General features: G+C 30.4%; 9 protein-coding genes and 2 non-coding genes across 17 annotated transcripts; 5 read left to right on the plus strand and 6 right to left on the minus strand.

Annotated features, from left to right (window-relative positions):
- Positions 1-5,177: 5,177 nt before the first annotated feature.
- Positions 5,178-8,201, plus strand: LOC107940319 (probable thylakoidal processing peptidase 2, chloroplastic). The gene is made up of 6 exons (XM_016873758.2): positions 5,178-6,217; positions 6,306-6,374; positions 6,939-7,007; positions 7,143-7,229; positions 7,381-7,448; positions 7,545-8,201. Exons 1-6 carry the CDS (start codon positions 5,543-5,545, stop codon positions 7,663-7,665), a joined length of 1,089 nt encoding a protein of 362 aa, XP_016729247.1. The 5' UTR covers positions 5,178-5,542; the 3' UTR covers positions 7,666-8,201.
- Positions 8,202-14,236: 6,035 nt separating this feature from the next.
- On the plus strand, positions 14,237-18,526 carry LOC107940320 (nucleobase-ascorbate transporter 3). Of its 2 annotated transcripts, XM_016873759.2 has the most exons (15): positions 14,237-14,448; positions 14,599-14,829; positions 15,331-15,428; positions 15,521-15,697; positions 16,145-16,245; positions 16,326-16,401; positions 16,484-16,543; positions 16,627-16,811; positions 16,890-16,986; positions 17,111-17,197; positions 17,304-17,362; positions 17,476-17,567; positions 17,645-17,722; positions 17,821-17,981; positions 18,056-18,526. In XM_016873759.2, the coding sequence occupies exons 2-15, from the start codon at positions 14,661-14,663 to the stop codon at positions 18,269-18,271; spliced, it is 1,656 nt and encodes a 551-aa protein (XP_016729248.1). In that variant the 5' UTR covers positions 14,237-14,448; positions 14,599-14,660; the 3' UTR covers positions 18,272-18,526. The 2 variants fall into 2 exon arrangements, with proteins under 2 accessions (XP_016729248.1, XP_016729249.1); XM_016873760.2 differs by lacking the exon at positions 17,645-17,722.
- Positions 18,527-23,422: 4,896 nt separating this feature from the next.
- LOC107940307 (WASH complex subunit 1) lies at positions 23,423-23,791 on the plus strand. The gene has a single exon (XM_016873745.1). The coding sequence runs from the start codon at positions 23,423-23,425 to the stop codon at positions 23,789-23,791; it is 369 nt and encodes a 122-aa protein (XP_016729234.1).
- A 564-nt stretch (positions 23,792-24,355) lies between these two features.
- LOC107940321 (thiol:disulfide interchange protein TxlA homolog) lies at positions 24,356-28,030 on the minus strand. The gene is made up of 3 exons (XM_016873761.2): positions 27,877-28,030; positions 27,225-27,739; positions 24,356-24,887 (listed from the first exon to the last, which is right to left on the minus strand). Exons 2-3 carry the CDS (start codon positions 27,678-27,680, stop codon positions 24,732-24,734), a joined length of 612 nt encoding a protein of 203 aa, XP_016729250.1. The 5' UTR covers positions 27,681-27,739; positions 27,877-28,030; the 3' UTR covers positions 24,356-24,731.
- LOC107940322 (uncharacterized protein PAM68-like) lies at positions 24,982-27,130 on the minus strand. Its single transcript, XM_041114794.1, has one exon. The coding sequence runs from the start codon at positions 25,748-25,750 to the stop codon at positions 25,163-25,165; it is 588 nt and encodes a 195-aa protein (XP_040970728.1). The 5' UTR covers positions 25,751-27,130; the 3' UTR covers positions 24,982-25,162.
- A 1,163-nt stretch (positions 28,031-29,193) lies between the features above and the next one.
- On the plus strand, positions 29,194-30,166 carry LOC107940308 (early nodulin-like protein 2). The gene is made up of 2 exons (XM_016873746.2): positions 29,194-29,491; positions 29,652-30,166. The coding sequence occupies exons 1-2, from the start codon at positions 29,311-29,313 to the stop codon at positions 29,888-29,890; spliced, it is 420 nt and encodes a 139-aa protein (XP_016729235.1). The 5' UTR covers positions 29,194-29,310; the 3' UTR covers positions 29,891-30,166.
- Positions 30,167-32,328: 2,162 nt separating this feature from the next.
- On the minus strand, positions 32,329-37,474 carry LOC107940309 (transcription factor MYB44). 2 transcript variants are annotated; one of them, XR_005928231.1, is made up of 3 exons: positions 36,680-37,474; positions 32,789-32,857; positions 32,329-32,418 (listed from the first exon to the last, which is right to left on the minus strand). XR_005928231.1 is itself a non-coding variant. In XM_016873741.2 (1 exon), exon 1 carries the CDS (start codon positions 37,276-37,278, stop codon positions 36,691-36,693), a length of 588 nt encoding a protein of 195 aa, XP_016729230.1. In that variant the 5' UTR covers positions 37,279-37,471; the 3' UTR covers positions 36,603-36,690. The 2 variants fall into 2 exon arrangements, 1 of the variants encoding a protein (XP_016729230.1); XM_016873741.2 differs by lacking the exons at positions 32,329-32,418; positions 32,789-32,857 and having other exon boundaries at positions 36,603-37,471.
- Positions 37,475-44,496: 7,022 nt separating this feature from the next.
- Positions 44,497-50,821, plus strand: LOC107940324 (uncharacterized). The gene is made up of 18 exons (XM_016873764.2): positions 44,497-44,904; positions 44,988-45,166; positions 45,434-45,538; positions 45,630-45,698; positions 45,834-45,981; positions 46,491-46,573; positions 46,810-46,865; positions 47,629-47,765; positions 47,886-47,976; positions 48,057-48,122; positions 48,197-48,413; positions 48,932-49,033; positions 49,131-49,216; positions 49,311-49,433; positions 49,581-49,650; positions 49,736-49,827; positions 50,315-50,419; positions 50,507-50,821. Exons 1-18 carry the CDS (start codon positions 44,591-44,593, stop codon positions 50,618-50,620), a joined length of 2,157 nt encoding a protein of 718 aa, XP_016729253.2. The 5' UTR covers positions 44,497-44,590; the 3' UTR covers positions 50,621-50,821.
- Positions 50,822-52,343: 1,522 nt separating this feature from the next.
- LOC107940299 (uncharacterized) lies at positions 52,344-56,202 on the minus strand. Of its 5 annotated transcripts, none has more exons than XM_016873734.2 (12): positions 56,114-56,202; positions 55,731-55,797; positions 55,501-55,602; positions 55,290-55,406; positions 54,982-55,210; positions 54,760-54,887; positions 54,352-54,686; positions 54,164-54,263; positions 54,003-54,062; positions 53,562-53,645; positions 53,342-53,458; positions 52,344-52,805 (listed from the first exon to the last, which is right to left on the minus strand). In XM_016873734.2, the coding sequence occupies exons 2-12, from the start codon at positions 55,770-55,772 to the stop codon at positions 52,506-52,508; spliced, it is 1,614 nt and encodes a 537-aa protein (XP_016729223.1). In that variant the 5' UTR covers positions 55,773-55,797; positions 56,114-56,202; the 3' UTR covers positions 52,344-52,505. The 5 variants fall into 5 exon arrangements, with proteins under 5 accessions (XP_016729223.1, XP_016729224.1, XP_016729222.1 ...); XM_016873735.2 differs by having other exon boundaries at positions 56,118-56,199; XM_016873733.2 differs by having other exon boundaries at positions 56,086-56,177.
- Positions 56,203-65,014: 8,812 nt separating this feature from the next.
- On the minus strand, positions 65,015-65,087 carry TRNAF-GAA (transfer RNA phenylalanine (anticodon GAA)). Its single transcript has one exon. It is a non-coding gene; the product is annotated as a tRNA-Phe (tRNA).
- Positions 65,088-68,724: 3,637 nt separating this feature from the next.
- TRNAF-GAA (transfer RNA phenylalanine (anticodon GAA)) lies at positions 68,725-68,797 on the minus strand. The gene has a single exon. It is a non-coding gene; the product is annotated as a tRNA-Phe (tRNA).
- Between the last annotated feature and the right edge of the window lie 1,711 nt (positions 68,798-70,508).

Below are 70,508 nucleotides of genomic sequence, written 5' to 3' on the forward strand. Positions count from 1 at the left end.
GTCATATTTTATTATCTTAACTTGATTTAAATTTTTTCCGAGTCGAGTCAAGCTAAATCAAATTCAAGTCCAATCAAATTGAGTGAAATCATTCGAGTTGAATTAAAAATTTAAATATGTCAAATTAAAATCTTGTTACAATATAACTAATTTCATTCGGAGCATGTAAATTTGAAACCTTATATATTTGAAAAAAAAATTCAAAGCAAAATAATAATAAAAATAATAAAAGACTTTAGTATGGTAAACTTGAATTATTAATTTATTTATTTAGGTTCCCAGATTTATTGTTTTAGAAAATTTTTAAAGTTTTAATTTTCTTTATATATTCTTTAGATTTTTTAATTTTTCAAAATTTTATAAATATTTTTTATTTTAAAAACTATTTTGAATTATTTTGTAATTTTTGTTGAATGAGAGACCAATTTGTTTATTTTCAAAATTGACAGGGACCAAAAGGGTATTTACACAAATTTGTTATTCGAATTGTAAAATTTAAATTGACTCGAACTTAAATTACTTATTTGAGTTTACTCGAATAACTCAATTTGATTTTTTTTCTATTTTTCAAATCGAATCGAGTTTTGCTCACCCTTAAGTTTGTGTATTGTTTATACCTATTCAATAATTCATCCTCGCGATAAATAAAGTTCATATTCATTTAGCCAAATGAAGCTTACTTAAACAATATCATATATAACATAATTTTGTTTCATTAACCTTCGAATGACTACAATCTCATAGTATCGTATCACATTATTTCAATATCAACCTTTTAGGCTAATCACATCAAGTCCCCCTAAAATAAGAAATTTAAATTTTAATCATTTATTATAAAATTTTAAATTAATATGAGATAAAATTACACTTTTTACCTAAAAAAAATTTCCCACTTCACCTCTACTTTTCTCAATACAACCATGTGAAGCATTCACAATTATCAAATATTGTATCACAATGTATAAATATGAAAGTATTGTTTATTTAATTTTAAAAAAATTGTTTTACTCTGAATATTGTTTTATATTTTTTATTTAATTAAATATAAATATTTTGAATTACTAAAAGCTGGTCAAAGATTCTGTTGAAGTGTTTAATAGTATTATTAACATTTCTTGATAGGTGAATAATAAATGTTTTTAAAGTTGATGTTAGTATTAAATTATTAGTAGTTAAAGACATTAAAGAAAAAAATGGCAGGTGATCCATCAAGCATGTATTTCTAACTAAATTAATAATATCAAAAACATCAAATATTAATTCGATTTGTATGGGTATTATTATCAATATAGGAGGGAGTAGGTTTGAGTGCACTGAAATGCTTTAGTTTCTTATTATGGGTTGAGGAGAGACTATTGATAATTTCCGATATTATGTAAAAAAAGAAAAAGAACAAATTTAATCAAAACCCATAATAATATTGATAATAATAATAATAATAATAACCCAATAAACTACAATCCAATTGTGTTCAATTCTTCCTCTCTTAAAGCTTAAGCTTATTTTGACTTATTAATGATGTACAATAAACCTTTAATTGCATTTGGAATGATTGAGATTTTGAGTATTTAAGTTTGAGCCTCACTTAAAAATTTAAATATGATGCATTGTGATGTGATATGATAAAAAAAATATTTGGGATAAATTCTTTAGTTGGTCATTCAACTTTTAGAGTGTTTTCATTTTGAGTAACCAAAAAGAAATCTTTGCAATTTCGTTACTCAACTTTTAGGGCGTTTTCATTTTAGTCACATCCCTCCCTAACTATAGTTAACTTGTACATGTCATATCATGTTCACACTTTCATTTTGGTCACCCAACTTCCAACTTGCTTTAATTTTAGTCACCTAAAAAATATACTTTTTAAAGTATTGATTGAGGTAAAAAAAAATTAAGAATTAAAGTGAAAAAGTGGTAGAAACTAAAATATTGCATTAAAAATTTGAGTTTCATTTACAATTATTAAATATGATTTATTTGAGTTGATTTTAATTTGGAAACGTAAAATAAATTTTTAAGATTTCAAAGGAGGCTAAATTAATTAATTAAATTAATTTTAATATTACAGTAATAAATCGTTTGACATTGTCATGAGATAAAAAAATTATCAATTACTTATTTAATTGATTTTGATATTTTAAAATTTAATATTTAAATAAAAAAGAAGTTTAGAACTTTTTGCAAATGATTAAACAATTACAATTTGACAATTTTCAAAGCATTATTTTAGTTCCTACCACCTTTTCATTTTAATCTTTAATGTCTTTTCATCCCGATCATTATTAAAAAAAGGATATTTTTTGGGCGACCAAAATGAAAGCAACCTAGAAATTGGGTGACTAAAATGAAAATGTGAACATGGTGTGGCGTGTACAAGTTAACAATCGTTAAAGATTTAACGGTTGAATGACTAAAATAAAAACTCCCTAAAAGTTGAGTGATGAAATTGTAAGAATTCCATTTTGGGTGACCAAAACAAAAATATCCTAAAAGTTAAATGACCAACTAGGTAGCTTACCCTCATTTTCTGAAATCGCTCAACTTGCTACGCCTAAAATAATTACCAAAATACCTTTATATATAATATTAATAAGGACGAAACTAAAAATTTGTTTAGGGATCAAAAATGAATAATTCTTTTTCGAAGGTCAAAGTGTATATAATTTTCTAATAATTAAAGGGATCAATAAATAAATTTTATTTTATTTTTTGGAGCCACGACCGAAATCATTAAAATTATTTATTCTATTTTGATAAAAAAATTTAAAATAAGATTTGTGACATATTAAGATGGATCGAAATCAGAATTGAGTATAGTTTTGACTTTTGAGTCGAGTTCAATACAAATAAATTAATATTTAATTTTAAATCAGATCGAATCAAATTATGTTGGGAGCATATTAGATCGGAGTCGGGCAAAATATCGTCACGTCTCATTTTCATATTTAATGAAATCAATGAAATAATTAATTAGAAATTGTTGTAATTTGGAAGGGAAAAAAAAAACCACAACACTTAAACAAGTGATTCCTTAATTAATAATATTATTAACTAACCTTAATAGAAAAGCAATATTATTAGCCACTAAGACAAGTCAAACTTTATGTGGTCAACTTATTTATGGCTGATGTATGCGCTTACGTCACTCACTAAAAAGTGAGTGATCGCTAGAACAATTTTTTTATAATATATCCAAACACTCCCCTTTCTTTTCTATACTTTGCAATTCCATCCAATTTCTCAATACACCTTCTCTTCTCTTCAACATCTCAAGTTATTGTCATGCCATTTGTTAATTGAGAGTTTTTATTTTGAGGTATTTATATATAAAGAACGGCATATTCCAAGGGCTAAATACGCATTTAATCTAATTAATGTTTAAAATATAAAAAAATTAATTGTTCTGTATTTTTCTTTTATGTTTTTAGTTTTTTTTGGGTAAACTGCATACAACGTCACTAAATTATTGATAAATTTACGTTTTGACCATTTAATTTCAAAAAGTTACAAAATGGTCACTAAATTATTCGAAAATTTTTTATTCAATTATTGGGCTATTATATATATATTTTAAGTCTAGATAGCGAGCTTCAAGTGACAATTTGACGATCGATACTATGAATCAGTATCCATTAACAAGTAGAATAACATACATTGAATCCAATTTGATCTGACAGTCAGTGTTGAAAATCGAAGAAGATAGTTGACATTCAAAGATATGTCATAAAAAAACACTGAACTATAGAATAAAAGGAGAATAATAACTTTCGATTGGTACAAATAGTGTGAATAGAGAAAGCCAAATGATAATGATTTCAATAATTCAGTGACTTAAATGAAAAATTTTAAATAATTTAATAATAATTTTGTATTTTTTTTTAAATTTACCCAATAGTTTACTATTAGAAATGATATTTGCTTTGAGGAAGGAATCTTCCAAGAAGCCACGTCTTTCCCATTAGTGTTATTCCGAGAAAGAAAGGAAAAGGAAAACCCGAAAATGCCCATTGGTATTCAAAGTCAATCTTAGTAATAGAAAGATTGAAAATACAAAAATACCCTACATCTTGCACAAATTTACACAATCAAACCACAAAGCAACCATATCCTTTATTTTTGTATTTTTTTAATCTTTCGTTAATTTTCCGAAGTAAATCTAGTCCTCAATATTTATACATTTATCAATTTGGTCTTGAATCTAAAAAATTAAATAACTTTAGTTCTCAACATTTGCATATTCCACTAATTGGTCCTGATTCTAAACAAATTACCGATTTAGTGACAAATAACTTGTTTATGAGTTGATTTAGTTTTAATTCGGTTGACATCATCATTGTTACAACAATATGAATGGTCTTGAGATCAAGCACGCTTAAGCGTGTAATATTCTCTGATTTAATTGATTTGAGGATTTATAAGTAACTTTTAAAATATCTCTAAAAAATTTGATGGTATTAGTTCTAAATTGACTTCGAATTTAGAGTTGAAACGCTACTTTACATTGAATCTCCTCAATTTTATAAACATTAATTAAGAAAAATTAGTATACTTATTCCTAGTAATTAAAAAATTTCTACCGTCAATATATTAAATAATTATCTAATAAAAAACTAAATTACATGACACTCGTTTTGTGAGTATAGGAAAAAATTTATATAAGATTAATACCAACAATCAAAAATGCTAATATGTATCATCATCATTATTATTATAAAAACAATACCAACCCGAGCAACAGGGGCATAGTCAAGGGGGCTGGCATGGGCCCCTTGGCTATGCCCCGACGCCCCTAAAATAGAAAATTACATTTTAGGCTCTTAAAATTTTAAATTAGTAAAGGTAAAATTTTACTTTGGCCCCCCTAAAAAAATTTTCTGGCTTCGCCCCTGCCAAGCAAGATTTTTGGATTGAGGACTGGTTGGTATAACGACCCGAAAAATAGAGGTTGAATTGATTAACTTGTAGACTAATATACACTGATTAAATCGAGTTTTTTACTTTTATGAAGTTTTAATAAGTTTTTTAATTAAATCAAAACAATCCATCAAACCGTTGGAACCGAAAGCTGGTGGGATGACTTGGTCCGTCCGACAACCGGCCGATGACAAAAAGAAATCCCTTTTTAAAAATGATAAATTGGGCAATTTCGTAAATATGGCAAAAAACTCTGTCCACTATTGAAGTGTAAAAAGAACCCGCCGTCTCTTATAAACCCCTAACGTTTCTCCTTATTTGACGTTATTGAAGTTTCCCCTCCCAAACATTCTAAATCTCGTCTTCGTCGCCACCGCCGCCGACGACGACGCCGAAACGCCGCACTCTCCACCCGCTCGCCCGGGAGCGCACCCAATTTCAGAAAACGGCTTCCGTTTCTCATCCCTTGGCCTAATCAAACTCCTCAATTCCCCGTTCTTGTCTCTCCTTCACCGATTCCATCCTCGAAAATGGCTTTCATTTGCTTTTAGGGTTTTTAAAATCAAACCCATTAGTTTCCGAACCCAATCTGTACCACTTATTGTTCTACTTTATCCAATTCATCAATATGGCTATCCGTTTCACCGTCAGTTTCTCCGGCTACGTCGCCCAAAACTTAGCCTCCACCGCCGGTTCCCGTCTCGGTTCTTGCCCTTCCCGGTCAGTCCACGAATGCTGGCTCCGGTCTCGTTTCCTTTCCCCCAAACAAAAATCCGACGTCCACCCATCCCCTCCTCGTACCTACCACGCCACCGCCGCAGCCGACCTCCGCCGCCCGCGGTCGACCATGTGTTCGACCCTAGCTGCTGAATTCCTCAAAGACGGTTACAATAACCCAATCGTCGCTGCTTTGATCTCGTTAATGAAGTCAACGGCTTACAGCTCTTATTCCTCATCTACCAGTGTGGGAATCTTACCATTCAAAGCCGCTTCAATTATCCCTTTCCTTCAAGGCTCCAAATGGTTGCAGTGTAACGAATCCCCTCCGGTCGGACCGGAGAGTACCGAGGTGGATAAAGGAGGAACAAACGACGATGGTAATCAAAGCTTAACCTTGGAATTAGATCCCAAATCCAGTTGGATTACAAAGATGTTAACTTCATGCTCCAAAGATGCCAAGGCAGCTTTCACTGCCGTCACCGTTAGTATACTTTTCCGATCATCTTTAGCTGAGCCAAGATCGATTCCTTCAGCTTCTATGTGCCCTACACTGGATGTTGGTGACCGCATTTTGGCTGAGAAAGTATCTCCTTTTCTCCAATATCACTTCTATAGAGCACTAAAATTAAAGATTGTATGCTTAATTTTGTTTCTTTTTTAATTATGAACAGGTTTCATATTTCTTTAGAGAACCTGAAATTTCAGATATTGTCATATTCACGACACCTCCCGTTTTGCAGGTACGTCTCAAAATCTGAAAATTCATTGCCTTATAATTTGTAGAATTTGTAGTAACGAGCATTCGCCCGATAATCCTATAATTATCTTAAGACCGATAGACTATATGAGTCAGGATGGATATAGGTATCGGCTTTTGGTTTAATCTACTGACTAAATCTGCTTGAACCGAACTCCTTCATCGACTAAACCGAAAACTGATAAAATTGAAATTTGTGGTCAAATTGGTTTGGCTCAATTTGGTTTAAATGCTTAACCTTTTCTTTTGCACTTCCCTTGCATCATCTTATAGATTAGAATTGCTTATTATCATCTTAAAATTGATTGAACCAATAGACTATTTGGGTCAGGATGGATATAGGTACTGGCTTTCGGTTTAGCTTAGGTTTCAAAAGTGAAAATTGACTGACTAAATCTAGTTAAACCGAACTCCTTAATCGACTAAACTGAAAATTTGGTCAAATTGGTTTGGTTCAGTTCGGTTTATATGCTTAACCCATTGGTTTTGCATTTCCCTTGCATCATTTTATAGATTATAATTGGTGACTGTTTACTTCAATATGTAGGAAATCGGATACAGTTCAGGTGATGTGTTTATAAAAAGGATAGTTGCAAAGGCCGGGGACTGCATCGAAGTAAGCTCTTTATTAAGATCTTTGAAATTCATTCGCTTTAACATATAAGATCTCTTTGTCCCTCTTCATTTATTTCACTTTTTGCCCTTTATCCCTTATCTGCAAAGTGCATGATTGTTAATGATTTTCTAATAGGCTCGTGATGGGAAACTGTTGATAAATGGTATTGAACAAGATGAAGATTTTGTTCTAGAGCCTTTGGATTACGAAATGGAACCATTGGTTAGTTTCTCACTTATGATTTTATATTGCACAAATTATTCATATCCATATGTTTCTCTTGTTCTTTGTCATGGTTTTGTTACACAGTCCTCGAGTTGATGCCGTTGGTTAAACAGTGTTTTATGGTCTTGTGTGTGGCTGGCTTCCGCAGGTTGTGCCAGAAGGTTATGTTTTCGTGTTGGGAGATAATCGTAACAAAAGTTTCGATTCCCATAATTGGTAATCCTAACATTTCTTACCACTAATAACCATTTAGTTTCAGCAATGCGTTGGGAAGGATTATAATGTCATGTTTTGAATTATCTTCTTCCACAGGGGCCCGCTTCCCATTGATAACATTATCGGGAGATCAGTATTCCGCTATTGGCCTCCATCCAAAGTTTCAGATACGATACGTTATACACATGTTGGGAAAGATGCTGTAGCAGTTTCTTGACATCTGAGATAACTTAAAATAGACTCGGTACTTACTTGGCTCATATCGAGCATCTTCGAATACCCATCAGACACGGAATAGAATAGGCCAGATTCGGCAGAATCAAGAAAAGAAAAAATCCGGGTTCATCTCTGTTTCCTGAAAAAAGCTTTTTTTTGTTGCTTATTTCATGCTAGAAAGTGGGGGCTGCCCTTACGTAAATGGTTGAATTGAAGAGATCTTTCAAGGTTGGTTGATAAGACAGATATAAGGATTGTGTAAACATGTAGCAGGTGGATTACGTCAGATTTCATGGCTGGAAAAAAGAGGAACTTTGAGGGCTAACATTTTGAATCAAGCAAATGAGGTGTTGACAGTGGAAAGAGGAGGCTGTTAAATTGTATTACAACCATGCTTTGAGATCTTTTGAATCTGAATTATCTTTTTCTAATATTCATATGTATTGGTGTTGGTACTTGGTTGTTTTATGCTCCTGCATGTTCCATTGTTTGAAACTTTCAGTTTTCCTAATGCAATTCATTCAAGTGTGTGTATAATTCTGGTTCTTCTTCTGTTTTTTTTTTGTTCTTTGCTTTTTCAGTGATGAAACTTTCAGATTTAATTTTATGTTTATTATTATTGAATAAAATTTTATATTTGTTAAGTTTGACCTGATTTTGAAAATTTGATGTACTTAAATGACTTAGACTCAAAATAACTTGAAAAAATAGAAAAAACTTGTTCATCTTGTCTAATTTTCGTGGTTTATTATATTATCTTTTCAAGATACAATTATAAGTCGTAGTTACAATCAATACATTATATAACTATAATTAAAATTAAATCATTACAATGCATAAATAAATTGGTGAATTGATAATTAATTTTCGTCACTTTTAGTTCTTAAATTTGTATTTTTGTCAAATCACCTCAAAAAGATAAAAAATTAGCGCGATAGTCACGTGTCTATCATGTTAGCAATTAATTAAAATTTTAAAAATTAAAAATACTAATATATATTTATACTTTTTAAAAATTTTTATAAATTTTTTGAATTTTTAATTTTAAAAAATTAAGTAATTACCGATGTGGCATCCACATGACAATACATATATGTCATATCAATAAAGTTAACAAATATGTAATTTTTTGTCTATTTTAAGACAATTTAACAACAACACAAATTAAAAGTTAAAAAAACAAAAATAATTTTTTTATTTATAGAATTAGAGGTGCAAATAATATTATTTTAATAAGGTGATATTGTCTTGTTGACCACACAGCGTTGTGAGGGTATGCTTATACGCATGGAAAACTGGAAATTTCACGTGTAATTGCAGTTTAGCCGCATGCATCTCCCTCCTATCGATTAGAGAGATTATTTTTTGCATATTCTTACCACATTATTATTTTTATTATAAAATTTATAAATAATTTATTTTTATAAAACATGATATATCTAAATTATTAAAAAAAAAATACACGAGGGCAGTTTTTGAAAGCCCTGTTTGCCTAACTTCAAAGTCAACGACTTGAGTCAACTATTATATATATTTAATTTTAAAATAAGGTGAGATGTTTTACTTAGGTTAAATATTGCTGTCAGAATTTTGTATTATGTATAAAATTGTAAATTTAATTCATATATTTTAATAGGGTTAATTTTAATATTTATATTTTTAAAAAATTAAATTTTAATTCTAGTTAAATTCATTGAGTTATTTTTTTTAATAATTTTATACGACGACCATATTTTCAATTGTGTAATGTCATGTCAATTTATTATGTTTGCCTACTACTTACAAAAGAAAATAGTTAACGAAACTAACGGTTGTCATTCTCAACCATAAAATATAATTTTATCATATTAACATATAAATTTATAACTTTCAAAAGGATTAAAACATAAATTTTCAATTTTAGGAGATCATGCCCTTACTTACCCCATGTTGCCGTACTTACGAAAAATAATAAAATTAAATAATATAGATTAAATTTACAACTTTACACGTATATAAAATTAATAACAAAACTTAACCAACCCAACTTTAAATATGGTGACTTTCCTTCCATTTTAATAAAGCCCACTTTCCAACCAAAATGTTCCATGATGCAAGCTTGATTTCAATACTCAAGGTCCTTCATTCTAAGCCCACTTTCCCTTTTAGGAATACATATTTTCCTCAGAATTGCTTTAGATAGAATGAAGTGCTTGCATCAAAAGTTCTGACTCTGAAACTCAATTTCTTTGTAGTTCAACTTGTAATCTTAATCTCGAATCTTCCGGGTGTAATTAGGGGTGAGCATTCGATGGAGTCTGGTCAAGTCGAATTGAGTAAAAATTTTTTGAGTTAATCGAGTTGATGAATCCTATTTTAGCAACTGAATTCAATTTGAATTTTTTTTTAAATCGAGTCAAATTGAGTTAATGAATCCTACTATTTATACTCAATATTATATTTATTTGGACTGATTATTTAATTACATAAGTAAGGTTGATGGATAAACATTTATCAAAACGACGTACTTTTACTTCTTCTTATTCGAATTTTAGAAATTAACTCGAATTGTGTAATTTATATTCAAGTTAAACCGAAAATTTTGATTTTTTTATTCGAGTTGATCCAAATTACTCAATTAACTCGAATTATTTAATTCAAAATTTAAATTTTGTATCGAGTTTTTCAAATCGAATTTTACTCCCTCTTAGACGTAGCATAGTCTATCTAATATATATAACTTTTTTCTAAAATTCTTTATATTTGTTTTACAGTTTCTATTTAAGTTTTGTGGTTATTTACTTCAATAATGTCATGTCTAAAATTTAAACCCGAATCTTTCCTTTTTACGATATGCATTATCAAATTCTAGCGAATTCTACAAACAAATGTAAATGATGAATGAATGAGTTGAAAATTAGAAAGTTGATAAGGTTGATGATGAGACCCCATAAATCTTAAACTTAGTGTTTGCGTTCATATTACATAGGGCTAAAAGGGAAAATGCATGCAATTATTGAAAGAGTTAAAAGCTGGTATAAGTGGGGAGGTGATCTGATCTGTTAGTCGGTGCTTTGTCTCTTAATACTATTCTACGATTATTCTATAATTCCATTTTAATGGCTTAAATGAAAAAAAAAATCATTTTATTTAATAATTGAATAGTATAAGGGATGAAAATAGAGCGAGACAAAAATTGTCGTGTTTACATATAAATTTAAAAAAATTAGTTATATATGTAATTATTGTATTTTTTCTATATTAGATTTATTTAAAAGTAGAATTATCCGTCAAAGCTTGAGATCTGTCTGATTTTGAGATTTAAACAAATATATTAGTGGGTTTAAATAAAAAAGTTTAATCAGTTTAAAATATGGATTGTGTTTGATTTTCGACATTCAATACTTAAACATGATTCGACCCATTTTCTAATTATGTAATTTATTTCATATAAAAAATTAAATTTATAATAATATGTAATGACAATTTAATGTAAATATTAGAATATATGCTATATTTAATTTTTAAATATTAAATTAAAAATAGCAAATTTCTAATAAAAACGCTAAAAATAATATGTGCAGGCTTGACAAAAATTGAGGATCGTATTTTGAGTTAGGTCAGGCTTCAACAAGTATGGAGTGTGCTAATAACATGCATAGGTTGCTTTGAACCTAGCTTGACCTAGCACATGAACAACCCAGAGGTGGTGTCGAGTGGTTAGCAAGGGCTTAACCCCTTAAAATGTGAAATTATATTTTTGGCTCTTTAAAATTTATAAAATTATAACTTATTATATGATAAAATTACACTTTAATCTCTCAAAGATGGAAAATTTTAATTTAGTCATTTTATAAAATTATAAAGATATAAATTAGTAAAATTGTAAAATTTTATTTGAGCTCTCATAAAAATATGTAACTTAATTCTAGTCTAAAAAAAATATTCTGACTTTTTTACTATGCTTTTTCAATTTAATATTATAGAAGTATTTATAATTTATTCATTAACATAATTTTGCTATATATAATTCTACTGTGTATATATAATACATAGATTTTATATATAAAATTATTATATATAATAATATGTTTGTCGCATCAGATTTTAAAAATAACAGATAGTAACTAAATGAATTTAGCAGTTATTCTTGATGAAGACTGACATTTTAAAATTTAAAAAAGTATAGGGACTAAAAATGACAAAATTAAAGTATATAGATTAAATCTATAACTTTTGTAAAATATAAAGACTAATAGTAGAATTTACCCTTTAAAAATTTCACTTTAAAATTTTTCTCTTAATTATATGAATAAACTCAAAGTTAAAGATAAGTGGACCATCATTAGGTAGGTTAGGGTTTTATAAAAGTGCTTTTTAACTTTTAAGTGGTTTTTTTATTTATTTTTCAACTTGTCTAATATATAGTCAACAATGCAATCAAAAGAAAATTTATTGGGTAAATTCAAAGAAAGCTAAATTTAAATTTAAATAAAAATAAATTAAAATTGAAAAAAATTGAATGATAAAACTTCTAAACAAATTTCGAAAATCTCAAAATTAAGAATTTCAAAACACCCATTTTTAAAATATTCATTTTTCTTAAAATTTTTGTTTTAAATTACGTAACATAAGATCTGATATGTCATTTAACAATTAAAGTAACGATTTTAATAATGAAAAGATATAATTAATATAACCTTAATCATTTAAGAATGTAATTAGAATGATTTAATATTTAAATATCAATTTAAATTTTTTTATACAAGTCAAATAAAGTCTAACCTTAAAAAAAAATTAGATTCAAAGGTTTCACTACAATCCACATAAAACCATGGGCTGACAACATACCCATCAATCAACAATCCCATTTCTATTTTCTAATTTATTATTATTATTATTATTATTATTATTTGGTGATCTAAGCTATTAACTGGAGTGCGTTTAATGATTAACTTTTTATATTTGATGGGTTCATTAAAGAGATAGACACTAATCACGTGTTTTAAAACTACTCTATATTTAGGGTAAGAATTGAACTTTCAATTACTGGTTAAGGTAGGAGAGACTTTTGTTATATCACTTAACTCCATGATTCTAAATTATTTTATTTTCTTAAAATGAAAAGGACATTAACAAAAAAAATCTATATTAAAAAGGATTAATAGTAAATTTAGCCCTTATCACTTATTTCTTTTATTATTTTCACCCTAATTATTTTTATCGTGACTCTTAATCTTTAAATTTTAGATATAAAAATTAATTAGATACTAATGAAGCAAACACGAATGATAATTTACATATACACTATGCATGCTATCATGCTAATGCTATTAAAAATTTAACAGTTTAATTATTTCTTTCATTTAAAATAAAATAATTTAACTAATATTTAAAGGATAAAGTGATCTTAAAAAAAAAAGGACAAAATTAATAAATAAGATAAATTAATTTTTAGGAAATAATAACTGAAATTTCAAATGCCCGCATGGCATAAATGTTATTTTCAACGAAATTGAAAGGTAAATTCGACAAAAGCCAACATCGTAAGATTCTCGAACATCATCTAATCTACTGTGAGAAAAACTGAAAAACAGAGTCCCCACGCGCTTTGCCCATTCCCGGTTTCCACATTATTTAATTTTGCACCCATCCACAAAAAAGGTTAATTTCATTACACATCCTCAAACTATTGTCTCAATTTTAATTTGATCTCTATAAAACTCAAAATATTCTAATTAAATCCTTAAAGTATTAATATCGTATCAAGTAGATCTTCCGTCAATTTAAGCATTAAATGTTAGTTCAGATCATGCTGAGAATATTTAAAATATAAAGATAAAATTGAAAACACGAGTGTATTATTGTCCAGACAATTTAGAAGAGCTATTTTCTAAACGTATCATATTTAGGTTATTCATACAGTAAATATACCCGTATTTAAAATTTTATTCATGTGTTTTATACATGTGAAATGAATTAATATACTATTTGGTACCTGGGTTTTGTTTCAATGTTACATTCGATACGTAGGTTTCTAAAATTTGATACTTGAGTTTTTCTTTATCCCATTTAAGTACTCAAGACTAGCATCCTCGCTTTATTTTTTGTCATGCTTTTTTAATTTGATTGTGAATACCAAATTGAACATCGAAACCAAATTCAAATACCAAATACTATATTAGCTCATACGAAATTTATCATCCAAGTTGATAGAAAGATCCAGTGGTAGAGTGTAGTATGTCCCCTAAAATGGTAAAATTTTAATTTAGACTCTTTATAATTTATAAAATTTTAAATTAGTAATGGTAAAATTACAATTTAGCCTCTTAAAAATGATAAAAATTTGATTTAATCTTTTAAAATTTATAAAAATTTTGACTATTAAAATGATGAAATTAAATTTTTACTATCGTAAAAATATATAATTTAATTTTGGCCCCAAAAAAATTTCAAGTTCCGCCACAGAAAAGGTCTAATTAAATTTTTACTCATATTTGAAAACAGATGAAATTCAGGGACGAATTTAAAATTTACACAAAATTCTTTAAAGAAATTGAGTATTATATTCTTTACGAAATACGACAAATCATAAACATAACGTAATCCAAACTCACTTTTTTTAGCTTTTTCTTTATTTCATCTTCTTCTCTCATATCTCTATATATTTCAAAAGATTTCATTTTTAATTTGTCTCCAAAAAAAAAAGAAAAGATTTAATTTTTAATAAAAAAATATAATTTTGAGCTCAATGAACTTTCTTTTTGTTCTTTAATATTTTCCCATCATCGAAGCTATACAGAAGGTAATTTCTTTATTCATAATCTATGTATTTAAGTTCTTATTTATTTATTATTTTTTTCGTCGGTGATTTATTGTCAGTTCTGAAAAAAGAATATAAAAGTTACTTGGAAGAACACTTTCAAAGTTCAAACCTTTATTTTTTATTTGTTAGGAATCTGAACAAAAAGAAGATTACAAATAGCTGAAAAGGGTAATTGAAAAAAGTTTAAAAAAATGGGTGAAACGGAGAATCATCAGCACCACCACCACCCACCGCCGCCACAAGTGGTTGCTCCGCCGGCTGCTCCTCCTCCTAATTTCGCTCTTTCAAGGGGACCTACTTGGACTCCAGCTGAACAACTTCATCAACTTCAATACTGCATCCACTCCAATCCTTCTTGGCGTTAGTTCCCTTTTTGTAAAAAGTTTAAGATTTTATGCTTAAAGTTGCTTGCTTTTTATTTGGTATATCCAGTTTTTTTTCTTTTGCATGTTAGTCCTTTGATGGTGAAATTACAGAATCAAATAGATCCCTTTAAGAATCAATAAAATTTTCTGTATGTATGGCAGAAGTCGGAGTTTGCATTTTACCTCTTTCACTCGAAAGATAAACAAATTAGTCCCTGTAAACTGGTCTTTTTGTTAAAAGTTTCAATCATTTCTACGGTTAAAAGTTGGCATGCCTGACAGAATAAACAGACTACGTGTAACTGTAGAAATGAATAAAAATCTTAACAAATAAGACCAGTTTGTTCTTTGATCTAATGTACAGGGACTAATTTGCTATTTTTTTAGTTAAGAGGGTAAAATGCAATTTGACTCTTCGTACAAGGCCTCCATGATACTTTTACCATGTATATATACATGTGTGTGTGACACTTTTTTCTTGGTTGTTGTTGAACAGCTCAAGCACTTTTATTGGCATTCCAACACTTCATTGTGAATCTTGGTACAACGGTGTTAATTGCAAGTACTATGGTGCCTCGTATGGGTGGTAATCATGTATGTTATATAAAACTGTATAATTTCGATACTTGAAAAATGGAATTGATGCATGTTTAACCTCTAAAACCCTTGCATTGTGTTATGAATAGGGTGATAAAGCTCGGGTTATTCAAGTATTGCTGTTTATGTCAGGCATTAATACGTTACTTCAAACGCTTATTGGCTCGAGACTTCCCACAGTGATGGGTGTATCGTTTGCTTATACCTTGCCGCTGTTGTCTATCATCAATGATTATACCGATGAGACCTTTGCAACTGAGCATGATGTATGTATACGGTTTAGTAGGATATATATAAGTTGAACTAATAGTAAAGACGAATCCAGGAAATTTTTTTAGCAGGGGCTGAAATTTAATTATAATTTTCCATAGATCAAAATATAAGTTCATTAAGTATTAATTTATAATTTCATCATTTTGAAGGGACTAAACAGAATTTTTTCATTTTTAGGGGGGCTAAAGCGCAATTTTACTATTGTTAGTTTATAATTTCTTTATTTATAAGAGGACTGAATTGAAATTTTTTCATTTGGGGTGTTCAAAGTGCAATTTCACTATATTAATTTATAGTTTTATCTATTTATAAGAGGACTGAATTAAAAATTTTCATTTTTGAGGGGCAAAGCCCCCTGCCTCCCCCCCCCCAAAAAGATTCGCCTATGCTAATAGTAACGTATAAATGACTGACTTGGGTGCTTGTTTGCTTTATTGTAGCGGTTTATTCGCGGTATAAGAACCATTCAGGGATCACTAATAGTTGCTTCCTTTGTTAATATCATCCTCGGGTACAGTAGGGCATGGGGCGAGCTAACAAGGTAGTTTCGAGTATAAATTCATACGACCTATATTATTTATTGCTCGCATCTTGTTTTTACTTGAACATGATTCTCTCTAGGTTCTTTACTCCCATAGTCATGGTACCAGTTGTTTGTCTCGTTGGTCTCGGTCTCTTTGCACGAGGCTTCCCATTGGTAATTTTTCTTTGAACACTTTAATGCTTGGTTGGGACAAATAATATGCTGATATAAATAATGCAGTTAATGTATGATACAGCTTGGTAACTGCGTGGAAATCGGCCTGCCTATGCTTATTCTACTGATTATTTCTCAACAGGCACGTAAGCTACTCCAAGAATAACATCGTTTCGCGCCGACATTCTTTTTCGTTGATTTGATTATTGTACTTGTTTGCTGCAGTACCTGAAGCGTGTCCCCTCGAGAGCCCATCTAATACTCGAGAGGTTTGCCTTGCTTATTTGCATTGGAATTGTGTGGGCTTTTGCTGCTATCCTAACCGTGTCTGGTGCTTACAACAACGTTAAGACTGCTACTAAACTGAGTTGCCGCACGGATCGATCTTACCTAATGTCTTCTGCACCTTGGTATGGTCATAACGTGCTGTTCTGCTTGCTTTAATCGCGTTCGGTTTTGCAAAAATTATTTAATGTCATTGTTTCTAGGATTAAAATCCCGTACCCATTTCAATGGGGCACGCCTATATTCAGAGCTAGCCATGTGTTTGGGATGATCGGTGCTGCACTCGTTTCGTCTGCTGAGGTATAGTCACTATCTATTTAGTGATTTTATTTTCTAAGTTTAATGTTTCAGTTTCGCTTGATCCAATTGATGCTTTAGTATAGAAACTGGTCGGTAATTGAACTTTCTCCGACCTTCAATGCAGTCAACTGCAACCTATTTTGCAGCAGCTCGGCTTTCGGGTGCCACAGCCCCTCCGGCACATGTACTCAGCAGGAGTATTGGCTTGCAGGTCTTTTCCTAGATTATCGTGTCATTTTTTTTTAACTTATCGTGAATGGCATGATATTATTTTTTCATCAGTGAAGATTACTTACTCATCTTGCTCGTAAATGTAGGGCATCGGTATGTTACTCGAAGGACTTTTTGGTTCACTCGTTGGTACTACTGCATCCGTGTAAGTAAAAAAAATCTGTTCTTTATATAATTATTAACCATAAAATGCCGTTACAGATAGACAACAATACTTAAAAAAAATTATTTCCGCGTCTTATCTAAATGATATTGCAGTGAAAATGTCGGCCTTCTCGGACTTACACATATAGGAAGCAGAAGGGTGGTACAGATTTCCACCGGTTTTATGATATTCTTCTCCATATTCGGTTAGTTCTAGTACTTTCTCTTTAGTCGTTTTGAAAATTTTGTGTTATATTTATCGTGTCGCCATACATTCTTCCAGGGAAATTCGGCGCATTCTTCGCCTCTATCCCATTACCTATATTTGCAGCCATATATTGCATTTTATTGGGTATTGTCGGTAAGTAACTCGATAATAATGATACTTCTTGTATCTCGATATTTTATTTTTTCTTTAATCGGGAATTCCGTGCCCCGTTTTTTTCCCTCTTGATGCAGCTGCTTGTGGGATCACATTCATACAGTTTGCAAATAGTAATTCCATGAGAAACATCTATGTTTTGGGTGTGTCTCTATTCCTCGGGTTATCGATTCCTCAATACTTTGTAATGAACACAACCGGTGACGGTCATGGACCCGTGAGAACAAATGCCGGATGGGTAAGTCTTCCTGATTTCTTCTTTGTTTCACTGGTCCAATATTCACTCGATTCTAATTTTCCGAACACATGCAGTTTAACAGTATATTGAACACCTTCTTTTCATCGCCTGCAACCGTGGCCATCATCGTTGGGACCGTGCTCGATAACACATTAGAAGCAAAACAGGTGGACGATAGAGGAATCCCATGGTGGAAACCGTTCCAACACAGCAAAGGCGATTCTCGAACCGAGGAATTCTACAGCTATCCGTTAAGAATAAATGAATATATTCCGACCCGGTTTCTCTAAAGCATTATTACTAAATTGTTTTTATATTAGCTACAAAGTACAGGGCATATTTTGTGTTCCATATGCATGAGGCTCAGGTTAAATCGGTTCTTGTAAACTGGTGATCAGCACCGGTGAATGTCGTGTCGGTTTTTCAAGGTATGTAGAGTAGTGAATGTAGATGAAATTGGCTGAGAAGAAACAGGGAACTGGTTAAAGCTATATTTATCCTACTGAACTCTTTTAAGCAAATAATATTGGTCAAATTTTATAAAAGGCCCCTGTACAATATAATTTTGGCTATTCAGTCTCTTTGTTATTTATAATTTGATAGTTTTACTTTCTAGTCCCATTTAAAGTTATCTTCTTTTTTTTTTATCATTTGATGATGTGATATATACACTTTAACAATTTTGATATGGGTAGGACATTTTCTACACATTTAAAAGAAAAAAAAGTTTAATGTTGTTGAATTATAAAAAATGTGCATAATATGGGGACTTCTTTAACAATTTATGTTTTTACTTAATATAGGGACTGTTGACATATTTTTACCTAATCTTGTTATTACTCTCTTTAAAAGAGTTTTGGTATAATGATAAATTAAGACCTGCATTTATTTATTTTAGTTGATTCAGTCTTTAATATTTTAAAAAGACTCAAATACGATTATAAACTTTCCAAAAATAGTCAATTATTGGTTTTCAATGAAAATATTAATTAAAATGTTAAAATTTTAAATCTGGTAGCCCACATGATAATCTAGGTATATTTCATTTTTTTAAAAAAAAATATTTTTATTATTTTAAAATTATTTATTATGTCATGTCAACATAAAATATATGTAGACTATTATGTTGGTTGTCATCCCAATATCACTAAACAAATAATGTTTTTTAACATTTCCGTTAAGAAGTGATTTGATTTTTTAAAAAATTAATAGTTAAATTTAACTTTAAAAAGGTACTAAATTGACAAAATATGCAAACATTATCGGTCAAATTTATCTTTATGCCAACAATCTTTTCCGAACAATTGAAACATTTGGCCCCTTAGTTCAATACAAAAATTGCATTTTTACCTCTTCCAAAAAATTAATAATAAAACTTAAGCCTATTGATTAAATGGAAATTTTCATTTCTAGTCCCTCTCAAAAACCAATAATTTAATTAAAGTCCTTTCAACACCTTTCAACACCAACTTCTTTTTAAACCTCTAAAAATGTTACAATTTCATCTCGACCCCCTAATATTAAAATCACCAACTTTGCCCTTGAAGATGAATTTAAGATGCACAACAACGAACAAAAATTCCAAATACATTGAAATGCATGTGCATGTGATTTTCTCTTACAGTATATATATATATATACACACAGATGATATTGAAGATGCAAATTGGGCAGTTTTGTCGTTTATTTACAAAATGGTATCTGCAATTCTTAGGAGATTTTAAATTTACAAACCTATGACCAGACACCATTCAATGTTTTGCTAAAAAAAACACAAATTTGGTAAGAATTTTTCTGCAAATAGGTTTTGAAAATTGATTGGTTTTTAAAGAGAATGAGAGGTGGGGATTACTATGAAGTAGGGTTTGGTCATTGGTGTAAATGTCTATGAATGAGGTAAAAACAAGTTATAAATATTCAGCACTTATTATTGTAATATGTATATGCTTTGACTCCATTATTACTTGTTTTTTTATTTTTTAGGTTAAGCTACCATAACTGTGAAACTCAGGTCCCCCACTTATGGCCTGCAATAGCCTTTTTAATAATATGGGTTTTGAAGTTTTTGGTTTAATTTGCTTTTAGTCCTTTTAATATGATGAATTTTGTGACTTGATCCTCCCCTATTTTAGTTTGACATAATTTGGATTAGAGGGATAACTACAAAATTGCCCCCCCCAAACTGTACTGCTTTTCCCAAAATAAAGTTTTTTTTTGGTAAAAAGGCCTTTCCAATCCCTCTCATTCGAAATTGAGCAAATTAGTATCTCTCAAAAAAATCAAAGCAATTTAATCTCGTCAATTTCAAAAGTGAGCAACCAACTGTACATGATTTTGATTGGTATAATAAAAAATTTAGCCCACAGAGTTTACGTATTTTGTTAATTTGGCCTAATTTAACAAAATTATCCTGCAACATTTGTGTAAATATGTAAATGTTAAGGTTGGATTTGTTGATTTTCTAGAATTAAAGCCAAAATAACAAAATATGTAAACATCGAAGGCTAATTTGTCACTATGTCAATTAGAATTAAGTACAATTGATGAATGGCATTAACGCAGTGATTAATTATTCTTATAGTTGCTCACTTTCGAAATTGACAAGGATTAAACTACTCCAATTTTTTGAAGGAACCAATTTTCTATTTCAAAATTGAGAGGGACTAAAGAGGTTTTTTTACCAAGTTTTTATGGGGTTAAAAGCAATACCTAAACTATCATTTTTGTCTCATTTTATCCAAGAAAGTATCTGATGTAACTTTAAAACTCGTGAATAACATCTACTCTTTAATAGACTTATAAAATGTAGAATATTAATTACTGGACTCGCTTAGATACATACATAGACATCCTGATTAAATCCATGTTTTTATTGGTTGAAACAAAGCATCTAATCAGTTATTTCTTTGGCTTTATTTATTACAGGTTTCTGACCACGTATTAGCATGCACTATAAACCCCTTTTTCAGATGTTGGAAAATAGCCTGCACCAATGCTAATTTAGCCTCTTCTTAATTGTCCCTTGATGTGTTGCAAAGGTTGTATATCTTGGCTAAATTTTCTACTAGGTCCCTATTTTTTTTTAAAACTTAACTGGCATCCAAATTTAGAAACCGAAAGTTAATTTGGTACTTTTTTTAAGTATCTGATTAACACTATTAAAATACATTGAATTAACACTGACAACCGATAACAATGATGATACATGGTAGCTTCAAATTTGAAAACATGGTAAAAATGTAAAATCTATTATAAATTGAGTAATTTAATCTATATATAGCACAAACAGTGATGAATTTCATGTATTGTAGATCGTCATGCAAAGTTTGTTTTTTCATGAATTGTAAATTTGATTTGATTATAAAAAATTGACAATTCGAACTTGAAAAATGTTTGAACAAGTAGCTCAAAACCAAGTGTAAATGGTAATGATGGCCATGGGGGCTTGCCCCTTGATAATTTTTTGAAAATTTTAATTAAGTTCTCTTAATTTTTTTATAAATTCTGATTAATCTCATAAAAATTTTAATTAGACCCTAAATTTTAAAAAATTCATTAAACTTTTAAAATGTTTGAAAATTTTAATTAAACCCCACCAAAATTAAGTCCCAACATTCCTATTGCATAAAACAATCTTAAAACTTGAGTGTCAAACCCTAATGATAAAAATTTAAAATAATTTAAACCCTAAAACAATACAATTTTAATTTTTTTTTGGTAAACCCAAAATTAAAATAACCTAAACCCAAAATAATCTAAATTTAAAATAATCCAAAACTTTGAAATGATTTAAAAATTGAAAATGGCTTCTCAAGGAAAAAGGCTTTTCCACTTTTTTTTTTAATTTCTTCTTTTTTCTTAAACCTTACCCTAGACATAGTCCCATAGATTCCCCACTACCTTTTTCTGATTACATTTTGCCCTTTCCTTTGTCCTTTTACTGAAACTACCCATCCTTTCCATTGGTCACCAGTAGGCAGTAGTACTGAGTAGAGAGCTGATCTATGATGTTTCATTCACTCAAATCTTTCATGTGAATCTTGGCCATCAATCTTTTCAAATGGGTCAAATTGTGATTTTAGTCCTTTTATGCTTAAATTCGAGGTTTAATCACTATAATTTGGCATAATTCATAGGAAAGTACTTGTAGATTCTTTTATTGTAGAGACTGGATCAAATTAATCATTATATTTTAAAATACTTGAGGGTAAAAGTATTTGGTAGGTCCTTTTATTATAGGAATAGGATTAAATTAATCTTTATATTATTAAAAAGAATCAAATAAGATTGAATTTTAACAATTATTGTTTAAGAAATAATATTAAATTTATTTTATAGTTTAACTCCAAACAAAATATTTCATTTTCAGAATCATAATAGTTTGGGGCAAAATCAGGAGGGCTAGCAGAGGCCTTGACTCCTCTTAAAATGGAAATTTTTTTATTTAGGCTCTTTGAAATTTTTAAAATTTTAAATTAATAAAGGTAAAATTACACTTTGGCCCCCCAACAATGATACAAATTTGATTTAATCTTTTAAAAATTATAAAGATAGAGGCTATTAATATGATGAAATTATATTTTTATTATAGTAAAATTTACAATTTAATTTCGACCTCCTAAAAAAAAATTTCTAACTTCGCCACTGATAATAAATTTAAAGATGTGAACTCTATTAAATAGTAAAAAACATTTTTTTAGACAATAAATATTGATTTTGCTAAAATGACTTTAATTAATTTTCTTTAATAGTAAAAGGGATTAAATTGAACTATTTAATAATAAATGTGGTAATTTAATTCAACCCCTATATAGTGGGCATGTCAAGTATTTTCACTGATAATTCAATCCCTATATTAGGTTAAATGGGAAGGATCTCTAAGTAATGTCTTAGCTTGTTTATTTAAAATGGGCCTAAACAATCGAGATGCCGGTACGAATCAATTGAATCCAGCTAAAAAAATCTATTAAGTTAATGATTTGAATTGATTTTTAATTTTTTAATTTTAATAATTTATTTAATTAAACAGTCTAAATTAGTAAAATTGACGAACCAGGCCTAAACAACTCAACCACCCATCTATTTTTGAAAACATTATGTTTTGAGTTCAGATGAGAAAATAATTTTAAAACTTATCTAAGGGTTTGATCTAACTTAAACCTCAATTTAATCGAGACCCAATGTGATTATCGCAAGAATCTCTGAAAAAAAAAAGTACATTCCATGAAAAAAAAAACTTAAAAAAGTCATGATATTTAAGCTTCTTTTTAAGTGATAAAGTTACAACTGTTTTTGTATGTTCTTCACAATTATATAAAGAATCTCCCTTTCTTCACTTTTTTTTTCTTCACATTGTTCCATTGCTCTCTTTCTTCTTCATTTCTGCATTACAAGCACCACCATCAATCATTTTCCGGTTCTGGGTCACCACTAAAATGTCAATGACGGTAACCCAGCAACCACCGCCGCCGCCGCCGACGGTGACTGTACCTGACCAGCAGCCATATCACAACTCTCAAACCACCACCCATCCTTCCCTTCCTCCTCTTATAGGTGTACTTTTAGTTATCATAATCCTAGGCATTATCGCCGGCATGATCGGACGTCTATGTACGGGCAGGAAAATCATGGGTTTGGGTCATTTCGACATTGAAACTTGGATCGAAACAAAGTGTTCTTCTTGCATCGACGGTAGGGTTTACCCTCCTCCGCCCCCACCACCACGGCCAGCTACCTCCGTTTTATCACCACCAATTCAACAACAGCCACCACAGCAAGAAGATCAATCTCCACAAAACCTCACCACTTGACATTGATTCTTAAAACATGGGTTGTTCTTGTCTTGTAATTTATGTCCTTTTTTTGCTAGATTTTTGTCAACTTTGTAACATTTTTATTGTTGGCATTGCTAGTTTTTATTATGAACTTCAAGCTCAATTGGTGATGATTATGGTTTGTAGGTTATGGAACTTTATTTTTCATTTGAAAATGTTTGCCAAATCTTTATTTTATTTTGTTCAAGACCCTCCCCTAACCATATATTAAACCCCCTAATTATTGCAAAATCAAGCCAAATCCGACCTCTAATAAGGTTTAATATAAGAGTAAATTAGCCATTTCCGCTAAAAATTTTATTTATTTTTATTATAAAAAACTAGTGTAGTTAAAAAAATAACTAGACAATTATGTGTAACTCGTGCTAACGAGTATAAACTAATTTTTAACAGAAGAATCAACTTGTTTTTTGATCAATGTATAAGGACTAATTTATCTTTTTTTAGTAGAAAGGATAAAATGTAATCTAATTCTTAGTTAAAGGAACTCCATAATACTTTTACCCCAACATCAAATATCATGAAAACCAAGAACGCACATACACCAGGTAAAAAGTTCACTATATTTATCTCTATCAAAACGAGAGTGAAGCCCTGCAGGTCCCTAGTGCCGAACATGGCATGAGTCGCGGTTAAAGGGGGATCTTGTTCATCGCAATATTCGGTTAAGCAAATACCGAAACAGATCATACAGTACACAAATAACAGCATGTCCTCGTTCCTACTTATCTTCTCAAATGTCGGGCTGACAACGTAGGAAAATTTTGTTACATACATTGATTATGAACATAAAGACAGTAGTCAGAATTGCATCATGGATAACAGTAGTTAATATGTTGGTTTCTAACTCTTCATGTAAAGGACTAAGGCACTGTAAATACGAGACTAAAAATACTTTCATTGATGCGGGCAAGAGCTACCCATCGGATGTAGGACGCTTTATCTTGAGAAGATGAGAGAGGCCTGCGATTACATGGAGTCGACTACTTGGGATACCGGTCTTTGCCAGTGCCAATCCGTTTTTGTCCAACAGCACAAAGCAAGGAACATACTTGATGTCGTAATGGAGAAGCTATATGGAAACAAATATCTGTAAGTAATCAACCCGAACTTATATATACAGTTTTTACAACCCCTAGCTGCTGTTTGTTGTATGAAACATAAAGTAAAGCAGAATTTTTTCTTTATTAGATAGATAATGAAAACAACATTGCAGAGAGTGTTTCCTTTTAGGCACCAGAAAGAAACGAGATTGGGTTGTACATTAAAAGCCGTAAATATGACACCTACTACTACTAGAGGCAATCGGCTAGATGTTGATCCAACGTGTGATGAGCACAGCACCAATCACCACTGCCCATTATTTTCTTCTTTCCACATTTCAACCCAATTGCGTTGAGCTTCTTCCAGTCCCAGCAAAGAACCCTTCTTCTTCGGGTCCCAACTCGCAGACAAAGTCCCATAAGCAATCCCAAGCGTTGATGCCCCAAAAGTAATTAATGTAGTCAAGAATGGCAGCCACAACGGCGCATCCCATAAGTTTTGCTCTTTCACTACACCAAATAGGTGCAGTAAAGCCAGACCCGTGGCCATTGGAACTCCCACAGAGACCAAAATCCTTGCTATCATCCTCTCAAACACTACCTGGGGAATTTCCTCATCCTCATTCTTCTTCTTGTTGTTGTTTGAGCTTTTTTTGGCAGCGTTTTCTTCCACGTTAGCCTGTGGTGTGCTGGAAAATCCTTTGGCGTTGGCTTGAAGTTTCCATGTTGATGAGAGTTGGTTTTGTTTCTGGGTTTTGATGATTGTAGGGAGGATTGTTGGCGATATTGAATCCCATGAAGAAAGCTTTGGAAGGTAAAAGTGCTGGGTTTCTAGTGAGAGTGTACTCTTCATTATTTCTGTCAGGTTCCTTTCCACCAAGCAACGTTCCATGTTCTTATAACTTAATTATCTTATCCAAAACTTTGAATGGCAGTGCTTTCTCCAATAATTTTAGTATGAGATATTTCCATTTTAGATTTTACATTTGTTGAAGAATGAAGATAACATTTATATTTTAAAATATAAATTTTTATATTTTGGATTTAAATTTAAAATTTTATATTAATACAATTTAATTATATTTGAATAAAAATATTATAATTTAATAAAATATTGTGCCAAAAAAAATTATTCAAATATATAAAATCATATTAATTTTACATTGATATAAGATTACTATATAATTTTGAAAGAAAAATATTATCTTCATTCTGCACTTCACTAGTATAACTTACAATACCTTCCAAAGCTTTCTTCATGGGATTCAATATCCCCAACAATCCTTCCTACAATCATCAAAACCCAGAAATAAAACCAACCCTCATCAACACGAAAACTTCAGTCCAACGCCGAAGGATTTCCCGACACACCACAGGCTACCATGAAAGAAAACGCTGCCAAAAAAAGATCAAACAACAACAACAATGAGGATGAGGAAGTTCCCCAGGTAGTGTTTGAGAGGATGATAGCAAGGATTTTGGCCTCTGTGGGAGTTCCAATGGCCACGGGTCTGGCTTTACTGCACCTATTTGGTGTAGCAAAAGAGAGAAACTTGTGGGATGTGCCATTGTGGCTGCCATTCTTGACTACGTTCATTACTTTTGGGGCATCAATGCTTAGGATTGCTTAGTTGAGACCCGAAGAAGAAGGGCTCTTTGCTGGGATTGGAAGAAGCTCAATGCAATTGGGTTAAAATGTGGAAATCCAAAATATAAACACTCTCTGCAATGTTGTTGTTTCCATTATCTATCTAATAAAGAAAAAAATTTCTGCTACTATACTTTTTTTTTGTCTCATACAAGAAACAGCAGCTAGGGGTTATAAAAACTGTATATATTTGGTTCACTAAGTACATGATTTTAAGAAAGAAAAAGTGCAATAACAAGAAAGTTATGCAAAGAGGTCTCTTCGAACTTTGTTACTCAAATCATGTTGTTAAACACACTTCCTTCAAATAGCAAACCGAGAATATCCGAGAACCTCAAACACTGCAACGGCCAAAGGGCTGAATATCGAACTTAAGAGGTCTTTTTAGGTCCATATAAAGCCATATAAAATGGGGGGAAACGAACCTCATTCACCAAAACTAGGAAAGAAAAGGAGTGCTACAATACTATCACGAGAAATTCTGATATTGAAGCAGAACAGGAACAAAAGAGATTGACCTATGGATAGGAAATATGATCTAATACTGACCCTAAATACCAACCGACTACAGCCTATAGTAATATCCGTAATCTGAGTCCATGTCCATCAAAAAACTAAATGCAAAACATGTCAAGCATATACATCATAGGAAAAAACAATAGCATTTCGTATTTCAATCTCGAACATATAATAAAAAACCGGGAGATAAAAAAGTTACCTCAGGCAACCATTTCTCGTTCTCGGCATCAGCCAAGACAATGTTCAACCAATCCGAGTTCCTGTTCTCCACTTCCATGACAAACTTAAGCAAGGAATTACATAAACTACATTTTGGCGAGTAAAACTCGATCACCGTAGCAGATTTCCCACTAGCCAATGCCGATGCAAAAGCCCTCTGTTCAGCTTCCCCTTGTTCATCAGGACTCAATGGTTTCCTTTTAAACTTCAAGTTCTCATTTTGACTAACCCCAAAAGCTATTTGGGTAGGGTTTAAATTACTAAACCTTAAACCCGAAACTGAATTGAATGAATTTAGAACAAAGGAACCAAGATTTTGCATAGATTTGAATAACCAAGGACCTTCAAAGGTACAAAGATTGGAACTTTTAGACTGTTTGTTAACATCCCAAGGCCATTTTAGACAAAACAAACCTTGTTTAGAACCAGAATTCATCTTCTTGTCTAATTATAACCTCCAAAATCCTCTTTTTTTTCCACAATAGAGTAAGAAACCTAGATTCAAAACAAATATACATAACATTTAAGATCATATTTGTAGTTGATTTTCACAATTATAAGAAATAAGGAAATAAACCAGAATTGTTAACCCAATATTAAGAAAAAAAACAAGGGCGTTTTAGGAGAGTTACCCCTCTGAACACTTCAGTTCCAAAACTGAACTCTGTCACCAAAGATTTGCAAGGAGGAAAACAACAATGGTGTAGGCTATGGGGACAACATAAGCCAACAATGATTTCTTCATGTTGTTGGGCTGAGTTGTATTATTGACTTCCACGGGTATATTTCTTTGGTGTGAGATAAGCCCTTTCTTTTAGGCCTTAAGGATTTGCTCTTCTTTGTTCAACCCTTTAAGCCCAAACTAGAACTTCCATTACCAGACCCAACAAATCTATAATTTGATTAGATTTTCATGTGGTAAGGCGAGGAATTTAGTAGTGAGAGGCTAAAATAAAATTATGATTTTTTTGGAGGGCTTTAAAAGAATTTAAATTGAATTATGGATAATGGTAAGGACTAAAAGTGTTATTATTTCATTTAACAAAGGGTATAAGGTTTCATGCCTCGACCTGTGCATAAATGGTCTAGAAAAATGGGTTTAGTTTAATCCACCTGACCCAATACTTAAATCATTCTAAAAGCCCATTTACTCAAAGTTCGATGACCTAATAAACATTTTGATAAGTTATAAATTATGGGGTTAATTTGAATTTTAAAGATAGAAATACTATAAAGTTTAAATTTTTTTCTTGAAAATCTTGTAAGTACGTTTAAATATTAGTTGTTGATGTAATTTAATTTGAGGAAGACTCAACTATAACTAAATGACTCCATAACCTCGTACGAATCCTCCATAAGAGAGCATTTACTCTTAACTGACTTCAACTCATCACTTTAAAGACAATAACTAATTGTATTATTATGTCTAATAAAGTTCTAAGTAGACTTGTTAAATTATGTCAAATTAAAATGAAAAGATTAAATCTCAAATTTGAACGCAGTAAAAGAACTAAAACAAAAATTAGACCAAAGATCATTAATTAATCTTGTAATTGAAATAGATTAAAGTCTTAGTTTGGTTTTTGACTTTAGAGATAAATAAATAAAAGTTAAAAGGCATTTAGTTAACATCCAACTCCAAATAAATGAAAGTTAGGAGAAAATGCCATCATTTGACAATTAAGTCTTCAACATTGAAAAAAATTTCATCTAACTAACCCACAATTGTATTTTGATGACCCAAAGGACCCCCTAATCATATCCCAGTTTTTGTTTCAAACTATTGGATTTCCACCCAATTTTTTATGACTAAAATGCTGTTCTTCAACTCATTTCAATGACAATTTTACACAATGTTCTATTGGACCGTTTCATGTAGGTGATATTAAGGTAATTTAGCTAATGAGAAAAGAATATATATATATTTGATTCTAGATGAGGATCCCATTGTCATGCATGTCTTTCCTAAATATATATATATAAGGTTTTAACTCCCTTCTCCCATGGTCATCATTTCAATTACCTAGCAAGTTTTTTATTTCCCTCCAAGCAAATCAACTTGAGAGATGGCTTCAATTGGTTTCAGTGCTCAACAAATCATCCTCTTGGTTGCTTTAGGTGCTTCTCTTTTGACTGTCACTCGAGCTGCGACGGTGATCGTCGGAGGCTCTGAAAACTGGCGTTATGGCTACAATTACACCGAATGGGCGGCCAATACTGCACCTTTTTACTTCCAAGACACCTTAGGTACTTCATACAAAACTAGAGCTAATTTAGCATTGTTGGTGCACTTAAAAACTGCTTTTGCTAAGTGCTTTCTAAATTATTTTTAAACTCCAAAAGCTACGTTAAATACACCCTAAACACCATTATTTATTTAACCATTTGTCTACTTGCTGCCGCACAGTGTTCAAATACGAAAACAGCACCCCACCACACAGTGTTTACTTGCTGCCAAACTTGTGGAGTTACTCGACCTGCGAATTCAGCAAAGCAAAGCTATTGGCTAATCCAACACAAGTGAAAGGTGATGGGTTCGAATTTATGCTGAATCAATGGAGGGTTTTCTATTTTGCTTCTGGCGAAGCTAATGATTGTAAAGAAGGGTTGATGAAGATGGTTATTGTCCCTTGGCCACGTTTTTAAAAAAGAATATCATTTGATATATATGGATAGATATTATTGTGTCTTTCATTAGAATGTTTCAATCATTGGGGAGAGGATGATATATCAACCATGATTGAATATATATAATAAATTAAGGGTTTTTATCATTGCGAATAAAATTGTTGTATGTTTAGTATGCATTTTGTTTTTTTTTTTTGCTTTATATTAATGTACTTTATAAGTGGTGAAGTATTGGTGTATGTTTTTTTTGTTAAACAAAAGGAATTGAGTTTCTTTTTCCTTGTTGAATGCAATCATATATGCATAAGAAGTATATATATATATCTTTTTCCATCTTAACCATACATTTTTAGTAGTTTTCTATTAGCTAGTTTTCTTCTTTGTTGAATTTGAGTTCTTGTTTTAGTATATTATGGATTGTTTTGAGTTTCGATGATTTCGAATTTGGGTTAATTTTAATATGAATTGAATCAGATTGGGTTGTTAATTGTCTATGGTAAATTTGAGTTGGGTTAGGTATTTAAGTTTGGATTCTGATTGATCAAATTGAATTCTTGAGTTCGGGTCAAATTTGATAATTTTATAGACACAGTTTTGAGTAAATTTTGCTTTGACGTGAACTTAAATCCAAACAACTACCAATAGTAACAAAGTTGCATGAGATAAACTTATAGAATCTTATAGAATTAAAAAAAAATCTAATATTTTATATAGTTAAAATGTTATAAAGTCTCATAAAAGTTCAAATTTCCTTATAACTGTGCCAAGATTCTATTCAGTAAGGTCTCTAATGGAAGTATATTTATGAGAAATGTGGAGTCTCAGTTCCAGAAAAAATTTCAAGCTTCAAAAGATTTGTTTTATTATTTAAAAATTAATAAAATATTAAATATATATTTTTAATTAACATTTTATATATTTTTATATTTAAATTTAAAAAATATTTTTTATTATTCAAATTGAAATTGAGTCGAACAAGTGAGTTACTCGACCTATGAACAGGTCGAAAAAGTTAATACTCTAAAGTGGGATAATGTGTTGATTGATTAATTGAATCTATTTCCAACTAAACAGAAAACAATGAAATTTTTTATTTGAAATTAAACTGTAATTGGAAAAATAATTTTCAAGATAGATTTTACACAATAAATGTTAGCTTTATTGCAAATGGTTTGAATGTGTGCCTCCCCTCTCTTTAATGCTTTTGCTTTTTTCGAGTTTTAATATTCAAACTCGAAATCTTATTCAAGAGATATCAATATCTTTACCATTCGATCCAACAAGCGTAATGATTGTTTTTTGTTTTAATTTCTTGTTTAAGCTTTTGAGTAGCAGAGAAAAAGATCTTTTAATATTTAATAGCAACATCGAATTTCAACAGTTTCAAAATTAAATCGAGTTCAATTGAAAAAAGTTTTCTCCCATCTCTATTTTTTCTATTAACAAAACTTTTAACCCTTTTGTTAAAAAAAAATTCGTTTTGGTTGACAGCTATTTCCAGTTTGAGACACAATTGTATAAGTTGGATTTTGTTCTTGGAGAAAAAAACTTAAGTAAATTTCACTAGTAATTTGATTTGTGTTTTGAAACAAAGATCACTACAAGATTCTTACAATAAAATAAAACAAATTGATTTACCATAGCTGTCCAAGTATCAAACCTAGGCCTCCAACTTGATGATGGAAAAATAAATCATTCTATCTTTCCGATTTATAGTTAATTTCATCCGTGTTTTCTATTGAAATTTTATATTTGTTGAGAAAAGACAGACTCTTTTTAGAAAATTTCTCAAATTTTTGTTTATCAAGAGTTGATAAACTTCTTAATAGATTGGTATTGTTTTTAGTGAGGATTTGTCTCCTGACTAAGAGTTGATAAACTTCTTAATAGATTGGTATTGTTTTTAGTGAGGATTTGTCTCCTGACTTTATGGAGCACCTGAGTGCTTAAGGCTACTTAAAAGGACAATGGATTCAATAGAGAGGGCGCATCTTGTCAAACTGAACTGTGCGTGGTGCTTGATCACCTTGTCACCTTCCAAAGAAATGTGGGCATTTGCAATTAGTAAGGTTTAAACCTATGCCTTATTCCTTGAAAGATGGTTTTCAAGTAGCCTCAAGCGCTCAAGCTCTCCAAAAAAGTCGAGAGTCAATCTTCCATTGAAAACAATACTAAACTGGTGAGGAATCCCTCAATAACATTCATACAATCATGTCATTTAACAAAAAAAAAAAAACAAATTATTTAATGAATTCAAGATAAACAAATTCTGAAAAAAAATACTAAATTAAAAATTTTGAATTATAAAATTATTTAACTTTTTAATTACATAAATTAAATCTCAAACTTCAAAATATAAAAGGTTGTAAGATGTTCAATACTTTTTAATATGTTTATTTTGTACTTATTTTTTTGAATAAATTTCGTTATAGATTATTATCATATCTTTTTTTTTATGCAATGCCTAAAATTATTCATAGCCCCTCCCCAACCCTTAAATAAGAAGATAATGCGCTTCAAAGCACTCGAATCCACGTCCTCCTGCACTAACAACAATACCAATGTCGATTAAGCTAAGACTCAATCGCCAATTTTAAATTATAAAGTTTTTTAATATTATTTCAAACAAGTAAAACGAAAATGTAACACCCTTCGCCCGTATCCCTCGCCAGAACAAGGTTCGAGGTGCTACCAGATTTAAACTCATCCATTTATATAAAACCAGACCGTAAAAATTTTTGATCAATTTTAAACTTTTCATACACACGTATATTATCCTTTAATCGGGCTTACAAGGCCCAAAATATTCATGAGGCATTATTAAATATTTACCAATATCTTAGTCTTGTATCATTTACTTACTCAACTTTACAACTCTATACATGCCATAGACTCGAAACACTAAGATTTACTTACGTTGATAGCGTATACTTGACAATGTGATAATATCTCTGACGGCCTTCAACCCGAGCTAACCTGGCAACCCTAGGGAATATGGGAAAGAAAAGGAGGTAAGCTTTACGCTTAGTAAGTTCATAAGAAAACAATAAGCAACTCATTAATAAGTTTTATCAATGTTTACAACATAATCACAAATTCACTACAAGTTGTCTTCCTGAGCAATAGTCACTAAATTATTTATATCTGGAGCTACAAAACTCCAAATCAATTGCTGTTAATTTTCCCTGAAAATAGACTCATATATATTCCATACATAAAATTTTCAGAATTTTAGGTTTGGCCAATCAATACCAGATTTTTCTTAAAGTTTCCCCTGTTTCACTATTTGACTAATCTGACCACTCTTCACTACGAATCAAATTTCTCATTGTACAGAATTCAAAATATGTTCTATTTGATTTCATTTGAAACTAGACTCATTAAGGAGTCTAAGCATATAAATTTTATCTTATAACCATTTTTTTACAAATTATAATGATTTTCTAAAAGCAGAACAGGGGACCCCGAAGTCATTTGACTCTATCCCACGCCACTTCAAATATCTCATTATCAACAATTCTTTTGCTTACACGGTTTCTTTTATAAGAAACTAGACTCATTAAGCTTTAATTACATAATTTATTCAGCTTCTAACTCAACTCCAACAATTTATGGTGATTTTCCAAAATTATGTTACTGCTGCTGTCCTAAGCAGATTTATTACAAATTTACACTTTTGACACATTCTTTGCATTCACATTATTTAAACATGTATATCACCAATCAATTTCATCACATATCTATAATTTCACTCAAGCATAATCTCAATACAATACATCATGCTCAATGATTCACACACAACCGTTCAAATTAGCAATTATAAGATGATTCCGCACATAGTCCACCCTTATCGATAATTTACGATGCTTTTGCCCTTACTCACATATATGATATAGGCATTTCCACCTATGCTTCTCATTTCACATTCATGATTCAATTCCAGTCGATCTAACATGCATAAGAATATATCACATACCTGGCCAACTTAATGCATTGAACAAATTCAATTGCCGATTTAACACAAGGTCTCATAGTCTTAGACTTTTATCAAATCACCGGCATTTAACCTGCTAGGTTTTAAACCCGATAATATTATTCACCAGCTTAAAGCTTGCTAGGCTCAAAGCCCAAATATCACCATTATAAAGTCGTCTCATAAATAATTCATATAATATAGCATGTATACCTGTTCACTTTGCTCTATTTAATCATTCAATCACAATTTATAATTTCCCTTTGAATCATTCGATATTTTGCACACTAAGTGTCATTCTCAATATCTCGCACACTAAGTGCCATTCTCAATATTTCGTACACTGAGTACCATATTTGATTGCCCTGCACACTAAGTGCCACATTTTGTCGATTTGTCGTCAGACATTAAAATATTCACGTATATACAATTTATACAATATTAAAGCATTAGAAACATCAATTTAACAATGCTTATTGCATACGAACTTACCTGGCTAAATTGTAGAGATACCAAAGTTCAGGGGCATTTTGGTAATTTTCTCATTTTTCTCGATTTTCCACCCGATCTTGATCTAAATTAATAATTTCATTCAGTATATTAATTTAGACATTAAAACACCTCATTTCATACAATTTGGTCGTTTTTGTCATTTTTACAAAATTACCCCTAAAATTTTACTTTTATTCATTTTAGTCCCTGAGCTCAAAACATGCAAATTAACCATTTTTAACCATAATTAAGCTTAGCCAAATGTTCATGGTATCAAAACAGTCCATAATTCACTTTATGGCAAAATTATAGTTTTGCCCCTAATATTTCAACTTCTTTACAATTTAGCCCTTATATCATAAAAATGCAAATTCATGAAATTGAGTAAAATTCTACTATAGATGAATATCACTAGTGTCTCTAGCAGCCCACACATTTCATTTATTTGACATTTTAACCAAAAAGTTTTCACATTTATCAATTTAGCCCTTAATTGTCAATTTCACAAAAATTCACTTAACAAAAAGTGTTTAACTATCAACAAGGACTCATATTCTTCCATTAAACTTCAAATCCCTATTATACTCATCAATGGCAAATATCAAACTATTCAATGGTTTTGCAAAATAGTCCCCTCATTAGATAGATTAAGCAACAACGATCCCGAAAATATAAAAATAATTAAAAACGGGACTATAAATGCCTACCATGCATTAGCTGAAAGTTGAAAGCTTCTTCCATGGCTTCTCAAGCCTTCATATTCGGCTGGTAAAAAGAGAATGAAAAAGATGACACCTTGATTCTTTTATTATATTCATTTTATTATTATTTTTAACCAATTTACAATATTAACCTTTATACACTTTATTTATTACACCAAATGCCAAGCCATCATATCCCACTATCTCTTTAATGGGCTAATTACCAAATAAGGACTTCTACTTTTAAGTTCTATATCTATTTAATACCTTTAGGTTATAGAACAAAACTTTTGCACTTTATACAATTTAGTCCTTTTTGTTTAATTAACTATCGAAACGATAAAATTTTTCAACGAAACTTTAATACCATCTTATTGCCACTACTTAAATATTTATAAAAATATTTACGACTCGGTTTATAGAAACAAGGTCCCGATACCTCATTTTCTAAACCCACTTGACCTTAGGGTCATTCCACTTGAACTTAATAAATCACTTATAAAACAAAAATCACAATATCAAAAATGTTTTTAAAATCATAATTAACTCGTAAATATTAAATATAATATTTACCAACCTACTCATTCGGATTTGGTGGCCCCGAAACTACTGTTCCGATCAACCCTAAAAAAAAGGGGCTGTTACAACGAAAGTAAATTATATATATGATATTGTTTGTAAATTGAACTTGGAATATTCTCAAAATTTTAAATTGGTCCTTAAAGTCCTTTTTAGTCAAAAGTCATATTTAAAGTATCAAAATTGATCCTTTACAAATTAATATGAAAATTAAAAGTATAATTCTAAGGACCAAATTATGAATAAACCTTTGTATGCCCGTGAACCCTACTTTCGTACTTATATATATGTCGTCATGAAAATCAATATTGTCCGAACAAAATCTCCTAGAATAAGGAGAAATTCTCATTGTTTTGCCCCCAAATCTTTTTCAAAATTTCAAACCACTTATTAACTAATTAAAATTTACTTAAAGCTCGATTGATATCGATATTTTTATCAGTATAGGAGGATGTGGCTTTAAGTATGTTGAAATGTATTATCCTCTTATTTAAGAGTTGGAAAAGAATTATCGATAGTTCTAGACATTATATAAAAAAATACCTTTAAACTAAAGCATATTAATTTCATAAAAATCTTAAAATTACCTCTCTTCTTTTTGCCATTTTAAAGTAAAAAAAAAACACAAAATCCACCATATTAACATCAAATACAAATTTAAAACCCCAATAGAATACATAAATAACATTTTTTATCAAAGTAATTGAAAGGTCCTGTATTATAAGGATTGAATTAAATTAAATTAATCTCTCTATTATTAAATGAATTAATTTAGTCCCTATACTATTAAAAAGAATTAAGCAAGTTCAAATTGTAACAAAGTTATAAAAAAATATCTTTAAAAGTATTATTTTTCAATTAAAATTCAATTCTAAACAAAAGATTAATTTACAAAACCATAAAAAAACATTATAATTATCGTTAAACAATAAAGGTTAATTATATTTCAATTTAGGATTATTTGATTCTTTTAAAAGTACAAAGATTAAATTAATTCATTTAATAATATAAGGACTAATTTAATCGAATTCCTATAACAGAAGGACCTATCAAGAAATTCACCTTTATTTTCATCAATGAAGCTTCGATGTGTTGCTTGATAATGTAGAGCTCATATAGTCTCTAACTTCGCTAGCAATCACACCCTTCATCGCATCCCAAAACTCTGCCGTTACTTCCTCTTCTCTCCTCCCCTCCACCGTCAACCCCCCACCACTCCCCGGTGGCGCAAGAGTCAACGCCGTCAACACCTCCTCCTCATCCACCACCACAGATCCCTTCTGTTCCGTTTTTTGCTCCCTTATTCTCCTCTTCAACGTCGAGTTCCAGTGATTCTTCACAGCATTATCTGTCCTCCCCGGCAACAACTTAGCAATAGTAGCCCACCGATTACCATAAACACAGTGAGCAGCCAATATAGTCTCATCCTCCGCTTTTGTAAATGGACGGTGTTCAACATCAGGACTGAGCTGATTACACCACCGTAACCTACACGATTTCCCTGAGCGACCCTTTATGTATCGGCTTATCAATGACCAGTTCCAAGCACCGTATCGTTCAACAAGACGAGTTAAAACCCGATCTTCTTCAGCACTCCATGGACCTTTGATCCTTGATGACTCCGATGAGGATGTATCGGATGATGATGAACACCCATTCATCGCTAATGAAAGTTGGCAATGAAGATTATGGGGAATTTGAAGTGGATTTTTTTAAGTTAAAGATGGAGATTTTGAAAGGAAATGGTGCATGAATGTAGCAAGGCAAGTAGCGAGTGGGTACTTCCAGGAAATAGGGTTATGGCTCTTTTTTTTGTAAAGTTGGTGGGGGGGGGGATCTAAGGAAGGTTTTGTCTAGTAGATGAGTAACCTTTGGCTCTAGGTTTTATTTGTTGACATTTTTATTTTGTTTTGTAAAAGATCTGTCTTGTCATTCTGTTTTGTCCTTATTTTTTAATTTTACCAATATGGGTCCAAAACCCAATTTCTTTCTCAGTTGGAATGTTGAGAATTTTGACAGAAAATATCAAAGTGTTTACGTTTTGATCATTAAACTATTCGAAAGTTTTTATTTAAGTCATCGAATTATTCAGAAGTTTTTTTTATTTAAGTCATTAGATTGTTAAGTTCTTTAAAAAATTTGGCTAGCAAACTCCATCTGATAATTCAACAATTGATACGGTGGATTAGTACCCATCAATGAGTAGAATAACACATATTAGGTCCAAGTTAATCTAGCTGCTAGTGTCGAAGACCAAAGAAGAAAGTTGTTTAGATTTTGGTTTATAGATTCATGACATTCAAAGTTTTTTCGTGAAAAAAATTGAATTGTAAAAGAGAAAGGGAAGAAGAGCTTTTGTTGGTGTAGGCAGTGCGAACAAATAAGGCCATTTAGTAATGATTTTAACAACCTGGTGACTTAAATCAGGGCAAAGTCAAAATTTAATTTTTAGAGGGGCAGAATTAAATTTTATATTTTTATGAGAGTTAAAATGCAAATTTTCCATTTTAATAGCCTATATGTTTATATGTTTTAAAGGACTAAATCAAAATTTTTTCAATTTTAGGGGGCCAATGTATAATTTTACCTATACTAATTTAAAATTTTTATAAATTATAGAAAGCCAAAAATAAAAAATTCTCATTTTAGAGGGGCCAGGACCCCTACTAGCCCCCTCTAATGTCACCCCTAACTCAAATGAAAATTTTTAAAAAGCTCAATGACCATTTTGTAACTTTTTGAATTTGAGTGATCAAAACGTAGACTTACTATTAGTTTAGTGACCTTAAATGTAATTTACCCTATATTTTTAATATCTTTGGGTATTCGATAGTTATATTGAACTCAAATGAGGATTATACCTCAATTGTTCCTTTTTTGTTTCCGTGGAGATTACTTCTGTTAGCTAGCTCAAGTAATAATAAAGTGTCTTATATCCTATAGGGCATGGGTTCAAGATCAACTATACATATTGCGTATGATTCGTTTTCTTAAGTACCCAACATAACACTCTCTATGTATAAACTTGTCATCTCTTTGATTATCTTTTCAAGCACTTAGGCTTTCGGTAAAGTTGAGAGACAAAACCTCCAAAAATAATACAATACTTGTTGAAGAGTTTACTAACTCCAAATGAAATACATTGTTGTGAAAAATGTTGGTTTAATAAAAGTTTAGGTTGAAAAAAAATTGTGATTTAAAAGTATGGTGAAAGAAAAAATTATGGTTTTAAAATTTTATAGATGTTTGACATTGTTGTGAAAAAAATGTGATAAGAAATTATCCAGAGGATTGTTAATGTTAATTTGGTTTATTTCCTTGTATGAGATTGTCGATGTTTGGTTCGACTAAGCTTAAAGTTGAGCTAATCGAACCCCATTTTGAGAGACAAGCTCTTACAATGATTTTTTTTATCTATAAAATTCGATAAAAATATCATACAGACCTTTATATTAAGAGTTAGATTACATTTTGTCCCCTCTACTTAAAAAAGGGACAAATTATTCCTTGTATATTAGATCAAAGAGTAAGATGGTTCTTCTATTAAAAATTCCATTTGTCTCTCCTATTAAGTGATGACGTATGATAACTAAGTTGCCTTTTTTTTTAGTAAATGAGGCAAAATATAATATAACTCTTATAGGGATCTCTATGATATTTTTACCACAAAACTCTAAATTCGAGACATAACTTAAGAGGTATTAAATTTCTTACCACCGGTTAATTTAAAATTTTAAATGTATGGAGCAAATATTTAGGGAAATGGGTGGAAAAATTAAAAAATTTCAATTTAGTCAAAGTAAGGGTGTTATTGGAATGAAAGGGAAACCAAAGGATGAAAAAAATAATAATAAATAATCATTCCCGTAGACGACAGGAAAGGCAGAGCTGTTTAACACATAACATTAGAACAAAACGTTTTAAAATGGAAAGTGGGGCCTCCCACCCTCCTACTTTTTCAACTACTTTAGTTCTGCCCGCCGCAGATTTTCAGCTGTAAGTCCAAATCCATTGTCACTGAAATCAACGGCTCTCATTCAACTTGCCGTAAATATCCGATTTTATTACCGTATAATGTTTTTAAAAATATTTAGTTTATTTTTTTTTTCTCAAAGCAGTTTATTTCTTATATTTTGTTTTACTTAACAGCGGTATCAGTTTTCGAGTTGGCTATCGTTCGCCTTTTCCCTCTCCTATCAATCATTTCTTTTTTTTCTTCTTCTCATTCACTATACATAATTTCTCTCTTTTCAGTTTGCAGATCTATTTTGTCGGTATCTTTGTTGTCTTCACAAGTTGTGATGGACAGATGGCGGTGTTTGTTGTTTGCTAAAACTCCACTAGCCACTAGTAGGTTTTCTTGGAAAGTGGGTGACTCTTCGTCAACTTCTTAATATGTCTCTATTTTGAAAGTATTTTAAAATAATAAATGATTCACATGTCGATTTGGACTCGTGTTATCTTAGTTTTATATGTTTTTTGTTTGTTTAATAAGTTTTCAGTTTTTGAAGTTTTTATTTGCTCTTGTAGCTCGTTTTTTAGTATTGCTTATGCATGTAATCTTAGTTTTACAAGTGATTTTAAGAATGGTTTTGTTGTCATCCTATCTAGTTTGGTGAATGCTCAATTCTTTTGTCGATTTTTGCTTGCTGCTTTGTATATCCGAGGTTGATTTTCTTGTCACATTAAGTGCTTGCAATCACTCCAGATATGTCGTGCTTGAGTTGTCACAAAGCCAACTGTCAACATGTCATAATGTTCTATTGATGCTGAGACTAAAACCTTTGTTGTGTTGATAGAGCTTGACCTTCACTATCTACGACGAGTGTTTGCCATTTTTTTTTCTTTGAATTGTATGATTCTATTCATTGAATGAATCAGTGAATTTACATTTTAAAAACAAATTGTTTAAGTTTAGAGTAAACTAGGGGTGTGCAAAATTCGGGCAAAACCGAAAAAATTCGATTAACCGACCAAATTCGGTTAATTGGTCGGTTAACCGAATTAATTCGGTTGGAGGTCGGTTAAAATTTTTTTGAGTTTTCGGTTACCGGTTAATTCGGTTCGAAACCGGTCGGTTAATCGAAAAAATTTAATAAAAAAAAATTATAATATATAAATAGCTCACTATTCACTCAAACCCAATCCAACATAAACCCAAGTACCAAATCTAATATATATTAACCCAAGTACCCAACCCAACCCAATTACCCAACCCAATCATAAAAATTACAAATAATTGAATAAATAAAAATAAAAATCAAAAACAAAAAATAAAAATGAAAAACATATAATTTTATACAAATAATTCGGGTAATTCGGATAATTCGTTTAATTCGGTTAATTTTATACTTATTTTAACCAAAAATTAAAAAAATATAATTTTCGGTTAATTCGGTTAACCGACCGAATTAACCGAAATTTTTTTTTGAAAAAATTTCGGTTTGGTTAACGGTTAAAACTTTTGAAAGGTCAGTTAATTTGGTTAATGTTATTTCGGGTCGGTTAACCGATTGAACACTCCTAGGTAAACTACAACAAATGTCACCAAATCATTAGTGAGTTTACATTTTGGTCACTCAATCTCAAAAAGTAACAAAATAGTCATTGAACTACTTGAAAATTTTCATTTAAGTTATTGAACTATTCGAAATATCTTATTTAAGGCACTAGGCTATTAAGTTTTTTTTTTTAAATTCTGCCTAGTGAGCTCCAAGCGATTAGCCGGCGATTGATATGATAGAACAAGATCATAAATGAGTAGAAGAACATATCTTAGATCCAAATAGATCTGACAGCCGGTGGTGAAGATAAAAAAGAAAGAATTATTTGGATTTTGCTTGCAGATCCATAACGTTCAAAATTGTTCCATAAAAAAAACACTAAACTACAAAATAAAAGAGGAATGAGAGCTTTCGGTTAGTATAGGCAGTGTGTATATATAATGTCATACAACAACACTTTAAACAACCTAGTGACTTACATAAAAACTTTTGAATAATTTAATGACCATTTTATAACTTTTTGAAGTTAAGTAATCAAAACGAAAATTTACTAACAATTTAGTGAAAATTAGTGATCGTTGGTGTAGTTTGACCTAAAAATATTTCTTTTGAGTTTAATTAATTAATTATATAACAATAAAAAACAATTTCAATTTGTTAATCCTAAAAATATTTATTTTGAGTTTAATTAATTAATTAATTAACAATAAACAAAAAAATATCAATTATTATATTTTTAAAAAAATACAAAAGGATTAAATACTAAAAAGGAACAGGTCTCCACATAGGACGGGCCCCACTTCCAGCCTGTAAGAATCTCACACGATTCGAGTTGAATCCCTTTGACTTTTTGGTCTATTTTTTTATCCAACAACTCTCTCGTTTCACTCTCCACTACGGAGCGCGTGTCTTACTCCCTTCATCATTGCCATCAAATTTAGAATATTTATTTATGATTTTAGTCCCTCCACTACACTGAAATTTAGGGCCTAATCACCTACATTAATTTGACATCTAATCAGAGTCACCTGAAAATTATATATATTTATAAGTTGATTTAAGGCTAAAAGTTATTTTGATAAATATTTCACATCATCACTTTAACAAAAATAACCAATGACATTATTAATTGGACCTATTAATAACATTATAAAAATGTAGAACTAAATTATATATGTCAAATTTTAGTAAAGAGATTAAATATCAAGTTTCATAATAGAATAGGGACTAAAAGAACAATTAGCCCTTTCCAAAACTAAATATTATATGCGACATATGCATAACAAAAGAGAATAATCACAATGTTTTACTATTAAGTACTTTAGAAACTTCAACATTGAAGTTCGAGTCTTTTTTATGTAAATTAAGTGAAGTGAGTTAATTTACTGAATTAATTAATTAATTCAATAACTGTAATGAATAACTCTTACAATAATTAATGACATAATTTTAAAAAAAATTACAAAATGAACAATTGAGCAAACAAAAATGTGTATTTTTTTATGTTTGTTTTATAATTTACGAAGACTAATCCTTTTAGGGTTTTTAGCTACTATAGTCAATAATATTTTTAACGAGGTTTTAACTTGAGCTCTCTTTCTAAAAAGGTAATATGTTTTAATGTTGCACTCAACATTTATTGGTTAATCGATTATTCGTATTTGTCCAATTACACTATAAAAATCCATTTAGGATGTTTGAATTGGATTAAATCGACCAGTCGAATAGATTAAAATGAGAGTTTATCAAGGAATCAATCCAAAATTTTTTTTTTAAATCAATTAAATAAAAATCAGTATAAATCAATATTTTTTAAATATTTTTTAATAAAATTGGTGTTCCGCTAAATTTAGAGGGCCAAAGGGGTGGCTTAATTAGGGAGTATGATGCACGCGGTAGCGAAAAAAAGGATAATGATAAATTGGAGTCTAGCAATGTGAACCGGGGATTGATACATGATTGCATCTCTACCGTACACGTTTCAGACGCACAGACATTTAGTATTTTTTTGTTAGAGTTTTAGGTGGGCCTGTGATATTTCCAGCTGGGCACCAAAATCTTAGGTAGAGAAAATCGAGGTAAATTATGATGATTTAAACTTAATTAAAAGGGTTTTATTTAATCATTTTACAGTGTCAAAATAAATATTTCATAATAAATAATTCGTTTTAAAAAATGTATCTTTAAAATTTATTAAGTAGAAAGTATTATAGAGTACTATATTATAAATTAAATTGTATTTTTATATATTATATAATTTATAAAACATAAAAATTAAATCTATAATAATCTATAATATTATATGTATCCACATATTTTGAGTCAAAAGTCTTAAAAATTTGGAATTAATTTTATTGATAAATTTATAAATAGGTTACAATTTGTGAATTTTTTTTACAAAGAAAATTCATTTGATTATTCTCTTCGGTTTGAGCTTCGATTCAAGAGTTGTTTGACTTGGTCTTGGAAGGATGCAATTTTCTTTAAGAGTCATCGAGACTTAATCTCGAATTAATGGTGTTTGTTTCAAGAGTCGTTGAGATTTAATCTCGAAAACGGGTTTGGACCATTTTATTTAAATTACTCATATTATATATCTCATACATATCATTAATCTATATAAGCACGAATCTGAAAATAACATTTGAACTGATGAGAATAATTTTTTATTTTTCATCGTATTACTAAATTCACATTTAAAAATAAAAAAGTTGAAGTAAAATAGATGTTGTAATAATTATTCATTAAAGACTAATTATAATTTATTAAAAGTTGGAGTTGTGAGAATTATATATTTAAAAATAATTATAATTTAATTTATAATTATTAAGTAAAAAAATATTGTTTTAATTTTAAAATAAAGTTATTACGAATCTAAGTATAAAATATAACGAAAAAATTAACTATAATTATAATTACAATTACTAATTAAAATTTGATGAAGTTGTTTTATTAATGTAAAATAAAGTTATTATTGAATAAAATTCTAAACATTTGAATAAATTATCATTTAATTAAATTAAATTATCTATGTTAATTAGTTATTATTTTGAATAATATTATGTGGCATTAATTATATAAAGTAAAATTATATTATAGTTTAAATATATTAAAAATGGCGATTTGAAAATTTGTTATTATAATATTTGAACTGATAAATTAATATATTTTAATTATATTTGATAATTTAAATAAAAAATATTATTTTATGTTAATTATAACAAATAAAAATAAAATATTTAAATTTAATTAAATATTAAATTTGTAAAATCTTGTTTATAATTTTATTTATTTTAATATTAATATTTGTATTTCATAATTTTGTTGATATATTTAAACTATTATAGATATACACATCAAAAGCCATTGATTTCCGAAAGTCCAACGGTATGGATGATTCCACGATGACAAGAACTCAATCCTACCTAAAATACACCTGTTTACACCTGATCCACTATCAAATTCTTCAATGGCTATTTCGAGCCTCACTCGCTTAGCCACTTCCACCATTACTTCACCACCTCCATTCACCACCGCTCTCATAATTTCTCGCTATTTCACTAAAAGAATCATCTTCACCACCGCTACTAAAGAAAAGAATCCACCCCGCAGTTTCAAAACAATGTCTTCTTCTCTAAACAGCAAAGTAATAGCACCGTACGGTTCATGGAAATCACCCATCACAGCCGACGTCGTTTCGGGTTCATCTAAACGGCTCGGTGGCACCGCCGTTGACCCTCAGGGTCACCTCTTTTGGCTTGAGTCACGACCTTCTGAATCTGGGTAATTTCAATGTTTTTGAATCGCTTATATAATATCTATTTTGATATCGATTATGAGTTTTGCCTTTTTTTTTTTTGGAAAAGGCGGGTGGTTCTTGTCAAGGAAGATGGAGATGAACCGATTGATATTACTCCACCGGAGTTTGCTGTACGGACGTTGGCTCAAGAGTATGGAGGAGGAGCGTTTAGGATTTACGGGGATACTGTGATTTTCTCGAACTATAAAGATCAGAGATTGTATAAGCAATCAACCAGTTCCAAAGGTTCATACTTTTACTGTGTTTTCACCTTAAAAAGTTAGGATTAGGATTAAATAGATTGAATTTGTAAGTTTAGAGTGTTGAATTTGTTGAATTTTTAGAATTAGGACCAAATTGGAAATGTTAGGGTCTAAATTTGTTATTATACCAATCAAAACCGGTGACCAAAATAATAACACCCTCGAACTGGGTGTCTATCTGGTAGTTTATCCTAAAAGTTAAGCTTTTTTATTGGCTTTAATTAACTGATTCCAATGGATGGCAGAGCAGGTTCTTGTCCAGTACCAATCACTCCAGATTATGGAGGACCAGTTATAAGTTATGCCGATGGGGTTTTTGATTCAAGGTTTAATCGTTATATCACCGTAATGGAAGGTTAGTCACTTTGTTTTGTATGCTCCTTTTCTCTAGAATTAATGGGTTTTTGAATTGGCCCTTTTTATTGATTCAATCTTATCTATCACAGATCGCCGTGTAAGTAGGACAAATTCAACCACAACAATTGTAGCAGTGCCGCTTGACGGGAATATCCAAGGTACTTAATTTCTCTAGAAATGCAACTTATCTTCTTTGTAAATTATGTTGCATATGATGTTAACGTTATCTGTTATTGTTTGTTGTTTCGTATGTTTACAAGAAATGAATTTTGTTTCCTTTTGTCAACTTTCAGAACCAAATGTATTAGTGAGTGGCAATGATTTCTATGCTTTCCCTCGATTGGACTCGAAAGGTGAAAGGATGGCATGGATTGAATGGAGTCATCCTAACATGCCATGGGATAAATCGGAGCTCTGGGTTGGCTATATTTCTGAGAATGGGTGAGTTGAATTCTTTCAGTGGTCACATAGCTCGTCTTTGGAATTCTTTTTGTTTCGTATAACATTCCTTGTTTAAATTGAAAGCTTAGTTGGTATAGAGGTAAAAGTACCATAGAGGCCTCTGTAGTAGGAGTCAGATTGTATTTTGCCTCCCTCTACTAAAAAGGGGGGAAAATTAATCCTTGTACATTAGATAAAAGAGCATCGTTTCTTTTAAAAAATTCATTTATTTTTACTGTTAAAAATCGATGTTTATGATGGAATAAGTAGATAGTGATGCCATGTATACGTAATGCTATGTACAAAGACCAATTTTTTAACAGTAGAAATGAAATTTTTAATAGGATCAATTTGCTCGTTGTCCCTTTTTTTTATTAAAGGGAGCAAAATGCAATCTGACTCCTACTATAAGGGCCTCCATGGTACTTTTACCATGTTTTTGATTGTTGAATCTGTTCATCTTTGATACTATAAATATATTGATAACTATGGATTGGTATGTCACACAGAGACATACACAATCGTGTTTGTGTAGCTGGTTATGATCCTAAAATCGTGGAGTCTCCTACTGAACCGAAGTGGTCCCCTACAGGTATTCTGTGATAATTTTCTTATTTTATGAACAATTCTAAATATGAAATATAGGCTTCCATGATACTTACGTAAACATTTTGGAGTTTTCATGAATGAAACGGTATGTTCTTTAACATCTGTGTTATTGGGGAAAGTCCGTCCTCCCCCCCCCCCCCAAAAAAAAAGTGACGATTGATGTATCAGTTGTTTAATAATTTATCAATGAAATATTAAAATATTTTTGAATTTGTGCAGGAGAACTATTTTTCATTACAGATAGAAAAAATGGATTTTGGAATCTCTATAAATGGGTAAGTTCCTTTTTGTTGATTGCTTGTAATAGCTCTAATTAGTATTATAAGATCAGTTTCATTAATTTTTTTTGGCATAATGATAAATTTAGCTTTAAAATTTTCATTTTCTGCTAATTTGACGCTTATTCCTTTTTTTCTGAGCTAAATTTGATTATTAACCTTTTAAGAAAGTGTCAAATTGCTTTTCTTTAACAGAAATATTGACTAAAACATCAGTTTTTTAATGAAGTTGGCATGAAAAACCGCGTGGCAATTTACGCGCAATTCGTACTGACATGACACTATTTGTTGTATATGTCACTCTCAACAAATAATTTTAAAATTATAAACGTAAAAAATAAATCAAATTGAAAAAGAATTATAAGAAGTTCTTAAAAATAAAAAATATTAACATGAAGTACACGTAGATTGCCACACGGACTGCTATGTGTAAAAATTTAACATTTTAGTCAGTATTTCCATTAAAAAAATCAATTTGACTCTTTTTCAAAAGGTTGATGGTCAAATTTTACTATTTTTAAGAGGTTGAAGGCCTAATTTAACATACACAAAAAAAGAAAAAAGAAAAAAATGCCAAATTGACAAAAAGATATAAGCATTAAGGGCTAGATTTGATATTATGCCATTTTTTCCCATTCTCTTTTCTCCCTCCAAGGTGGTTTGTCCAGGTTTTCTGCATTATAGTACTTGTTTGTGCATTTATCCAACCTTAAAAGAGTGTCTATCAGAATTAATCACCTTTTATCATCTCTTGGAACAGGTTGAATCTAAGAACGAGGTGCTTCCACTTTATCCTTTGAATGCTGAGTTTGCAAGACCATTATGGATTTTTGGGATGAATTCTTACGAGTTCATCAAGAACGAGGCTGGAAAAACCTTAATTGCTTGCACTTATAGGTAATTCCGAGAAAATTACTACCCAACATACTTTGATATACAAATAAGATCTTTGTTGGAAAGAGAAAAAAGAACATTTTTAGTTTTTTGTTGATTGATACCTTGAATGTCTGAATGCAGGCAGAATGGGAAGTCGTATCTTGGAATTTTGGACGATGTTCAGGGTTCATTTTCACTGCTCGATATTCCTTTCACGGATATAGACAATATTGTACTTTCAAAACCCCAGATTTATTTGTAGGTAGGAAATTATAATGACTTTCTTTTAAAGATATGCTTTTTCATTTGCAGGCTTCATGGAATGATTATCTGTATGTCGAGGGAGCCTCTGCGGTTCCTCCTTCATCAGTGGCTAAGGTAAGGTTGCCCTCTTCTTCTACATGTAGAGATCTTTTGATTACGGTCTTAACATTCTTTTGTTGTTGTTGAAGGTGACTCTAGATGGCCGTAAAGTAGTTGATTTCAAGATTTGTTGGTCGTCTTCGTCAGATTGTTTAAAGTACGAGTCCTACTTTAGTCAGCCGGAGTTAATTGAATTTCCGACAGTGGTTCCTGGTCAAAATGCCTATGCTTACTATTATCCGCCAACTAATCCTCTTTATCAAGCTAGCCAGGAAGAAAAGCCGCCATTGCTGTTGAAAAGTCATGGTATGATATTTGCTAAATCTTGAAAACTGGTTAAATGCCCCTTCACTTAATGAGTGTTGTACCCCATGCATTAGCAAATTCTTTGGTAAAAGTGCCACAAAAGACCTTGTAAAAGGAGCCAAATTGCATTTTACTCACTCTACTAAAAAATGGGTAAATTAGTCCTTGTACATTAGATCAAAGAGCAAATTGGTCATCTTGTTAAAAATTCCATCCATTTTTAATGTTAAAAATTAGTCTTTGTATGTCAATATAATGTACATGTGGCACTCCACGTGTCACTGTTTGGTTTTTCGGCCAAGCACACTAGTTTTTTATAGTACAAATAGATGAAAATTTTAACAGAAATGACTAATTTGCACTTTGATCTAATGTACAGGGACTAATTTGCCAATTTTTTGAGTAGAATAGGCAAAATGCAATTTGATTCCTAATACAGGGGCCTCTATGATACTTTTACCTAAATTCTTTCCATATTTGATTGCATTATGACGTATATGTTACGAAATATATGGCAGGAGGACCTACTGCTGAAACTCGTGGAATTTTGAATTTAAGCATCCAATACTGGACTAGCCGAGGTTGGGCATTTGTGGATGTTAACTATGGTGGAAGCACAGGTTTGTTCTCCTTGCCTAACATGCAGACACATTCATTTTTGGTTTATATCTGATTAAGTATGGCGCTTTGTTTGGACTACACGACACAATTTTGTAGGTTATGGAAGAGAATTTCGTGAACGACTTTTGGACCGTTGGGGAATTGTCGATGTTGATGACTGTTGTAGCTGTGCTAAATTTTTGGTAATTTGTTCAAATATTCCCAAAATTCTAATGAATGGAGATATATCGTATACAATACTGCTCTGTCATGATAATGCATGTTTCTTTTCTCTAGTTGGAGAATGGGAAGGCAGATAAGGATCGACTTTGTATAACAGGAGGCTCTGCTGGTGGGTACACAACCTTAGCAGCCCTTGCTTTTAGAGATACATTCAAGGCTGGAGCTTCCCTCTATGGGGTAATTTATTTCTCATTTTTTGCAATTAAGAGTCCACCGAAATATCCTTCAGTTTTGTATTTTGGCGCTGTATGCATATATCTTGAATCTTATAAGCACAAAACTGAAAACCGACAGTTTTATATGGTATAAATCTTTTCTGAACAGGTAGCTGACTTAAACTTGTTGAAGGCCGAGACACATAAATTCGAATCCCATTATCTTGATAAACTCGTTGGTAATTAGAAAAAGTCAACCAATCACTAGTTTGATTTTAAATTTTTATCCTTTTAGTTGTTTATCATATCCCTTGCCATTTGCAGGAGATGATAAGGCTTTCTTCGATCGATCACCCATCAATTTTGTAGATAAATTTTCTTGTCCCATCATTCTCTTTCAGGGACTCGAAGACAAGGTACATAAATTTTCTTCTAAAATTCTTTTTTGGTACATAATAGTGAAGATCAAGGGGTTATTAGTTAAGACTTGAGTTTGTAGAAGTACCATGGAGGCCTCTATACCAGAAATCTGATTGCATTTTGCCCTCTATTCAAAAAATGGTCAAATTAGTCTCTGTGTATTAGATCAAAGAGAAAACTGGCCCTTTTGATAAAATTTCATCCATTTCTACTATTAAAAACTGGTCATTGTCTGGTTATTCTGTCATATGCCAGTTTTTAATTGTACAAATAGATGAAATTTTTAGCAGAAAGGACCAGTTTATTCATTGATCTAATGTACAAGGACTATTTTGTCATGTAGAGGGGGCAAAATGCAATCTTACTCTTAGTCGGGAGCCTCCATGGTATTTTTACCCCTTCGTCACTTGAAATTTGTCTTAGAAAATTGTTATTGCAATTCAAGCAGACTTCAGTATTTTGAATAACCTTTACGTGTCACAGGTTGTACCCCCGGATCAAGCTCGTAAAATCTACAAGGCATTGAAGGAAAAGGGTTTGCCTGTTGCTCTTGTCGAATATGAAGGTGAACAGCATGGTTTCCGCAAGGTATATATACATCCCACTGTTATATGTATACTTCGAATTTTTATCATACCGAAATATGATCGATCCTTGTGATACGTACGTAAACAGGCTGAGAACATTAAATTCACGATAGAACAACAAATGGTGTTTTTTGCACGTTTGATTGGACGCTTCAATGTTGCCGATCCCATTACACCGATCAAAGTAGACAACTTCGACTGAGCACCGATATAAGTCTTTTAGTTCATGGAGTTCACTTACGTACGAATTACTTGTAACATATTACTGTTTTATAGTTTTCAGGTAGCTCGATTACTAGAGTCTGCACTTAGAACACGTAAAACTCTTTTCACCACTGTAAACCCGAAAATGTAGCCTGATAACCGTAACGTTTTTCTATGAATAAGAAGGGTCATTTTCATATCTCTAAGTTCTCAAAACGATCATTTATTATTTAGGGCCACCACCGTGGTCCTCATGGCAATGGCTTTAAGTACATTTTCATTTTCGTCACAGCATAGCAGAAGGTAACATGGGTGAATGGATAAAGTATTAAATGTACCAGAACCACCATGAGAAAACTAAAGGCTTCATTGCTTTAATAGCTTTAGTTATATGCCCACTTTGCAAAAGCTTGAATGTTCTTTGCCCCACATAGGCTTTATAAATCAGGACCACCTTATTTTGATATATAATTGTTTTGAGCCCAACACAAAACTTTTGATCCTATCAGCCTCTAATGGTTGGGACAGCACTACTTTATTGAACCATGATAATTAAAGCTCTAAGCTAGCTTTGTCATATTCCCACCAAAATGCCTAAGGGAAAAAGTATTATGGAAGTCCTTGTATTAAGAGTCGGATTTGGATTGCATGTTGCCATTTTTTTTTCTAAAACATAAGTAAATTAATCTCGATACATTTGATCAAAGAGCAAATTGGTCTTTGTGTTAAAATTTTCATACATTTTTATAGTTAAAAACTTGCCTCTATACATCAAGAGGTACATGTGGCACTTTACATGTCTGTCTTGTTATTCTTTCAGTTGTGTCAATTTTTAATAATACAAATGAATGAATTTTTTAACATAATAGATTGATTTTTTTTGATTTAATGTTTAGAGATTAATTTGCTCATTTTTTTTAGTAGAAAGGACAAAATGCAACCTGACTAAGACTTCCTTGCTACTTTTATTCCTTATGTAAGCTACAGATATGAATTAATGGTTCAAACGTGGATTGTTGAGCCCTTTTACTATTAATTTCTATATGGTATTTGATCTTTTGCCCAAAAAAGGTCATTATCAGCTTCAATTGGTATTGACATTCAATGGTTGTCCAAACAGACCATAATGGTCTAGCCTAGAAAAGGGTTTTTAGGTTGCCTGCTTCTTATGGACCATAAGGGATAAGTTTTGGATATCAACAAGGTTAACCTGCATCAGGTATTAGTAGCTTTCCTTGAATGCAAAGGCTTAATAATGGGTTAAAGTATCTGGAAGGTCCCTGCATTTTAGGGACTAGATCAGATTAGTCTCTATATTATTGAAAAAATCAAATAAATTCAAATTTCAACTGAGTTAACATTTACTTTATAAAAAGACTAAATTATTCTTTTTATTATAAATGTTAACTCTGTTTCAATTTAATCTTATTTAATTTTTTAATAGTAAAAGAATTAAATTAATTTATTTAATAATAGAGACTAATTTAATCAAGTCCTTATAATAAAAGGACCCCTTAGGATACATTCACCATTAATGTATGCTAGAATTCCAGTTCAGTTTCTTCTTTCAAAAGAGACATAAATGCTCACTAGCCCTAAACATTGTAGACAATTAATGATGCTGATAATGCTTACACCTACTTTTCTTCGATGGTTTAACTCATTTTCAATGAGTACAACTTGAATATATATATATATATGCGCGCACGTGTGCCAGATAATTATCCATAGAGAGAAGTATTTATTAATTACATGTAGAAAACCCTGATGAACATTCTTTTCACAACTACTTTCCAATTACACTATACTTGGTATTTGATCTAAGACTGTACAAAAGTTGATACCCATCAAGAAGTTCCAAGTGAATGCCAAAATGATATATTTTATGTGCATAAAAGGTACCTAAAGTTGAACTCATAAGGTATAATTTGAACAAACTTTACAAGAGACTCTCCTTGAGCTCCTTCTAGATATTTAATTGCTTCTTTCCCCAGTTCATTAGGTAATTGAAGGCAAATCCAATCAAGCAACGAATCTAAGTCCTTAGCAAAGTCAAGCAAGTACCAATCTAATAGCTTTGGGATTGCAAACTCTGTTGATGAAATCCCAACTGCAGCCTGCAAGTACTCTCTCTTTGCCACTTCCAACTCGTTTTCGACTTGAGAAGCGGTAAAAACACGAACCTTCATGCAATGGAATTGAAAAATTTGGTATTATGTCACAGCCAAAAGACAGTAAAGAATGCATTTTGCATCCTCTACTTGAGGATGGGCAAATTAGTCATTGTACGTTAGATCAAAGAACAAATTAACCATTTCTATTAAAAATTTATCCATTTTCACTGTTAAGAACTGATATAGTTAATAGAATAACTACACAAATACACGTGATGTCCCACGTGTATCTTATTCTAACGTACAAAGATTAGTTTTTAACCATAGAAATGAAAATTTTTAACGGAAGGATCCGTTTGCTCTTTGATCTAATGTATTGGGACTAATTTGCCCATTTTTTAAGTGGAGGGAGCAAAATACAATCAACTTTTAATATAAAGGCTTCTATAATGCTTTTATCATCAGTAAAGTGCTTTGGAGTCAAAATAAAGAAAGAAGGAAACAATGGCAATTGCATTAAAACTAGGTGATACTGATACATAGAATCAACTATCAAAGCATCAAGGACCACTGAGTGTTTTGCAATACAAGAGTTGCGAACTTACAGCAGGAGAGGACCAGCTTCCACATGCAAGGGCAAATGTCACCAATGGTTCAGATAATTCCAATCCGAACATGCCCCTGGCTGTCATTTCATCATTTTTGGTACCCTTTGGAAAAGCCTATATCAAAATTCAAATACAAAATATAATGGAAGACTTCATTATCAAGCTGAAAGGACATTATTGAAGTTTGTAAAACAAATTGGAATGAGGTACCACTTACAAATTTTGAGTGGTAAGGCAATCTGAGAATGAAATGTTCTATAGTTATTGCATTCAACAGGTGTCCCCCAACATTTATGGTTGCCTGTTACATAAAAACATGCAATTGAGTTGTTGTTTAGGACAAGTAGTATTCTATTTTACTTTTTTTTACTGAAAAAATAGATAATTAGTTTTTGAACGTTAAATTAAAAAGTAAATTGATTTTTTTTGTTAAATTTTTTTATCAATTTGTACTGTTAAAAAATTGACATTAGTGATGAAATAATTAGATAGTGAAGGGAAAAGGTTTTAGTAGTAAATATGGATGAAACTTTTAACAGAAGAATCACTTTTTTCTGTTATCTAATGTAGAGGGACTAATTTACCTATTATTTGAGTAGAATGGATAAAATGCAATCCGATTTCTAGTATAGGGGCCTCTATATTGGGACATCCTTACCTTTCTCATCAGTTCCACAACCATTTCTGGACTTTCTGGTACTCCTTGTTCTAAGAATGCCTGAAATCAACATCAAGAAATAAGTGAATTCCACATGATAGCATAAACTAAATGTATTAAAAGATAAAAAAGTACCATCATGATGATCAAGGTTCACATACATTCATCATGCAAGAATTATAAATATTTATCCAAAATGCAAGCTTTTCTTGATGGTTAAGGTTTTGCAAGTCCAATGAGGCCAATCTTGCAAGGAGGAGTCTGTGAAATACAACACAATAAACCATCAACAGTGTTTATAAAAACATCAAATGAACAAAGAAACTAAATGTAATAACATATGACTTACTTCAATCTATGCAACAGAAATAAAGAATTCGATGCTCGATTTAGATTGATCGAGTCATCACTGATCGAAACTAAATGCTTATATGGTCCAATATCTCTTTCTCCATAATCCGAACAAATACCGTAAGGATCACGAAATCCGGTTTCTTGAGACCCCAACATTGATAATGAAGGAAAAGTTTTCTTTATTGAGTTCATTCTTAAGAAAATGCTGGATAAACATCTTATAAGGTCCTCCGAAACTTTATTCGGTCCATCGTCTCCCGACTGTCTCTCATCAGGGATGCTTATATTTCGTGTTTCTGCATTGCTTTGGTCTCTCACTCTACATTCCATCTGAGTGTAAAACAAGTCATCCACACCTAGCTGCAATTACAATAACTTGAATCAAAAGAAACCGGTTTCGTACCTGCAATTTTTGAGGATCTAAACGCTTCTCCGATGACTTTGAATCGATCAAAGGTCTCTTCAAAAGAGGTCCCTTATTGCTCTTTGCGGAATTAGTCCGAGACTGATTCTCTTTTCCTCTTTTATCATCTGAGAAATAACAATGGATGATCAAATATGCTAATGGCATTGGCATCGGCATTGGCATGACTCATCAGAAGTTAAAAAACCCGAAAAGACTAACCCGAAAAGGATTGTGAATAACTTGCCATCGATGTGCATCGAGTTAAAGTTTTCTGTTTAGGATTATCCAAGCAAGGCTCATTCAAATCAACTGAACTTTCCATGTTCCTTTTCGACGATGATGTATAAACAGCTTCTCGATACAAGTCTTGTCGGAAGTGTACGACCTGTTCTTCGAGCCGAACGATCTCTTCTTCGAGTACTGCCACTTCAGCCAAAAGCTCCAATGTCTACAAAAGTCAGAATCAACAATGTCATTCACCAATATGTGAAGTTTTTAAAGGAAGCAACAATGGTGAATTTACTAACTGAAGGAGGAAGATATGGAGGAAGACGAGGTAAAGCTCCCAAAGGTCTATTAAAAGCTCTCTCTAAAGCTCTATGAATATTCTCTTCTTGTCTAAGCTTCTTCTTCAATTTATCAACCTGATAAAAAAAAATAGATTGAAATTGCTTTCAAAATTTCAATACAATCAAGTCCTAATTGTAAATTTTCCATGAGATAAGAAAATGTATATACATCTTGTTGAAGGGCCATCTTTCTCTCATTGATCGAAGCTCGTTTGTTTTTCATTGCCTTTGTAGTAACCACTGACTTGGTACCCTGCATATCTGCTTTCTCCTTCAAAGAGAAAAAAAAAGCAAACAGTCAGCTTTGTTTAAGCCTAGAAAATTCACAATTTCCTGGAAAATTTGGAATTCCACAAAAATCCCAGTTTAACCATTGGATTAAAATGCTTGAACATTTACTTTTTCATGCTTCAGTGGAACTTTCTTGGCTTTGGTATTCATATTTTTCAACACTCAAACACCTTATCTGCAACAATAAAAAGAAAGCACCCAAATTCAGAAAAACTTCATATAAACGAGAACAATTTAGCAAATTCATTAATTCACCAACAGATTCAGACCACTTAAAAGGGTTTCAATACCAAGTAAAAGTTCTAAATGAAACAGTTTCATCAATGGAAGAATCAAAATGAAAAACAACAAATTCTAAAAAGAAACAAAGGAAAGAATGTTTCTATGTATGAATTTTAAAGTTGAAGCAAAGAGAGTTAAAAAAAAGGGGGGGGTGTATCTTGGAAACAAGATAGAGCCGTACATAAACTCCATGAAGAAGAAACACTCACTTGCCTGTGTCATCATGAATCAACGTGAGTCTTTTATTTTATTTTTTTCTTTTTCACTTCTCTAACTGTTAAATACTAAATAATGATAATATATTCTTCGGTTATGGCTTTTTTACCTATAAGGTCCCCCTTCTTCAACTTTTATTTAGTTTTGGGATAAGGCAACTTTTACTCTCAGAATTTGATATTTGTTAGGCATTTATGTTCAGCAGCCCGAAAATTAGATAAGGTTCGGGTTGCCTACCCATGATCCAGATAGGGCCCACCAGTCGTATACATGCAAGCCTTACGGAATGAAGCTCGCAAAGGATGTTCGCAAGGAAGCTTGTAGACCCAGCTCGCACAGGACAAGAGGAGTTTGCAAGGGGAGCTCGCAGGAGCCCAAAGAGTGTCCAGTAGACGGCTTAGAGCAGAACACGTATCCCATATGTATAGAGTTTGTTAAGAGCGTCAATTCTATGAACAGTAGCTATGTATTGTCCCCTCTAATGAGACACAACGAACAAATTACTTAACAATATTTTTTTAATTTGGTCCCTAAATTTGGAAACTTTCACAATTTTAGTCTATGTACTGATATGACACTTCGAGATTATGTCGCATGATTAATTAAATTTTTCTATAAAAAATATAAATTTTAGGTTATGATGTGGTAAAATATAAGAGAGCCATGTCATCACATGGATCAAAATTTAGAAAAATTGTCAAGTTTCAAGATTAATATAAACAAAAAAGCTGCGGGACTAAGTTGGAAAAAGGTTTCCAAATTTAAGGACTAAATTTCACATGGAACTCTTAAATTATGGGTTAAATTCTAAATTGGGTGTCTAAACTTCAACTTTTTTCAATTTAATCATCAAATTACTATTAGATCAACTGTTAGCTTTCACATTAAATGTAAAAAAAATCACATGTTGGGTTATTATATATATATATACATATGGTAATGAATATAATGATGGGTTATTGAATGTTGGTTTTTTTTTTTCCTTAAACATTTGGAAAGTAATTTATGGATTGAATTTTGTAGGGAAAAGCTGCACAAATCACGTGTTTGCCAACTAAACATTTTTTTAAAATTACTTATAATATGTTTTTATTAATGTAAAACATTAATAATATTGATGCAATAAATTATTAGAATTGTGCCACCTTGTATTTTGGGTAAATTTTAGAATTTCCCAAAAAAAAACACAATACTTTAGGAAATACAATTGACCTATATATTTTTATTTTTGAATAAAACCTATACTTTTTAAAGAAAAATACAAACTACATTTGAGCTATATATTTCCTTTTAAGAAAACTTATGCATTAACTCTAATTAGATTTATTTGGTTTAATTATGGTTTTAGTCGCTCTATTTTGTTAAAATTTATGGTTTAAACCGTCTATTTCAACCTGGCATAATTTGATTCGTTTGCTTTTTAATAATGTTATTAATAGATTAAACTAGTAACACTTTTATTTGGTCACAAAATTAAGGTCACGTGGAAATCCAATTAAATTGTGTCCAATAAACAATAGATTTATATGTCATGGAATGTTTAATATTTTAAAAAAATATCATATTATCACTTTAATGAAAACATTTAACAATTTTATTAATTTGGGCCTACTAATAATATTATAAAAGGTAGAGTGTCACCAAATTATGTCAAAGTGTGACATAGTAGTTGCTTACTCCATCTCTTAATCATATAGTCAAATGTTTGATTTGATCCCGCTCATGAAATGAAACACATTTTGTAGCCAACTGTTTACTTCTTCGGAGAGCATTTATGGCGAGGGAATTAGTTATTGCTACCAGAACTAGAAACCCTGGTTTCGACAAAAAAAATTAAAATAGAAAGATTAAATCTCAATTTTCAAGATAATAAATGGATTAAATGCATAACTAAACCTATTTTTTTAATAGAATTTTCTTGTTTCATGATTAACATTGGGATGATTAATACAATACGTTTTAACGTGTTCGAACCTGCGTCCTTTTACATTACAATAATATCAATGTCAATTGAATTAAGACTCACTCGACATAATAAAATTAAAAGATATCTTTGATTTTTTTAAAAAAAACTTATTTTGTGATATGTATAAATGAAATGGACGCACCACCCACAAGCATGTGATGGCGACTATTAAACTAAAATAATTAATTAATACGCTTTAATTTAATTTAATTTGTTATCATTATTAGCTGTTGGGAATTCAGTCAATTCTTCACATTTTTTTTAAATAATGGGTTTTTTTTATTATAATAATTATAATAAAATTTTTAATTTTTAATTTTATTCTTTGAGAAGATGATTTTATCATTGTTAATTGACTACTGAGGTTGATAATAGACCTACTACGAACAAGCCAATTGGGTTTGGACAATTACAGCAGACAACTTTTATATATATATATATTTATAAATAATAATTATAAAATATTTTGGATTAAGTTATAATAAAATGGAATGATAGATTATGAAAATGATTAGTGAAATTAAAATAAAATTGTAGTTTTGCTGATTGAGTTTTAGCTTAATTAGTATGGGTATTGTTGTCAATGTAAGAGGACGTTGGTTTGAGTATACTGATCATCTAATTTATAGGTTGGGGAGGGACTAGACATTGTACCAAAAAAAAAATAGATATGATTAGAATCTGTTATAAAATTATTCGAAAAATATATATAGTTTTCTCATTGCATTTTAATGTCTAATAAAAATTAAAAATTCATTAACGGTAAAATTAGTTTTTATTGTAACATAAGTCGCATTTAATTTTGTATATTTATTGATTTTTAATTTATTAAATATTTTTTGATTTCATGTAATTAATTTAAGGAAATGTAATTTTAAATGAGTATAAAATGTAATTCCAGGTTTAATAAAATATTCTACTATTCTAAATTTAACAATAAAAATATATATTTTTTAAAAATGATTATTTTTAAATGTATTTTTACAAAAAAAAATTATTAATGTTAATTTCCCTATTTTATGGAACTTCGTTATTTCTCTTAATTTTTAAATAAATTGTTACTAAAACTAAATTTAATCAATATTTTTAATACATAATATATATATATATATGTGACATTAGAAAATAACCCAATATTAATTATAGTTTGGCAAAAACTTTTTTTATTAATTAATTTTTTCTTTGAAAATAATTGTTTTTATTTCATTTTAAATAATCTTATTATAGATTTTGATAATATATTCTCGTTTTGAAACAATATCTAGAATTACTTATAGTCCCTCCTCAACTCATAAATAAGTGGATAATATATTTTAACGTACTCAAACCCACATTATTTTATATTAACAAAATATCCATATTAATCGAACTAAAAATTAAACAGTAAAATTAACTATTTTTGTTGAATCATATAATGATTAGATTGTACTACGTTTTGAACCATTATATATTGAGTTAATAATTAGTGTAAAAATATGGTAACGTGCTTAATAAGTTACCAACCATACATGTGTAAAAAGATGTTCGATTAAAATGGCTGTATAAATAGCTCATTCATAATTACATGCTTTTAAAAATATGAATAATTCAATAACTTTAGATGGAGATTAGAATCGAGTTATAAATTTGTGTGAGAATTAAAATGTAAATTTATTGTTACATTAGCTTATAATTCTTCATTTTTTTAAAAGGATTTAATTAAATTTTATTATTTTAAGAGGCTAAAATGTAATTTTATCATATATTTTATAACTTTTTAAAGGACTAAAACATAAACTTTAGAAGGATAGAGCCATTCATTCTGGCACTCAAGGGTAATCACCTGAGCTTTGCAAAGAGTGAAGGGTGACGAAAAAGGTGCGTCTTAAATAGGGACGAAGCTAGAAAATTGTTTTACCATCTTTAGGGGCAAAATGCCAAAACCTGTCCTTTATTTATGCCCTTGGTCTTTGAGATGACAATCGAGTGAACGGTGAGGATGTTTCTAAAAAGACAATGAATGCTAAAAAACAAAAACCCTTATATTTTAAAGATAAACTTTTCAAAAATGAAGAGATAGATGATTGTGATGTTATTAGATTAAACTAAACCTAATTTAAACACATTAAAATGTTCTAAAATCGGACAGTAGTTTAACTCAACTTGATTAGCTAGTTGACCAATCTCTTAGATGATGAGATATCAATATCAAGAAATCTAATCAAAATTGAAATTTCTGATTATGTTATAAATATTTGATGAAACTAATGGGGTTTACATCATATCTCCATAATACAACAATAAAAACAAAGATAATAAATTAGATTATCACTTCAACAATCTCAAAGAAATCACAATTATTGATTATTATTATTATTAATGTCCACAAACTTATGAATTTATCCTCTTATTAATTAAATATTTAAAAAAAAATCTTTTCATTAATTATTAATTAATCATGCCATTGTTAATTGTTGTGAGGAGCGAAGTTGTAAATGACAAAGGAATTGGATCAAAGGGGGCCATAGTGGAAACATGAAAAAGATGAAACAGCTTCTTCTTTAGCATCATTGGATGAATTTGTTACCAAACATTACTTCTTTTTTCATTATAAACAAACATATTGGGACCTACCAATTTACCATCCTCTCCTTTCCATATATATATATATATATATCAGTGTTTGTAATTATTCGATTAACAATGTTGAACGGTCATCCATTAAAATTTTAGGTCTAATTTTGAGATTTAATCTTTATACTTTAATTTTATATATATATTTTTTACTTTTATAATGTTTTTAGGATACAAAGTCAACTTTCATAATGTTATTAATAGGTCTAAATTGATAACACTTTTAACTACTGTTTTAAAGTGATGATGTGGATTTTTTTTGTAAAAATAGTTGTCCAGACTATCTTTACTGTAAGAGAGTTATCAATATAAAAGAACTGCATTATCATTTTAATGACAACCATTAGCAATGTCAACAATTTTGCATCTATTACTAAAAGTAGAGAAGTCCAATTATGTCAAATTAAAGTAAAATGATTAAATTTCAAATTTCAACATAGTAGGACTAAAAAGTCCAAATATGGTAAAAAGTAGGATCAAGCTGGTTTTGGGTTTGATCAATTAGGATCAGATTAATTCGAGGTTTTTGAGTCAATTTTGGATTTAGGTCATTTCGGGTTCATTCCATTTGAATTTGAGATTCAATTTTTTTTGTGTGTGTTTTAATCATTTTAAGTTCATATAAATTTCGAGTTTGAATTAGATTGAATCAAATTTAAGTTGGAATGGATGAAATCAACCTTTTGGGATAAGGTAAGAATCTATAGATCTAATAAAAAGTTCAAACAAGTTATGAAAAAAAGCGTGAAATGGAAGCCTAAAAAGTAGACACGTCAATTGGTGGATAAAGTTGGTTTTGGATCCGATCAATTTTGGGTTTATTTCATTCGAATTTGAGATTTATTTTTCGTGTTTTGATCTTTTCAAGGTCATATAAATTTCGGGTTTGAATTAGATGGATTTAAGTAATTAATATTTTTATACCCAAATCATATTGAATTAAATTTAAGTCGGTATTAATGAAATCAAAGTTTTGGGATAAGGTAAGAATGTATAGATCTAATAAAAAGCTCAAACAATTTATGGAAAACGCGTGAAATGGAAGTCTAAAAAGGTAGGTCCATGGTTGAGCCCCCAAAAGAGAAATATAAGTAAATAGATTGAGAGACAAGGGGAATCATTAATAGGTGTAATCAACAATGTGACTGTTCACTACATCCCCATCAATTTTTTTGCCATTGGTCTGGTCCTGTATTAGTAGGGCTTCCAACAAGGTCAAGAAATAAAGGAAATGATGGTCCAAGACCATAATACCCTACCAACACATATGCCTATATACAACTTATATAGGGCTCTAAAGCTTAGTCAATGTGGACATGTGGGCACCTTTTCTTTGTGAAATGAAATAACATCATTTGTCATGCTCCTCAAAATCATTGTACTTCTTTCACCAAAGCTGCCATCTTATGTATACATATATATATTATCATAATTTGAAGCGAAGAGGTAAAATTGAATGTTAGAAAATTCAGACACTTATCAATTAGTTTTGTTGAGGGATATTCGACTCTTTTAAGAGAAGTTTGTGAAGTGTTGGGAATCAACGAATTCAATAATATAGACGGTATTGTATTCTCAAGTTTTATATATTCCATTTTAACCTTGAGAACTCTTTCATAGAGAAGCCTTTGAAGTATTATTTGTGCCTCTAAAGATGGTATCTAGGGATGGCAAAAAAATCTAGACTTCGCGGGTTCTGAACCAACTCGATCCAATAAGGTCAATTTTTTTTTTTTGGAATTTGGTTTTGGGTTAGGTCTAACTCTTCAATTAGTTGGGTCAGTCAGGTTTAGAGAAAATCCACCTCGCCCCAAGATATTTATCAGAATACTCTTTACATATAATATTAGTTTAAAATATATATAATAAAATTTATATTAGTATTTCTCTGGCATAACTATACCTATAAAAGAATTAACAGTATCATTAAAAATAAAAATAGTATTATTATTAATAAAAAATAAAAAGTTAAAAATTATGGTATATCAAGTTAGAGTTGAGTATATCTTTGATTTTTCAAGGTGGGTAAATTAACATTTAATTTCGAGTCAGATCTGGTTATGTTGAGGATAAATATGTAGGGGCTAAGATGGGCAAAAAAATAACTCCACCTTGCCTTGTTATCATCTCTAGCGGTATCAAGTGAGAGCACCTCATCCACTAAACATGTATTATATTTGCGCTTGTTAGAATATATTACGATTTGAGCTTAATGATTATTAATTTCAACATTAAGGAAAAGATACTGCAAAGTGCAAATTCTAAAATGAGAAATTAGTGATGATTTCAATTAAACAATACTTCAAGCAAATCATTAGGATATAGGAATTAGTGTGAATGTGAACGGGAATAGATCATAATCAACAATGTCTTGAGTATTGAAGACATCAAAGATCAAAAAGGCATAGGCATCAAAGGTAAGTGGTCCTACTGTCTATGGAAACTACAAATCAGTCCATTCCCATGGGTTTTTGGAGTCTTTTAGGTTTTCAAGTAGGAGAGTCAAGCCAAAATAGAAAAATTGGATGAGCAAATTGGCAATGGGGGTTGATACAATAATCCATATCCTCATAAAAAAAGGGCAAAAGCAACTAAGTGAAAAAAGGTATATATCTTTTATTAAGTGGCATGAACCAAAAGCCACATTGGGTTGGGGCTCAAAGTAAAGTTTAAGTATGATTGCTTTTACACAACCCCAACTTTGTCCCTAGAAATATCATGATTGCAAAAGACATTCATAAGTCTTCATTAGATGTATGAGTTTTATCCAAACTTGATTCCATCAATTTGATCATAAAAAGTCATAGGCAAAAGATTAAACTCAAATTGGCTCATTCGTGAATTAACTCAAATTTGAAACAATATGAATCGAAACTCAAAATAAACTAACTAGTAATTCGAAATTATCTAAATAAGAAATAACCAAAACCCTTAACGATCCACAATGACATATTTTAACATTGTGTTTTGGAGTTAGGGGCGTGCATTTTCTAGTTTTAACAGAATTAACAAATCAAACCACATTAGTTCAGTTAATCGGTTGGTCAACGAATCTAATTCAATTATGGATCAATTGAAGGTTTTTAAAAATTTTGGTTATTGATTAATTCAATTTGAAACTAAGTAATTAACCTTAACCAATTAATTAAAATTATTATTAATAATAAGTTGAATATATTAGAGATAGGTCCAATACGTTGGATAAGACCAATATATAAAAATTAACGGATTTATAAATATTTTTATAATAGGTGTAAAAAGTATCAAAACTAAAGTATTTGAAAAAAACACACTAAAATTAAACTAAAAAAGTCAACAAAAAAGTAAAAAATTTAAACAAAGAAAAGTAAAAATAACAATGTTTTTAGTGTAATGTTTGTTATCGTGTTATTTTTTATTTTTTCTTATCAATTTTTTTTTGAAATAATGTATAGAACTACTCATAACGCCTCTCCAACCTATAAATAGGAGGATAATTTGCTTCAACACACTTGAACCCATGTTCTCCTGTATTGATAACAATAACGATATCAATTGAACTGAAACTCAACCAACATGTCTATTTAATTTATTAAAACATGTTTTAGTTAATCACATTTTATTATATTTTATCAATATACCTAAACTTTTTTTTAACAATCTTATTTTCTAGTTCTGTTTCATGGCACAAGTAAAACAACTACAAAGCTAGCTTTAGCTTGTATCTTGTTATTTTCTTGGTTTTGCCTAAGAAGAACCAACACCCATAACTAGTTTGCCACTCACTCCTTCACTTCACATGAGCATTTTAGATTCATAACATCTAATCCTAGACATTAATGGATTTCCAAAAGAAACAGGTTGCTTTCTTCTTCTTTTTTCCTTGTTTTATTTACCACCCATTTTGTACTCTAATGAGAGCAAAGTTAGATCTAATCTTTGCATTGAAGTCATCAATGAGGGAAGATTGTTGTTTTTCAATTAAGAAAATAAAGGGTAAATATACTTTTTCGATATTTGAACTTATGGCTTCAAGGTTCAATTAAGTACTAAGGACTTGACCTCAAAGTTTAATTTAGTAGTTAAATTTTTTTTTATTTAATTAGGTATATGAACTTGGTTTCATGGTTCAAATAAATTGGAATAAATCATTTAATGTATGTGCTAATTTAGATCAAAACCAAAATATATATTTATCCGATAACAAACAACCAAACCCAAAATAATTAGCTTGAATTTACCCAAACTTAACTAGAAAAATCTTCAAACATAAATAATCTAAGAGCTTCAACCTGAACTTAACTAAAAGAATATATTCTTCAAAATTAGATAAAAATGCGGTGAGCGTGGATCGAACACGCGACCTTCAGATCTTCAGTCTGACGCTCTCCCAACTGAGCTATCCCCGCCGTTGCTTTTCTAATCTGTGCTTTAAAATCCCATCTCACTCTCCAATATATACCCAAATGTCTACCATTCGAAACCCAGCTATAACACTTAATGCAGTTCTAAGTGTTCTACAGACTAAAGCTGGACTCGACTTCAATTTATGAGTAATACAGATCACACTGTAAAATATTGATGCCAGATTTTCACTTAACAAGATCATAAATATTATTATCACAAATCAATTATATAAAACAACACAACAAACGATAATCAATCTTAATATTCAGGATCGAAGTCAAAATTTCCATATTATGAGGCAGAAATTAAATTATAATTCTTTTGAAATTCAGATATCATTGTATTAACTTATAACTTCAAAATTTTAGAACACGATTTTACCATCAAAGAATAGAAAAGGAAAGCGATGAGAGTTCAAACCAGAACTGACTATGAGCATTTTTGCATCTTTTCCTTCTTTCTTTCGGCGACGAGTGGTTTAGGATTTGAAGTCAATGACATGCTGAATCACTTGCGAAGATTGACGAAGACGAAGGCGAAGGATCCGATCATGGAAGGAGAGAAAGAGATCAGCCGTGAAGTGTGGAGTTGCCGCCGAGAAGAAGAACACGGCGGAGGAAGAAGAGAAAGTAGCGCCATTGAAATGTATAGATCGAATAAGACGAGGGCGAAGGAGATCCTATCATGGAAGGAGAGAAAGAGATCGGCCGTGAAGTGTGGAGTTGCCGTCGAGGAGAAGAAGAACACCGCGGAGGAAGAGGAGAAAGTAGCGCCATTGAAATGCGATTGGCGCCTTCTGCCCAATTAACCAATTAAATATTTTCCCGCTTTAACAGAAAATCTACCGCGAGCCGTTCAGTTTCTCTTTAAACAATTGCTGAAATTCATATTTTGATGCATTATGATTCTCAAATTTAGAATTTAATTTATGTATTTTAATTTAATATAACTTGATATTTTATTTTTATAATGTGATTATTGAAAATAGTTAATATAATAGTAAATTTTAATCCTCATTGATAGTTAAATTCGATTAAGTTAAAATTAAATTTATTTTAATCCGATTTTATCATAATTTATTTAACTTAAATTTAGATTTAAATTTAAATTCACTTGAATTCCAAATAATTTAAATCTAAAATAATTTGAATAAATAACTAAAATGATATAAACTCATAATGAATAAAAAAAATTTTAAACCTCAAATTTGAATAATTCAAACTTAAAAAAACTAAAATTTTAAATTTTCAAAAACTCGATTCAAAACTAATTTAATTCAAAATGATACAAACAGAAAGTGATTAAAACAAAATTTAAAAATATCATTACCCCAATTGACTGGATGAACCAACAAGAAAAGCTCAAGCCTTAAATCTACCTTAATCTGAAACCAACAAAAACAATAAAGATATCCAAAAAAATAATAAAGCTGGAAAAATTTATAACCCAAATTGACTCAATGAAGCAACACAAATAAGCTTAAAAGCCTTAAAGCCATGCGGTCGAACACGCGACCTTCAGATCTTTAGTCTGACGCTCTCTCAACTGAGCTATCCCCGCAGATGAATGCTACAGCTTTTGAAAAATTTAAATCCTATTTGCAATTTCTCCAATGAGATGCTGAATTCATATTTTCATCTGCCCTTACTACAATTTATCTACAGACTAATTTTCATTTAACAATGTTATCATATTTTTAGATTTTACGGTCGATCGTAGCTGATTAAATTTTTCCTATCACCTAGAAGTTTAGGGAGGTTGATAAAAATTGAAAGGATTTAAAAAGAAATTTAAAAAAAAAAATCAAAGAAGAGAGTACCTAAGAGATGAAAGTTCAAACCAGAGCGTCAATGACGTCGATAAACTTACTAAGGCAACGGACTGACGGAGAAGGCAGAGAAAGCTCCGATCATGGAAGCAGAGAAGGAGAATCGGCTATGAAGTGTGGAGTTGCAGAGATGAAGAGGATGAAGAAACATGGCGGCGGAGGAAGAGGAGAAAGTAGCGCCATTTGAATCTAATATAATTTGATTTTACCTCAAAAAATTCATAATCTGAATTTATCAACTTAATCCAAATTTACTTCAACCTAAATTAGATTGAACAATTAGATAGAAACTAAAAAATTCGAAAAAGCAACTTCAAATATCCAAATTTAAAATGACAAAAAAAAGAAGGATTTAACTCGTAATGAACTAAAAAAATAGATAATATGTAGTTTTCTGTTTGAATTTCTCTAAAAATATTGAAATAGCATCTAAATTTCTATTCGGTCATATAGGTTGGTATATTTGCTCATGGGTCCATCCATGCAAGTATCTAGACTAATTTTCTAAGTTTGTCCCGACTCAAAAAATGAATTTATATTTTTGTAAATACCCGATCCAATTTAAAAAAGTAAACTCAGTGCCAATCCAATCTGTACATATTTAATTTTTTAGATTAATTTTTATTTAAAAATAAAAAAATATATATAGTACACTTTAGTACTAAAAAAATGCTAAAATAAATTTTTTTTCTAACATATTAAAAATACATTGTAAAGTATTTATATTAAAAACACTACCATAAATATAATAAATATTTTGGGTCTCGTATTTTTATCCAAACTCTCCAATTTTTCATGCGAGCCTTCGATCTTGGGTGAGTGAACTAACTTATGACCAAGTCTATTCTACACTAACACCATTAGTTTATACTAATGTACCACATATATAAATTTCAAAATCTTCAAAAAAAAAAGAAAACTTAAAAATGGATTTCACATTAAAAATGAACTTAAAAAAATTATACTTTTTAATTAATTTATTTGCTTTTAAACATACATATGTTAATTTATGCTCATTACATAGTATATCGAGACGTTGACACATATCGCCATTAAATTAGTTATTCGTGTTACATCAACACAAAATAACAATATTAATCCGAAAGTACCAATTTTGGATGACAAAATATAAATTTAAGTACTAAATAAATACTTTTGCAAATGTTCAAAGAGTAAACTACATGTTAACTCAAAAAAGAAAAACTTAGCCTTAAACTCGGAAAATTCAATCTCAAAACCAGTAGAACATAAAAATTTTAAAATCCCAATTCACTCAATACAAAACCAATTTAACTCGGAATTGATTCAATTCTAAAGTGTTTGGAAAAAAAATCCTAAAGTGACTAAAAAATAAAGAATAATACAAACTCATAATAAATTATAAAAAAAAAACCTTTGAACATAAATTATTCAAACACAAAATGTTAAAACTTGAAAATTTAAAAACCTTAATTAATTCTATGAACCGACCCAAAAAAAAATTCAAGCCTTAAACCTATTGTGTGACCCCAATTGACTCAATCCAAAAAAGAATACTCAAGTCTTAGAGCTGCCCTGATCCCAATTAACCCAATCCAAAAAAATAAAAAATGCAATGAACTGGATCGAACACGTGACTAAAACTAAAGAATGATAAAAAATCGTAATAAATTATAAAAAAGAAATCCAAACTTTCAAACTAAATGATTTAAACTCAAAATGTTAGAACTTAAAAATTTAAAAACCTTAATTAATTCTATGGACCGACCCAAAAAAAACTCAAGCCTTAAACCTACCTTAACCCCAATTGACTTGATTCAAAAAGATAAAAATGCGGTGAACATGGATCGAACACGTGACCTTCAGATCTTCAGTCTGACGCTCTCCCAACTGAACTATCCACGCAAATGCTTGTTGTTCAATTTTGCATTTTTAAATCTTTTTTGCAGGCTTTCTCCTAAATTCAATCTCCCTAGAACTATTGTACAGACTACCTCGATTTTCAAATTAGAGCGATCCAAAATCACAACGTAGAGACATTGATAACACAAAACAATATGATAGAACATTAATGCAATCTTAATACATTATCTTATTCTAAAAAAATAGAAAGATGGATAAAATTTGAAGGATTTAAAAGAAATCAAAGAGAGTACCTCAGAGCTATTTGATTCGTTCTTTGGAGACGATGGCGACTTCAAGATTTGTAGTGTTAACAATGCTGAATCACTTGCGAAGACAACGAAAATGAAAGCAAAGAAGCTCCGGTAATAGAAGGAGAGAAAGAGATCGGGTTTTTTGAAGTTGCAGAGAAAAAGAACATGATGGAAGAACAGGAGAAAGTGGCGCCATTGAAATGTGTTTGGCGCCTTATCAAATTATTGAGAAAAAAATTGAAAAATCTAAATCGATTCAAAATAAATTCAACTTATAAGTGAAATAGTAAAAGCACGAGAAATTTAAAGCAGATCCAAAATCAATTTGATTGGTAAATAGCATAATTAAAGCAATATTATCAAGAAAAAAGATTGAAAATTCAAAATTTATTCAACTCATAAGGGAAATTCAAAGATCTAAAATCAATTCGATTTAAAAATGGCGTAGTTAAAGCAATGTTATCGAGAAAATATATTAAAAATACAAAACCGATCGAAAATCGATTCAACTCATCGGTAAAATTGTAAAAGAAAATAAAAATGGAAAATAGAGTAAACTTTGATCAAACACACAACAGAGACATCGATAAAATTGGAATGATTTAAAAGAGATGAAAAACAAAAAGAAAAGAAATCAAAGAGAGTACCTAAGAGTTTAAACCAGAGAACGTGAATGAGCATTTTTGCGGCTAGTTCAAGATTTGTAGTGTTAACAATGTTGGATCACTTGCGAAGATAACGAAAATGAATGCAATGAAGCTCCGATCATGGAAGGAGAGAGATCAGCTTTTTTGAAGTATGAAGTTGCAGATTAGAAGAGAAGGAAGAAGAACATGGCGGGAGGAACTGGAGAAAATGGCGCCATTGAAATGTGTTTGGCGCCTTATGCATTTAATCAATTAAATATCCGTTTTATTATTAGCTACTTTTTTAAAATCTTAGATGTTGATGATTATATTAAAATTCAAAAATATAAAAATTAAATCTGAACAAGTACCGATGTAAAAACATATCCCAACCTATGTAACACAAAATATTAACATGTTAATTTAACTGATAATCCAATTTATTAGTTTGATTGATCTAAACAATTCAATAAAATAATTCACTAAAAATTTTGTAAAACTATTTAAAAAATATGAAATTTTGGTTCAACCATTAAATTTCTATCAATCTATACTAATTCACAAATCTACTAGTTTAAAACCTTTTTCCGAACCGATACCCTAATCAATTTCAAATCCCAACAAATCCAATTTAAATAACCATAACAAAACAAATACATAACTTAAATGCAATAGAAGAACCACTAAGTTTAATAGAAGCATTGCTTCTAACCTCTTAAGACACTTAGTTAAATTCAACAAAGTTATAAAGCAAACAGTTCGAAAGGAAACTGTTCACTAAATTTATTAAAACAATTTCTACCCTCTTAATGCACTTAACTAAATTTAACAAAA

The sequence above is a fragment of the Gossypium hirsutum genome, chromosome A06 (genome assembly GCF_007990345.1).
Source record: "Gossypium hirsutum isolate 1008001.06 chromosome A06, Gossypium_hirsutum_v2.1, whole genome shotgun sequence".
Classification (NCBI taxonomy): Eukaryota; Viridiplantae; Streptophyta; class Magnoliopsida; order Malvales; family Malvaceae; genus Gossypium; species Gossypium hirsutum.

Bases quoted from the DNA above. Each gene is read 5' to 3' on its own strand.
- LOC107940319 (XM_016873758.2), top strand. From the start codon at position 5,543: ATGGCTATCCGTTTCACCGTCAGTTTCTCCGGCTACGTCGCCCAAAAC. The intron at 6,375-6,938 runs GTACGTCTCAAA...TTCAATATGTAG, and splicing joins CGACACCTCCCGTTTTGCAG to GAAATCGGATACAGTTCAGG. The intron at 7,230-7,380 runs GTTAGTTTCTCA...TGGCTTCCGCAG, and splicing joins ATTACGAAATGGAACCATTG to GTTGTGCCAGAAGGTTATGT.
- LOC107940309 (XM_016873741.2), bottom strand. From the start codon at position 37,278: ATGAATGGGTGTTCATCATCATCCGATACATCCTCATCGGAGTCATCA.
- LOC107940320 (XM_016873759.2), top strand. From the start codon at position 14,661: ATGGGTGAAACGGAGAATCATCAGCACCACCACCACCCACCGCCGCCA. The intron at 16,812-16,889 runs GTATGGTCATAA...CATTGTTTCTAG, and splicing joins CTAATGTCTTCTGCACCTTG to GATTAAAATCCCGTACCCAT. The intron at 17,982-18,055 runs GTAAGTCTTCCT...GAACACATGCAG, and splicing joins TGAGAACAAATGCCGGATGG to TTTAACAGTATATTGAACAC.
- LOC107940307 (XM_016873745.1), top strand. From the start codon at position 23,423: ATGACGGTAACCCAGCAACCACCGCCGCCGCCGCCGACGGTGACTGTA.
- LOC107940308 (XM_016873746.2), top strand. From the start codon at position 29,311: ATGGCTTCAATTGGTTTCAGTGCTCAACAAATCATCCTCTTGGTTGCT. The intron at 29,492-29,651 runs GTACTTCATACA...GCTGCCGCACAG, and splicing joins TTACTTCCAAGACACCTTAG to TGTTCAAATACGAAAACAGC.
- LOC107940321 (XM_016873761.2), bottom strand. From the start codon at position 27,680: ATGAATTCTGGTTCTAAACAAGGTTTGTTTTGTCTAAAATGGCCTTGG. The intron at 24,888-27,224 runs GTAACTTTTTTA...GTTTCCATATAG, and splicing joins ACGAGAAATGGTTGCCTGAG to CTTCTCCATTACGACATCAA.
- LOC107940322 (XM_041114794.1), bottom strand. From the start codon at position 25,750: ATGGAACGTTGCTTGGTGGAAAGGAACCTGACAGAAATAATGAAGAGT.
- LOC107940324 (XM_016873764.2), top strand. From the start codon at position 44,591: ATGGCTATTTCGAGCCTCACTCGCTTAGCCACTTCCACCATTACTTCA. The intron at 49,217-49,310 runs GTAATTTGTTCA...TCTTTTCTCTAG, and splicing joins GTAGCTGTGCTAAATTTTTG to TTGGAGAATGGGAAGGCAGA. The intron at 50,420-50,506 runs GTATATATACAT...GTACGTAAACAG, and splicing joins AACAGCATGGTTTCCGCAAG to GCTGAGAACATTAAATTCAC.
- LOC107940299 (XM_016873734.2), bottom strand. From the start codon at position 55,772: ATGAATACCAAAGCCAAGAAAGTTCCACTGAAGCATGAAAAA. The intron at 54,063-54,163 runs GTATGTGAACCT...TGTTGATTTCAG, and splicing joins ATAATTCTTGCATGATGAAT to GCATTCTTAGAACAAGGAGT. The intron at 53,646-54,002 runs GTAAGGATGTCC...TTTATGTAACAG, and splicing joins TTGTGGAACTGATGAGAAAG to GCAACCATAAATGTTGGGGG.